The 72,089-nt window shown below is 41.6% G+C and overlaps 1 protein-coding gene across 1 annotated transcript; it reads right to left on the bottom strand.

Annotated features, from left to right (window-relative positions):
* Positions 1–6,709: 6,709 nt before the first annotated feature.
* sfswap (splicing factor SWAP) lies at positions 6,710–51,685 on the bottom strand. The gene is made up of 19 exons (XM_079178629.1): positions 51,331–51,685; positions 49,500–49,663; positions 47,506–47,637; positions 44,885–44,961; positions 42,147–42,372; positions 41,837–41,937; positions 40,971–41,121; positions 36,931–37,192; positions 36,426–36,578; positions 36,153–36,246; positions 30,652–30,733; positions 29,635–29,738; positions 29,414–29,543; positions 25,297–25,493; positions 19,560–20,047; positions 18,185–18,316; positions 17,596–17,736; positions 13,223–13,295; positions 6,710–7,414 (listed from the first exon to the last, which is right to left on the bottom strand). Exons 1-19 carry the CDS (start codon positions 51,528–51,530, stop codon positions 7,349–7,351), a joined length of 2,973 nt encoding a protein of 990 aa, XP_079034755.1. The 5' UTR covers positions 51,531–51,685; the 3' UTR covers positions 6,710–7,348.
* Between the last annotated feature and the right edge of the window lie 20,404 nt (positions 51,686–72,089).

Here is a 72,089-nt window from a genome sequence, read left to right on the forward strand (position 1 = left end):
AATGTCTGACACACACACACACACACACACACACACACACACACACACACACACGCACGCGCGCGCGGGCGCACACAATCTATCTCTGCCTGTGTGAGTTAATGAAATTGCAAATGCCAGGCAGCAATTTGTCTAGAATCAATCAGTGCAGATGTGCTGAGCTTGATTTGATTACACATAAAATTGTGATTTAATGTTCAGTTGGGGGCATTGTGGTTATTGTAGTCACCATGGACAGGGGTACAAAGAGACAAGACAGAAGTGGCTATTCACATGACTTATTTGTTTTGTTCTTTTGATGGACTATTAGCACTAATGTTTCTGGTAATAAGAATATAGTATTTTACAATGTTGTGAGTCTAAACGCTTTTGGAAGTCTGTTAGCGTTTAGTCGGACTGATCGGATGTAGACCTTCGGGTATAGTGCAAGGGCACTGTTGCTGCATCTTGGGCGAAGCGCCGCCGAACACTAACGTGATTGGTTTAAAGAAATACAAACAAGCCGGAACGTTTTTTTTCTCTCTCCCAATACCATAACGATAATGTGTGGAGCCAGAACCTTTCTTTTGCGCTGACACAGTGATAGGTCTGGCTACGTGAGAGCAGCTAGTCTTCTAAAGATCTGAGACAAATAAAAAGGATTTATCCGTGTTTCAGGATTGTCTTCAGGTTGTGTACATCTCCCCAAAAAGCTTAGAGTAGATTCTGTATTTCTGAATGAACTTTGATGTTTCCTCCAGTTCTTGTGTGTGTGTCAGGATCAACTGGATTGCAGCAATCGTGTTCTCAGTGTTAAGTAAGTGATGATACCAGATCAGGTGTTCTGATGGTGGACAAGAAGGCGGAAAATCTGTTATTTTCTAAGGTTGAACGTATCAAAGTGTATTACACGACGGTCACTTACCGCAGGGGGAAAAAATGATGTGTATTCATTAAACATCATCAATAAAATAAAAACTGCAGCAATAGTTTTTTTGGCCCTAAGGGGTCAACACAACAAGCTGCAAAAACAATGTTGATTCGCTTATCTACGCATCCAGCAGGCAACATTAGCATTCATCTGGAGTTGTGTTTATGGCCACCTGATGAATGTCAGTCCAGCATTCACTCTCTTTCTAGCTGTGTTCCACTAACGTAATAATTGGCTGTTTAGCAGCTAAGTGCTCCACTGGGTTCACCAGCTAGTTTGTATTCCTCCGTTTGGTTTTGCTGTTTCCCCGCTGAAAACACGGCGCGTACTGCAGATGAACGGAAACAATTGAGGAAGACGAGAGTGACTCAAATCAGTGAAGCTGTGAGCCAACAAACCAAAGCTGAAAGATGCTGGAACAGGCGATAATGTTCTGGGGGAGGGGGGGGGGGGGGGGTCCATCAGTACAAGAAACCACTTTCACATGGTCAAATGATCCAGTGTCCTTTCCTCCAGTTAGCATTAGCTTAACTGCTAGCACACAGCTTGCTGTAGCAAAGAGGCCTCGGTGTTATGCTATGGATACCTGCAGGTAAACTGTTTTGAGTCCTCAACTTTTAAAGCACGCCTACTACCTGTAACGATACATATACAACTTTATCATAAAGTAGACTCCCCAAGTCGTACTCTTGACCATTGACACATCTCATTTCCCCTGTTTCTGCCCCTTGCATACTAATCAGAGGAGCAGAAATGACACTAAAGTTCCCAAAGAGAAGAAAACAGGTTAAACAAGGATAACCTTGTTTATCCCTTGCTACGATATACTACCCTCAGTTTGTACTGCCTTTTGCCAGTATCTCACAATTAACCCCACGCGAACGTTACAACCTTGTAGGCCATTACCCCTGATTTATCGTGGCAGTTACAGCAGAATAATTGGCAAACATTTGCCAACTTGGAAGCTAAACAAATGAGTGAGGGTAAGATGTGCTGAGGCAAACATGTTGATCTACTGTGTGGGCGACCTTTCCCTCATCTCCTTTTGACATTTGCAATACGGACCAAAAGAGCTGGATGTTACACAGACTTCATACGTGCTTAGAAGGACCATATATACGTTAGTAATGTAAGGGGATACGTCTCATCCCGCATAAATCTTTCTCACTCGACTCTGTCTGACTCATACTTATCTATTCCCAGTGGTAGCGCACAATTACTCGTTGAAAAATGCTACACAAGGCATCACTCGCCTGCCTTATCAAAGCCACTGCAGCTGTACAGATAAAGGGTGAAAATCATAAAATAAAAACACATGCACCGATTGGCCAGATTAACTACTCGCTGAATTTCTGACCCATGCCATGCACAGTATCAAGGCATGACACATGCTGATAGGAATAAGGAATGCCGAAAGTGCGGTTTAGTTATTCACGGAGGGTTCCCTGTCAATCAGATTTGTGCAGTCATACTGCAAAATAGGGATTGATTGTAATAAAAGCAGTTTTGGGTATCCATTACAAATGTTTAATAAAGATCAATGTGGTACAACATCTAATTTAAATAAAAATCCAAGGTGCTTCCAAGGTGCGTTATGATGGCAGGGAGTCCCAGGCAAGTTGACAATATGATGTCACATAGCATTTGTGAAAAATCTACATTTGTTGTTGCAATTAGAGTAAAAATTGCCAGCAAGAACACAATGCATACTGTCCATTTGTCTGTCTACCTCCCCAAGCTGTACAGTTCACCTCAGACAGTGCGTTTGGCATATACATGAATGTTATCAGGTGATTAAATGGCTTTTTTTTTGTGTTGCCATCGGGAGCATAGATTTGAGGAACTCTACCTCTTAATTGGCTTAGCAGGCCATTATCATCGTTATCAAGAGCGACAAAGTCTGCGCAGAGAGCAGCAAAGTGGGTCAAACAAACACGGGACTTTCTCCCAGAAGACCATTGTTGGTGTTCTATAGTGAAACCAGAAGTCAACACGTTGACTTCCTGTATTGGTGCAATTCATTTCTTTAGGGTGATGGCATCATAAAATATGACGAGAGACATTCAAAACTTTATTCAAAAACCTCAATAAGCTTTGAATTTAACCGGTAAATGTGAATAAATAAGCTCATGTGACATACGCTTACTTAACCTATGTATGTTACTTAAGCTACATTACAAATATTAACATTTGAACACATACCACAATCCTTTCTTAAACCTAACCATGTACTTTTGTTTCAATTCACAATGTTAAGCATGTAATTACAGCTCTGACCATTTCACAACGTGTGGGTCGGTGCAGTTTTCCCATTCTACCCAGTCTGAAGTGTCACAATGGCGGCGATAACAACTGATAACAGTCATTTAAATGGGCTGACAACATTTGAAACGGTGCATTACAAATGAATGCAATAATAGCTAACAGATTATTTATGTGCTAGTGCTCCCTCTTTGTTATTCATAGAGCTGTTACTCGTTTCTGCAAAATATTGGAGATTACAACTGATTGCTTTTTTTTTTTTATCTTTATATATTGCACCAGGAACGATAAGAAAACTTTGTATTATTCATGGTCTTTGCCCAAATGTGCTAAATTGATCAGTCTGTGATAATGCCAAGCACAATCTTAGAAATAAAGCACCAAGTTAACTGAAAGTGATGCCATGGGGTCCCCTTTGAAAAAAAGAAAATACAGTGAATATTTTAACCTATCGTCGTATGCAGAGAACACTTCATTAGGTACGATAAAGAGTATGAGACAAGCCACATTGAATCACGCGCAGCAGGAGGCTGTTGCTGCACATTCTCTGATGAAACTTTCAAGGCTGTTGCAAGCACCACCGGCGGCACCATAATCAGCGACGTCGAGGCAGGTGTTTTGTTTATGACAGCTGGTGGAAAACACCTGCTTGGGAAACACTTTAAAGAACCTGGGACTAAGCGCTCTTTGAAAAAAGGGCGGACCGAATGTTCTTTGCAAGAACTTTAAAACAATCTCCTCATCCTGGCATCACTATGAGAGGACACGTTTTCCTCAGGATGCGAATGATAAGCCATTGTGGCACAACCTGCTCGTCTATTAGGCCCGTTACCCATGAGTGAGGTCGTATTAAGAAAATCAATGAACTAAATATAACGAGTCCCTTAATAGTTTCCTTTGTGTTTTATAGTCAGCATGTTTTTTTTTCTCGCAATTACGCTGCTATCTTTGCTTTACCGATGTTGGATAAGCTTACAGGCTCATTTCATCGGACAGGCAGGTGTGTGTGAGGCAAGCAGGGGAACAACCAAAATAGCAGACAGTGGAGGCAGATAGCGAACGTTCAATGATTTAATGTGGAAGATACAAACAGGCTTACAAGCGCACACACAGGGCGGTTTGACAAGCCGGCAGGTGTAAGTGGCGTGGCGTGAAAGCAGAAACACGGCCAACTAAGAAACAACAACAGTCTGACAACTAATCAGGGAGAAGGGGGGGGGGGGGGGGGGGGGCAGGTTTATGTGCTGCAGGGCTGATGAGGATATGAGGTGCAGGTGCGGAAGCTCGGGTGAGGGGAATGAGGCGATTGCAGAGTAGATGAGAGTGGCAGGAGTCTGAAGAAGACACTGAAGGGGTCAGGGACATTGAAATTATTATTGCCCTGAAGTACAATACCTCGTACTTCTTTTTTTTTTTATCATTTATTCTAGGACCTTTCATCTCTGCATGAAGGGCCTTAAACTTGACTTGTGACTTGCCCTCAAGGACCCGTAACCTGACGTGAGACTCGTCCTTCGCTGACTTGGACCTGTTTCAAATGGCTGAAGATGTCACTTGGACAGCTCTGCAGTTACCCAACACCCCAGTGTGAAATCAATAAAGAACCTTTCAGCTTGCCTCGAAGAACCTTTGTACAAAGGAAAAATTGCTGGCTTCCAACAGTACTGCTGTGCCTCGTTTTGACCTTTTCCTATGAGATGCTCAGCTCTATCCCTTCAAAGTGTGGAAACACGGGGAGAAAAGTCTCAGGCGTTGAGTGTACCAGCAGAACCTGTAGCTTTGAAGTGGTCGGGTTTGCTGTTTACCTGAAGCGTCTCTCTATCTGTCTGATAGTGGTGCCTGACCGTGTCAGTCGGTCAGGCACAACGTCACATGACGCCAAGCCTTCAGGGGCTGTTGCCTGGTGGGAGGCGGCACATCTCTGCTTCCACTCTGCAGTATTTACAACATGCTACAGTGTGTGTGTGTGTGTGTGTGTGAGTGTGTGTGTGTGTGTGTCTTACACAGAAAAAGTGTTTACTGAACGTAAGTCAGGTTTTTTTTCTTAGCCTTAGTGATCAACAGGTGTATTGGGATCACAGTGGTGATGAAAATAAATAGAAATTAATTGCATAATTGGATGAATGGTGTTAGTAGAGTACTGATTTCCTTCCAATCTATTTCTCCCCATGAACATTTAAGCTGTTGGCGGTTGTGTCCAATTTTAATCAATCTTTAATTACATTTAGCTGATAATTGACTGATTCTTTGCTCTTTTAAATCCCATTTGCAGAATGTTTTTTACATATCTTTACTACACATTTTCCCATATGACCGATTTCTTATTTTTGTGAATCAGGTAAAACGGTTGCTGTAGACTTTATTTATTTACTACTATTTTGACATAGGGCATAATTGCATTGGCAGGCTAAACCAAAGATGTTGAGTCTTAGAGTGACTTCGATGAATCATCTATATGCTAAATGGTAAGATGATCAGACAAAAACAGACAAAGTATTATGCATCTAATACACAAATACATCTCCTTGACATATATTCTCGAACTAAATGATTTCCTTGGCGTTCATGTAGTTGTGGTCAACCTCTTAACTTGCAAGCGGAGACAAAGTAGTCCAATTTAGGACAATAAAACAGAAACCTATCCAATCCAATCCAATTTTCCGCTCCGTCTAGCAACTCTTTGGACAACACCGCACCAAAAGCAGATGGAACAGAAAGAACTTTTGCCAGGATCGGTGTTCAATCAGTGCTTCGATGTGAATTTTCAGACAAATCCCGTTTTAAAAAGGGAGCAAATTTAGAGCTATTGTTAGTGGAAACAATTTCAGGACCGGGCCACCAGTGTTATAGTGTGAGCTAACCACTAGGTTCAAAACTGGGTTCGTGTCAGACGTTTCGGTTTGTCAGGAGGGACAAAAATACTCCGCATTGTCACAGCCTGAGGCTTGAAGCAGCTCTTTACTTCGCTGGTGCAGGTCTTGATGTTCCTGAAGGTGTTGGGAGTGCAGGAGCATATCGACTTTCCTTAGGAGGAGTAGTTGGTGCGCCTTCTTTGCTATTTTCAGTCTAAATTCACATGCGAGGTAGACCTCCAGCAGCTCAAGGCTCCTGTGTATGTTCACTGAGGCTCCTCTGAAGTGAAAGCCTGCTGTGAATGATAAGACTTGGTTCTACTGACACTTAAGTAGAGGTTGTTGTCCAGGCGCCGTAATGTGAATAAAGGTGACGACTAGAAGGTGATTTATGTTCAGTCTGTAAATTAGCTGCAGCAGCAGACACCTAAAGGATATCAGCAGTCGACACTTATGTCCGTCAGGTTTATGCTGCTGCGACGCTAAAGTCAGTACAGTCAATGCAGGTGAAGGTTTGGGGGACAGTAAACTTCATCTCTTCCATCTTATCAGCGTATCTCAAATGAAGGACGGCGAAGAGGAGGACCGAAGGACGCCGATACTTTTGCTTTAAATAGTTTCAGCTAGAAAAAAAAAAAAAAAAAAAAAGGAAAAGAGGAATGATCACAAGTAAATCATAATTGAAAGTTTATTAACAGTTTCGATTACAAAGTTGTTCTGCATTAAATTCCATTACAGTACAAACCGGGAACTGAAGTAAAAGGCCACGCACTAGAGCTGAGGGACAAGAGGAGACAATGAAAAGGGCTTCTCGAGCAGACGTGTGAGGTGCTGGAGATCAAAGACAGCTGGGGGGGGGGCGGAAATAAAAGAGAAAACAACAGCAGACCGCAGCAGATGAGGGAGGACAGAATTGAGCTCATCAGAACAACACAACCCTTCATAGAAGGGGAGAATACAGACCTCCGGCAGCTTCACACCACGCTGCAAAGAATGTCGCCACGTGTTTTAAAACAGGACGCAAAACAACACATTTGGTACTGAAACATGCCAACTTGCTGACATGATCTCCGAAGGCGTCGAGCCGCTTTCTTCAGCTTACCGAGCGCCCTTTAGATCACTCTCACAATACCGAAAGAAGACACAACGTAGTCGAAACTGAATCTGCCGACGCTCAAATCAAGATGAAATGATAAAATCGAGGATGAACACGGGGAGAGGGAAACAGATCCAGGGCCAGAGGAATCTCCAGGCGATCGGAGAATGCCGCCGGCTGATTGGCCGGTGTCGTCGTCGCGGGCCAGCAGGAAGCCCTGTCCCCTCTTTAGGGATCGGGAGGTTGGAAGGTCTTGGAGGTGGCAAGCATGGCTCGCACTTTGGCCATCAGATCCTGAGAAGAGAAAGAGAGGGATGAGTTTAATGTACGTCTCCGCACATTATCGTTGCATCGATTGATCCCTCTCCAACTCCAACGAAGAACTGCGGAGACACTTTTTTAAAAAGGTACTGTGGGGAAAGCAGCAAAGTATCTCATTTTGAATTAATCGACAAAGAAACATTCATGCTAGTATTACTATTCATTTGAATCGCTCCCTGTTGTGCGAAGGAGCTGCTGGTAATGCCGTTGCCACTGGGAATCAATTCCCCACGCTGCAGCTTTCAAATACTTTGTTTGCTCATTCTGTTGTTTTGCCGCCACGTGTCGAAGGTTAATATACTGTGGTAAATTAAAAGTGGGTTCGGAGAGCGCTTCCTTCCCTCGAGCCATCAGGAATTCCTTAATACAGCTTAAAAGATATTTGAAGTACCGAATAATACCCTGTAAGCACTGAGAATTAGATGCATCATCTCCTCCCCAAATCCTTATAGCTACAGTCACCTAATCCTCCATTTCAACAGGCTGACCTACTCAGTATATCTTCAAGTAGTAAAAAAGACAAACGGGTATTGTTAAATGAACATTATATTTTATTGTGTGGAGGGGGGGGGGGGGGGGGGGGCACTACTGCAGCAGCACTGAATGCATCGCATGACGGGAGTCAAACAACGTCTCCATTAATTGGTAATTAAATGTAACGTTAGGTCAAGCTGAACGACAGCAGGCATTACGTTACGTCATGTAAAGAAACTAATAAAAACACATCCCGATCAGCTGTGGGCTCAACGATGCGACTGAAGGTGTAAACAACTGGGTGAGAAGTTGCCGTCCTTTGATGTAAACAGAAAAACACACGTGAACGCATTTATTTCGGCGAATTCATTAAAGTACGTGTACGTGTTTAATGCACAACACGAAGTCGTGATACATCTCTTCAAAAGGGCTGCTTTACCTCTTCAACTTAATATGAGGTGATGTGGAACTGGCAGTTAACGATGGTTAAGAACGTCCATTTACGCACAAATTGGCTCTCTCTCGACTTAGAGACGAGGTGTATTGTGAATTGGGTCGCGATGGTTTAATCATATTTAAAAAGTGTCCCCAGATATAAAAAAGTGTGGAAAACGGTGTGCGCCGGAAACAGTGGCGCAAACCGCATCTTGTGTATTTTGAAAACCCGAGATCGTAGCAAGTAAAGGCACTGCCAAATTTCCAAATTCCATTTTTTTTTTTAGGTGGAAATATGTATTGCTGACCAGAGGACAAATGCTTCCATTGCTGAATAGGGAAGTGTTAACTTGCATCCCAGGAGCGATTAATACACGCATGGACAAATATCCACCCTTGAGCTCTCCTGACAGATGAGATAAATTAACAGCTGTAATCACAGAGGGAATGAGCTGTCATATCAAATCACTCTAAAGGCTCTTTCTCTCTCAACCCTGGCGTATCCGAATACACGCACACACACACACACACACACACACACACACACACTTGTGCAGGGAGTGTGACAAACAAACAATGCTCCAAATTATTAACGGCCAAGTGGGAAGTTGCTCTACAGTTGATTCTTGTCTCGGCAGCAGAGATTGTACGACATTAATAGATCATGACGAGTTACAGCGGTCACTCAGGGGACAGCCAACTCTGGTTACATTACACTGAATAAGGAGGATGTTGACCTAAATATTCCTTATATCATCCAACATTATATAAAACGTACATACAAGTTTATATTTGAAAACTATTTAATAATCCAAATCTATGTCTGACTGCTCAGCCTGACTGAGGAACCGTGTACTTCCTACTGTGCTGCTGTTGAAACATATTTCAATCTAATGAGGTGTTTTAAAAACGCTAACAGAAAAAAACACATATCTCTCACACGGAAGACGACAATTCACAGATTTGCAAATGAGAAGTGCAAGTCTAAACTATAACTTTATACCATGCTGAATATCTTGAGGGAGTCATGCAACATCTGGAGTTTCCTCTTCATCTCTCACACGTTCACACACCTGCCTGGCAGAACTTCTTCACCACTTTTCATTTTATCATGCTGGAAGACGACCTAGAGTGGACCCGACCATCTCAAAAGTTTTCAAAAATAAAACGAAGAAGAAGAAGAAGAAAAAAAAAAAAAGACAATATGTTACGGATCCAAAATGAATTCCAAAAACAAAATACAAAGAAAAACCACCTAAGCCAGGTCTTAAAGTGGACAAAGCATCTATCAGACGGAGTAAACCAAAACAAATGTAAAACAGGGGGAGAGGAGACGGAGGAAGAAGAGAGAGAGCGAGAGACTGGTTGAGGCGAACAGCAACCGGGCCCCCTCGGGGAAGAGGAGACCATTAGGCAGATGAGGATGCGCTGAATTATTCAACATGTGTTTGTAAAACATCACAGATGGGGTATAAGTAGTTAGTGGTTGTGAATCTGTGCGTGTTGCAACAGCGGCGAACAGCATGTTATTTCTCGTGAGCTCGCCTCCGTCGGAATCGTGGAGATGAAGGACGGAGGGGGAAGTTGTTTTTGATTATTTGAGGAGGAGGACATTTCCATGTGTCCTTTCATGCACCGAGAGCCGTGAAATGAGCTGGTTTGTGTATCTGTGGCGCATCTGGTGAGTAAACACCGGACCGTGTGTGACATTCTCCCTCCCACACACACACACACACACACACCTACACACAGTGGCCCGTGGCCAGAGGAGAGAAACTGTTCCAAACGTTGCGTAAGTTGAACCAGTGTTCACAGAATAGCCAGTGTCGCCTCTCCATTCACACTCCATTGACCTCCATTAACTCGAGTCCCAATGCTTCTTTGGGTTCTGGCCTCGACTGCAAACTCTCCCCACATTCAGTGCAACACTGAGTTCCTTGTAGGTTTTAACTGTTCCTACACCACAGGTTTTATCATTCCAGCGCTACACTATCTAGCTACTGCATATTCCCAAGGCTACAGTTCACATTTACCGTCCACACACACGCACACACACACACTACTCTCCGTCCTGTAATGCATGAGGTTGCACACAGATTGCATGAAGATCATATACATAAAGGAAATATTGCATGCAAGTGCAAGTAGAAATTTGAAATGACTGACATTTCAGGATGATCAATCAAAGATGGCGATCTAACCTGAAAGTGTAAAGACGTATATAATTAGATGAGAGATTCACTAACAATTTAGGCGGTGAGACGGTTGCCTGAGAGGTCTTTCATCTCGGGATTGATTTAAGGCTTTCGACTAATCAAGGTGATGCATTTTGAAATGTGTCTGGAGGGGATGCTTCTCCCCGTTCAAACGGCGCGTCACAGTATTGCACTTAAGTGCTGGTGGAGAGAGGCGAGCCAGACAAAAATAGATAAAAAAAAAAAAAAAAACTTAAGTTGAAGAGGAAACAGTTGCGACTCTTTGTCCTAATGAGAACTGATTCACGTCAAAATTGGCTTGACAAGACTTTGGAGCCTTTTTTTAGTCATTTAACAAAGAACGGGGAAACAAACGTCCTGCGAGGAAAGAACAACAACTCAAACACTCATTTGATTAAATGAATCCAGTAATCTGTCCACTCTTCTGTCCTTCCTGATATCTATTCAGCTTCATGCCTATTTCTCCCTCTGGAACTGGCGAGTGTGCATTTGATTTGTGAAAGCGGCGCGATAAACAGTCATGAATTGCACATTGTTATTGTAAACCGCTTGGAACAGGGACAAGGTGTAATTTACCGTTGAGGAGTGCGAGGTTACATATTTTTATTTTTTTTTTATATTTCTGCACCACTTATTGAGACATAGCGTTCCTCTCATCGCCCCAAATGAGGAACACAAAGCTCGGCGGATAAACAAAACACAGACGCATCCCATTTAATGTGCCGCACACCAACAGATGCGAGCGAGCACAATGCACGAAGCACCGTCTATTCCGACAATCGGTGCACAGACTGTGATAAAGTGGCTGCACGCAGAGCCTGGAGTGTGATTGCTGTAATTTTTACGGATGGAAGTGTCGACGCCGTCTTTAACGCTCAACGGGGGATCGCGGCTTCTGTGAGCCATAGACGACGAACGGCGTTCAGTCATCAAGTCAATAACGTATCACACGGGGTTACCGCGCGTTCTCAAACTCGAGGACTTTTCTATGATGTTTTCCAGGCAAATTCAGGGACCTAATACGGCACAGCTCTAGGGCACGGATCAAGGTTAATTATTCTACCAGTCTTTGGTGGAACGCACATTTGCCAGGCAGAGCCAAAAGGTTTGTTTAATGGGAGTTTTCGTGCTCGTTTGCAGCCGTTTTACTCGCGTCATTAGACTTCAATGATTCAGCCGCTTAGATGGCTCGTGAAACAATGTTGCAACTGTGGGACACACACACACACACACACACACGCAGCAGACAGCAGATTTACTTTAATTCACTCTTTTTTACTTGCTGACGTTGAGTAAAAAAAAAAAGAAAAAGACTATTGTACAAAACTTTCAAGGCCTTGACTTTTACCCTCTTGTGAACAACAACACTGACATCGTTAGCTTTTTAAGCCGATACGGTGAACCTATTAGCAGACAGTCGCTTATTCACACACGCATACACGTAACAAAGCAACATTAGCATTCATTTGGAGTTGTGTTTCTGGACGTATAATGAATGAAAAGTCCAATATTCACCATCTCTTAGTATATATATCTGGCTGTGAAGCTGCGAAAATGCTGAAACTCACTCTAAAGCTCTGTGAAGAATTCTCTGTAGGAGCATGAGTGCACATTGTCATTATTTATTATATCAAAATATAGATTATAGACGCTTAAAGGAAAACAAAAAAAGGAAAACAAAAAAAAAAGGCCAAGGAGGCAAAAAACACATGAAAGAAATAAAAAAAACCTTTGCTGACAAAAATCAAAAGGAGGTTTGACGTCTGTGAAGAGGAGAGGTTGACTAATCCATCGATTTTGGGAGGAACAACTCAATGAACTTAACCTCCAGCAGCTCAGCAGAAGTGGTAACCCTGTCATTTCTTTGGGGGGGGGGGGGGTTTGAATTTACAAGTGCTGGAAGACGGCACATTAGCTCTGCCTGCTTCCTCCACAGAGAGGTTCAATCCAACATCCAAAGAGACAGGGGCAAGTACGCCGAGGTCTCTGTATCTGCCTGCCACTCAACCGGCACCCACTCTTCCTAAATTCTTGGCTACGCTCCCAGAAGGAGTGCGGGGGTGTGTGGGGGGCAATTTCAGACAGGGAGAATTGCTACAGCTGTAGCATGCAAACCTTTGTCAGAATGTTGAAATGGCAGCTTATGGGTAACGATGCCAATGTTACTGCTGTAGAGGTAGACAAAATACCGGAAACACCGTTCAGCCCTGGAAACTGCTGCTTGAGAAAACTCCAGCTGATTGGACTGTAAGCTTCACAGAGACTTTGATTACAGGGTATAACTTGATACACACACACACACACATACACCCTTCAGTGACAGGTAACAGAAAAGCTAATCTACAAGATGCAGGTGAGACATTTGCACCGCTAGACCAATTTCAAAAGATTAAAACAGATAGTTCTTCAAGGTTCCAACTAATTGCGCGTAATAGAATACAACACGTGGATGTGTTGCGTAAACATACGGGCGGTATAGCAGAATATGTAGATGGTTTAAAAAAAAATGTATTCACGGTCCGAGACGGAAATAAGGCAGCACTTTCCTTCTTTCCTCTTTGCACGATGGAAATACATAAAAGCACTCTACTTGTATTCGGTAGGCTGTAGAAGTTCAGGAGAGGAAATGTTTGAGTTGAAAGCAAAAGAACAATACCTGAGTTATTTTGGACTGAACGGAGGATACAATGGATGAGGCCACTGCCTTGTCTTTCTCCAGAGAACCACCCCTGTAGAGAGAGAGAGAGAGAGAGAGAGAGAAAACCAATCATGTCAACAGGAGAGGCTATACAATATTCATAATATCTTCTGAAATGTTCAAAGTTGGAGAGACTTCAAGAGCTGTAGAAGGGAGAGAGGAGAGGGGAAAAGAGGAGTGGCATGTTATCTGTAAGAAAAACTTGAAATATCCACCAGGAGACAAAACTACCACATCAACAATGTGAAACGCAGACACGTTTATAATCCCCCCAAAGAATCACAGGGTCTGTCTAAAGCTTTTAATCTTTCTTTATCTCTGTACAAGGCTCTGATGTCTGTCTGTCTCTTCAGGTGACATGCTGGGTTTAATATTTAAGGGTAATGCTGAGTCACAGAGTTCCTACAGTAACCGCTTCATTTACCATTGAGGGGCTGTTGAGCGGGTAAGGCAGTGTCACATATTTAGGGAGGATTTTAGACACCAACTTAAATTGTAATGAACACTCGGAGTCCTACCTCTTTTTTCGGGATATCAAACAGCTTCCTGAGGATTGTTTAGTCACTCTAGTGACCCCCCAGAGACAGCCCAGCACCCAGGAGGAAAGCAAACACTAATAGTTGAGGACCCTTCACGTCCTTCGCTTAATGAAGACGATGTAGTGCACCCACAGCAGTGATTAACGTCTGTCACGACTATTTAAGATATGTAAATACTTTAATCCCAGCCTTTCGGAACACTTATGAATGATTTATTGTTTCTTATCTTTTGGTTTGTCAGTGTATGTACGTCTGTGCTGCCAAAGACAAACATCCATGCGATGAAGATGTGTATTCTGCTGTCGGTGCCTAAACATTTTTTATGATTCATCAACGAGATGTTCAAAATAGGAGAAGTCGTGCGCAAAAACACAACGGGGGGGGGGGGGGGACAAGAAACGGCAGAACACGCTGCTGCTGGGAATGCTCTGCTTATGTAGCCACTCTGATAATTGCGCTCTCTGAAAAGACAGAAAATATCTACAGGCAACAGACAAAAATTCAAAAGAATACAAATAAATAAAAAAGGCAGCGTAAAGTGCATCACCTGGTGATTTGGGCTGAGGCTGAGCATAATAAAGATCTTTCATAGCATCCGAAAACTGCCATTGCAGCTTCTTTAACATCATTCATATTTCCCTCTTACAGAGAAGTGTTGGAACCGACGGTAAAGAACAGAGTTGACCTCGTATGTGACGCGTCAGGACTGTTGTACTGGATTTTGGCCTGCAAGTGTTTCTGTTTTTGTGGTCACTGAAGTGTGTGTGTCGGCGATTTTACAAAAGCTAATGCGTGATCTGGAACAATGAGGCTGTAGTAAGAGCTTTTAATAAGGTGATAAAGATTTGGATTGAGAAAGATTGACTTCATGATGAGCGGACAGATGACCTCAATAAAGAGGTCGAAAATTTCATTTTACAGCACTTTCAGAATAGGCCGGTGCATAACACATCCCATCTGTCCAGCCTTTTATGGCTCGTCTAAAATACCAAAAAAATCCCCAAATAGTGGCTCCTATTGGCACCTCTGTCCCAATGTGATGATCGTTTGTTCAGACATGATGTTTCCACGCCTACTTTTTCTGTGTGACACAACCGATACTTTGAATAATGCAAAAGACAACGAGCTCTTTCCCTTCTTTTGATGTTCAGTTTCACACTTTACAGACACTTGACTAACTAATACTCCCAAGGACCTCACGCTGACCTCGACTGAGATTGTGTCCATGAACTGCTTTTAAATATTCAAGCAAATATTTCTTGCGGTCACGACACACACACACACACACACACACACACCGATGGGGAGTTCCTTTGCCCCCTCAGACCGTCACCTTGTAATCGCTTCATGGGAAGAAAAACATCATTTTTCAACCCTCCAAATCTATTTAGTCCTCTCTAAAATTGCTTCAAGATATATATTCAGGATTTTCTGATAAGCTGGAGAGGCAGCACTTAAGAAATGTATAATTTTATTTTTTTTTTTACAATACTTGAATGCCACAACTGATTATTTGATTTAACAACGGCAGACTGAAAACCACTATCTTTTGAGACGGCGTGCAGCAAATACATGCTGCTCAGAGTGGACAGTAATCTCTCAAGAAACCTGTTTGAAAAAATATCCCGAGAGTACAATTCCTCCGGCTAAGCTCAAACTGTAGTGAGGGTGATGATGTACGAAGGGACCGCTTCAAGGCCAGGAGATACCCCATTACGCACGCACACACACACACACACAGCTTATCAGACAGCGCAGATACACATTCCCTAAAAATTATTTTTTTTGCTATCTACAATCTGTGCAGATAAAACAAACAATACATAAACATTGGCACGTCCTACAGAGCGATCCGTCTACGAGGGATATATTTTTCCAAACCTCCACTGACGTTCTTCAGATGAGCATATTGCTACATTCTCCGACACTGATGCTCTGTGCTAGATTGATGACTAACACTACTTCATCCCGCTAATCATCACCTCTGTTCACCGACCATTCCACACACAAACTCTCTGCACACAGCTCCGTTCTACACCTAATCTTCAGTGAACTTGGTGCTGCTTCAGTTTGATCGGTGACTGCTGTATTTGTTGGCGTGTGTTGGAATAGGCTCGCCTTACTTCAGTTCCCGTAGTACAGTGGCCATACGGTTTGTTTTGGGGAAACAAGAGAGGGGAGCGATTTACCCTTATAGCCCTAAATGTTTCCCTCTAATATTCAGAAGTTAATGTCTGCAGCTTTAATTGTCTCTCTTTTAAATAGCAAACCGACAACCGTAAGACCTCAGACGGGACTGCGTCCGCTGCCATGAATACCTTTGTGCCGGAGGACTTGGAGCTGAACGATGTTGGCTCTGAGCCATCATATCACCGGCTCCTTAGATTGAATGCTCGGGTCTCTCCCGTCTATACTGGATATACAATTCCTTGGAAAAGCTTTGCTCTACCCACTGGATTTTCATATTCACAAAGCTGGCATACATCAGATCGTCAGTATGTCGTCCAGCGTGGGCTGTGATCACCACGCCGTTTTTAGGGAGGGAAAGCATCCCTCGGCCTTCGTAGACGGCAACGGCGTTAAGAGGAAGATGAAACTTGTCTCCAAACTTGTACTTTAAACAGACTGGTGTACATTAATAACGCTATGCTGTAGAGTTGCTGTGTCGTTGGTTTCACCAAGAATAAATCCAAAGACGATCTTTGCTCCCCTGCCTACACAAGATGTAATAGAAGGGATTTATGGCTCCAAACCATAGACCAGACCAGCATTGCGTTCATCTCTAACACCGCGCTCCCTTTTGGGTGATAGAATTGCACATTAGAAAAAGAAACTGACTAAACGTGATTCAGGCAAATATGTATAGAGGCCTGGATAGGCTGTAGCTACCCAGCTAATCAAGCTAATGCTGTAAAGCTCCATGAGTTGGTTGGAACTGCCGTCCCTGCCTCTCTGGCTGACTTAATTTTTCCAGGTCACTTGTTTTAAAAAAACGTAACTGTGATGGCTACATAACCTAATGCCATGCTCAAAGACTGAGGCTGAATACAACAGTTTAGTTTAGGACAAGCAAGGCAGAGGTTACATTTAGGCTTTAATGTTCATATTTTCAAACATTACGTTTCACTTGAATGGGTTTTAAGACGAGGACTGATGTGTCTGATGAACATAATACTATATTGGGTAATAAGTTGGGCTGCAGTTACTAGAGTATAAAATTCCCCAATCTCTTTTTCTCTCTTGCGACCCCACAAAATTGTCCTTGGAAGTCAAATTGGGTGAGCTTGCTATTCTAGGTAGTTTTCTGCATGGTTTTCTACAGCTTACTTTAGAGGAAATAAACACCATTTGATCCATTACTTGCACTTTTGCTGTTTTAGTTTTTTGAAAGGCTAAATGAAAATACACCACCCTCCAAATTCTTGTATCGCTCTTACAGCCCCATGCACACCACTTCAACATGTGGAGAAAAAACCATTTATTTCACAACAATAATGTGTAACGAGAAAGAGTTAGTGTTCGTCATCATGCTCAGTTTGGTCTTCGACAGGGTGTATCAGCACAGTTTGCTATAATTGCCAACTGCTGTGCTCTGTTTGTTTCATGAGAGACGAAAGATCCAAAGACTTGATCTATTGGTCGAAATAAGACGCATTTAAGAGCAAAAGTAATCGAAATTGCATCAATCCCCCTTGGCTGCAAGTCCTCCCAACAAGCTTGCGTTTCATTAGTGAAGAGACGCTCAGTTATAACCTGGGAAAGCAGTTGATTGACAGGCGTGTAGAGGGTTACCTGGAGTGGGCCAGGCTGGAGGCGGGGCTAGCTGACGGGGACAAAGCTCTGCCGGGCGAGGAATACGGGGAGAGAGAGGAACCCACAATTTGCATCTGTCCCGAGGATGACAAGAAGCTCCTTCGTTTTTCAGCAGGGGACCTTGGGAGACAAAATGTGAGAAGGAACCGAAACATTGTAGATTCAAGCGGTAACGCCGTACAACACACAATACATCAAGGGCGTGGAGGACTGTCTGAAGGCCGTGCTTGTGTATTCAGCAAAGCCCTACTTTAAATTCATGCAAGTACAAGCTGTCCAGTGCAGTTTCCATCAATGGTCATTTGGGAATTAAGTATCTGCCTTGTAGGTATGTTCGCTAAATCTACTCTTATACAGACACGACCTAAAACATTACTCAATGTATAGTACACACACACACACACACACCGAATTATCAACACCTTATTGTGCGAATGTCATTGCATCTCTCTGCCTTGACAGGTGAAATAAATCAATACCTTCTGTGATAAAATAAACACAGGCGTACGTGAGGACCTGTGATTTCTTTCTCTCAGCGCTGACTCGTGACATCTGCCGTGAGGTTTACCTGGATCTCGAATGCCCCCGGGGCAGGCCGGAGCTGCTGCTGGGATGATGGCGCTCCCGCTCTCTCTCGTCACGTCTCCTCTCGGTCGAGGGGCCCCTCCTGTCCCGTCTCCCCGGGGAGTGCGAGCGGGATCTGGCCAGACAAGGAGGACAAAGAAGAGCGTAAATAAGAGGAGGTGAAGCCATTCACTTACACACGACGGAGCCTCAGCGGGCGAGCTGATGCATTTGAAATGAAGCACGCGGACAGGAGAGGGTGGAAAAGACCGAAACCAGGAATAGCCGGAGAGAGAACGGTTTGCAGTGATTCTATTAGAGTATTGGCCGAGGTGGATGTGGCACAATACACATCAAGGCAGTAGAGCCTCAATACAGTGCGACTGGGCCACAGCACAAAAGCACATATCATGATTCCGTGAATTACTTTAAAACACATCATGGACCTTAAATATGTAAATACTGTTTTTCTAAACTAGTCTGAAAAGAAAACAGCATTAAATATGTATGGTCTATATATATGTGAGATTAATTCACTTCTCAGATTTCTTTGCATAAAGGATTAACTTTCTGCACTGGCTGGGATGTAGAGCAAAAACCCCATTTACAGGCATGAAATAGCCGGGGTTAGAGGAGGAAGTTATACCTCTATTTTCTAAAAACAAAGCCCAAAAGGACAAGGGCAGCGGAGGTAATGTCAGCTTGTGCTGGGTGGATAAACAAAGCAGGCTGGTCAACATTGGCCTATTTGACAGATAAATGGCACAAACAAAGCAGCCCAATCTCTACATTTAATCACTTGACATCAACCTTTAGTAAATTCTTAATTCAAATGTCCTTTCTCGTACATTCTGTTACCCCTTAATTTGTTTCATAAATTCAGTCCACATTGACTATTTGCTTCCTGGAAAACGAGAAAGAAAAGACATTAATGTTCTATTAATGTTTTTGTTTATGCACTAAAGGTGCAGCTGAAGTGAACTATAAAACAGAGGGTGAATCATCACTTGGTTCTCAGTCTGTCACATTAAATGTCTTATACAGCAGCTGCACCAACCACAGACCCGCTTCTCCCAACTAGGTAAGTTTATATCCAGAGGAAGCTCTGTTTCCTGACTCATCCCTGTAATTTGCATTGCATAAACTGAAAGGAAGGAGGCATTTTTAAATTCTTTCTGCAGCAAAGCAGCATAAAAAACCCCCAATAAAACAATAAAAGTGCTTCCTACCAAAGGGCTGTCATAGAGGGAAAAAAATATGTACGTGTAATCCAAGCACACCACTTTGAATAAAGATCAAATCTATTTGTGTGATACGTAGAAATTCTCAGCCCTGCCACTGACAGTTTTGAACGAGTGCATCGACCAACGGGGTCTTACCGGGACCTGCGGGATCTCTTGTAGGCACTGGGAAGGGAGTGTTTGCTCTTCGACTTTGACCTCGACTTCGATCTCGACCTCCTCTTGTGCTTCTTCTTCTTCTTGTCTTTGTCCCTCCCCTTGTGCCGGTCTCTGTCTCTGTCCCTGTCTCTTTCTTTCTCTTTCTCCCTCTCTCGATCTTTCTCTCTCTCTCGCTCCCTCTCTCGGTCTCTCTCTCGCTCCCGCTCTCTCTCTCGCTCTCTGTCTCGATTCTTCTCCCGATCCCTCTCTCTGTCTCGATTCTTCTCCCGATCTCTCTCTCGATCTCTGTCTCGATCTCTCGCTGCTCCTCGGGAGGTAGTGTGGGAGGATGAGGAGGACGGAGGCTCCCTGCTGCGATGCGCTCCTTTGTTCTCCGCGGCCGCTCTTTGATCCTGAGAATACGCGGGTTGTGCAGACGACACTTGAGGAGGCACAGGGTCACACAGGGCGGAGAGGGCTTCTTGCAACTAGAAACAAAAGGCAGAAAGAACAGGAGAGAGAGAGCAAGCAAGGACATCAGTGAAGGCTTTGTTCCAACCGACACAATAGGACGCTGGACCTTTTCCTTTTCATTGGCAATGTATTGATTATATTAAACAGTCAGACTGCCTCTTCATCATTAGGGAAATTGTATGAATTCCCAAATGCCGGACGTCTCTATCGAGCTGTATTCATGGAGCTACAACAAAAGAAAGCGGTGGAATAATGTCACTAAAAGGGGCATGGATGGGATCATAACCAGCTGGCTCAGGCAAAGTCATAGTTCCTTACTCTGCTGGGAAATTATTACTTATGTAAAAAAAGAAAATCCTTACTCAGCTGATTGAAATGTGCGAGTTACACAACACAGTGCAGCCCTCTGGCTACACGCTGAGTTACAACTGTTCGCTGCAAAGTGCCTCTAATTACTCCGATGTGGGTCTGTCTGCTCGTATAATATTGACCTGCAGCTGGATTCCCACTGAGAAGATGGCTTCAGTCCATCAGCGGGTTAAACCCGACGCTAAATCTTCCGAGGCCAGATTTTATCTTCCAGGGTTGGGGTCTCGGATTGCTCCTGGGGTTACCCATGTCGCATATGTATGCTTTCACGGTACCGAAAGGGCATTTAGATAAAGATAAACATCAGATGGCATATTTTATAAGCTAACATTCACATGAATGGAGTGACTACCCAAGTGGTAAGTGATAAACATGGAAGACAGAGAGGAAATGAATGTGCGCAGTGTGACTTCCATCTCTCCAATTCAATCTTATCCATCTGCTGAAATTGGCAAGAAATGGGAGGAGCATAACATGAGAGACAGGGAGGGACAGAAGGAAGTAGGGAAGTGATGATGATGAAAGAAGATGAAAGTAGGAAGCAAATGCGGTAAAGAAGTACAGAGAGGAAAGAAAGAGAGAGCGCGCTCGCAACGGAAGACAATCAATAAGTATCTAAAAAAACACAGGCAGGGAAGAGGAAGAATATTTATTACACCTTTCTTTTTGCACGCTATCTGGTGTCTGGGCTAAGGGAGAGATAATGAAATGATAGGAAGCGAGGTTTGGTTTAAAATTAGGACTGACATATTGGGACGCTTATCCAAACACCAGAATGAGAAAACGCCTGCCCTCTCACACCTGCTCGGGCGAGATACGGAAGTTCGGACAGTAAGGGGAGCGACAATAAAGAAAAGTTGCAGTCCACGTAGGGGATAGGAGACGAGATGGAAAGCTGAGGAGAGGAGAGGAGAGGAGGAACACAGGGGGGGGGGGGACATTCTATCAATATAAAATAATAATAATAATAATAATAATAATAACAACTATTGATGTAATGATGATAATAATAACTACAGCTACAATTTAATACCTGTCTCACAATTTACTAGGTCGGACTCTGAGCACTGGTTTGAATTGAATGCCAAAATATTAATAAAAAAAACAAAAAAAAGAGAGAGAGAGAGAGAGTTTAAAATGCACATATATTTGGGCTTGATTAACAATCACAGTAATAAATATATCACTTCATTGTAATCTCCCAAGCTCAAAGAAAATAGAATCCATTTAATTAACGATGAAACGCTGTGAAAGATGCTCATGTTAAATTAAATTTAGCACACAGAAAGAGCTCACAGTCACAATAACCGGCACTGCCTCTCTGCGTTTTCATTTTTACAAAACGGCACATAATCAAACACGACGCAACGTCTTCATTCAACTCTTTTCCATTCTACGCTTGTGCATCGTCTGACATGACGAAATAAGGAATAGGCAGAGGCAGCAGAAAATCTCTATCTAATTAATAAGGAAATTGATGTGAAAACGTGTCGGGAAACCCAGTGTGAGGAGCAGGCTAGCCTCCCTCGTGTTCACACCGCTCATCAAAAGGCTTCGACTGCAAAATATGTTTTTTTTTCTTTTTTTCAAATCAATCGCTGATGGAAGCCTGCGAGAGAAGGCTGGGAACGCTCTTACTCCTTCATGTCATTATTCTACAATTCATCAGCATTCTGAGCGGCGCCACTGCATCGGGGCTCCTTCCACAACTGTACTGTCATGAGTGAATGAACACAAGAGAAACATTTATGTTAGTCATCTTTGGCCCGTCATAAGAGGTTAAGTTTGGACACGCGTGGTGGTGATGATGGCGCCCAAGTGGAGTATCTTCTTGTGGAGGTATTGTCATTACTTAACGTTGCTCGGGGGAGTTCAGTGATGGGATGTCTGTCAGGTTGGTCAACAGCTATTATTCCATACTGCGACAACAGTACTGAAACATATTACCAATGGCAGCGTTTCAAAGTAGTAAATAAACAGTTACTCAGTCATGTAGTTCCTTTCTTGGATGAGGTCACTAGTTACTGTAACTAAAAACTATGTATTCAGTAACTAAAACTGACCAAGACAGCAAATTTTCTAAATCACATCGCTAAAAGAGCGACTTTCCGTCTATAACCAACTATAATTGAATGCATACACAAACATTGTTGTCAATTTTCTTTCAGTTTACTGCTTATTTTGGACTTGCAGGTTTTTACAAATTGCCGATGTCTCCTTCACTCACGCTGAGGAACTACATGTTGTCATCCCAACATACTGCACTATACTACACCATCCTGTTCTCCAAAATACAGCATCAACCTACAAAATGCTGCTGCAAGATTAGTCACCACAACTAGAAGTTATGGCAAATTGCCATAAAGCCATTCTGATCTCCCTTCCCTTGCTCCGTCTTCAGGTAACATTAGTTCTTCTTCGGATGATCATCACACATGCTCGCAGACTTGTGCCATCTGATAGAATCAAGGAGTAACAATAGAAGACAAATAAACCCCCACTGTGCTTAATGTAATGGCTTAAATGTTGACGAGACTGAGCACCAACCAACACAAGCTCACAATCTCTAGCTGGCCGTACATCCGGGTATTCATTAGTAGGCCACAGTCCTGGATTGTGGAAGTCCCTTCAGGGTGTATACACACACACACACAAACGCTCTGATGGACACTGCAGCAGTCACAGAACATCTGGAAAAGAGTGACAGAGCTGGCGCAATATTGACAGGAGCCTGCCCGCCGCCACCTGGCCCAACCCGGCAATAGGCCAGTTCACCACGCATCAGTTGGGCTCACACGAGGAGCTGAGATGGAACATCCATCAAACGGACAGGCAATCTGCACATCAAATGACCACTACCCGGTCTTATTCACACTCTAATGTATTCTTCTTTTTGACAAAGGGGCTTTTAAAATCTGCATCATTGCGTGCATTTTCAGATAATATGACAATATATTAAAGAATTCTGGATGGACTCTTGTTTAATCACTTTAAAACATAATTAAACATTGGCAAAAATATAAAACCCCACTTGTCACTGACAAATACAATTTGAATTCCTCTACCGCCTGCATTGATACTCGTTAGATTACCGGCTCTGCCAAGTGCACACTCCACAGGTGTGTTTTATATACAAGTACCATACAGCATTAAGAACACATACACAAACTGATCTCTACGGGATTAAATCATAAAGAAAAATAAACTCATACCTCCAACAAAGATGACAAAACGAGCTCGTTAGATCTTGGGAAAGTTTCAATCCTCCGCATCCGAGTTTGTTTAAAACAGTATATTATGAGCCAAGGAGGAAAACACACTCGGCTTCTTTATGAGTGCCAACAGCTGCGTAGTAATTAACTTATTCCGCATACAAATCCCAGTAATGATTGATTGGAATTGCTGTCACAGTCCGGGCTTAAAGCTGCCCATGCATGGACAGCAGTCTAAGCTGAGCCTAAGCACAGATTCGGCTCAATAACAATATGTGATACACTTCATCTCCTGTGACCTTTAAATGTGCGCCGTTTCCCAATATACGTGACTGATGCACGTGAAGATATTCCCTCAACAAACAAACAGACATTCATCTCTTAATCTATTATTGCGCGGCTACATGAACTGAAAAACTGCCGTCAATACAGCCACACGCGGCTCCTAACAGCTGCCTGCAACTTCATTTGCACATAATCAATAATGAACCGTAATAGAAAGGAAAACACAATGTGCCATCTGGTATCAACAGACATAAAGACGGAGGTTGTTTTACTACGGGTTACTAAGCCAGCTGTACTAGATGTCCTTTTCTATTTACTGAACCTCCACTATGACCAAAGACTTGACTGCAGTTCAACAAAAAAAGAAAAAGGCAGAAAAGAAATAAATCAGAGCCAGCTAACATTTGCGGCTGACCTCATGGTGGATACGTCTACGTTAACGATGTGATGAGGCGGGCTCCATTGTACTGACAAATCTGGGCTTCTTTATCCACTGCCACTATCAAACACCATATATTAGAAAAACAAATCTAACTTTGAATGGAAATGAAACCGCTCGGAGTGGCAGGTTATGTAAAAAATGTGCAGGGAGATATGTCACGGTCTGCGTTAGTCTGTATGCGCTTCGGCTCTGTGCTAAAATTGTATAGTAATCACATGCTTCTGCATATTGAGGGCAAAAAAAGTGGGCGTGCCAACCGTGACTAATACAACTGAATCATCAATGCCGGTTGAAGTGGCATTTTGAATATAAATGCAAACGTGCAATTAATGGACACAGTATTCTCCCGCTGACATTATTGGCTACGTCTATTTTTATTCTGACGGCAACTTCTTGTATTCCACTCAAACTGGTATTCTCTTAGCATGACATACAGTAAAACTCTTAAATGGTACTAATGGAGATAAATACAATGTTACGATATTTTTTTGCAGGGGCCAGGTGTGAAACCACTCTCTAAAATACAGAGTTGTATATGCGTATGTCGAGATGTAAGTCACGCGTCGCATCAAGGGCTAAGAAATGCGTACAGTGTTAAGTCACACTGTTGTGATTCATCACTTTAACATGAGTCATCCATGTTATCAACGCCTGAATATTGTATCTCGCTAACAGATGTCTGTATTTTAAATGATTGCAGGCGTTCGGTCTTCGGATTAATGGGGACCTACAGTCATTAAATGCATACATTCTCTACAGCAGATCTTTGTTTATACTGTTGTAGCTCTGGAGGTTTATGCAATATAATACAATGTGTGACTTGAAATGACACTTGGGACTTGCTGGTGATTCGGGATCAACCACTCGGGATTGTGTCATGATTATATGGTTACGCTTCTAGTTCAAAACGATTGACTTTTCAACACCTGGCAAAGTGTATGAACCGTTCACCAACCTCAAGCTGCGCAGCCGAGTCTAGCCCGGCTCTCTTAGCCTCAGGCTCCCCAGCGAAGGGGCCGCGGAGGGTCTGTAGGAAGAGCGCCGCCTTCCTCTTCCTCTCCGCCTGCAGCTGCTTCTCCTTGGACTCCTTAGACGCCTGGGCCAGCTTCTCCCGGGCTGCAGCGGCTAGGCGGTCCTCCAGCTTCTGCTTGGCTAAGGGCGGGGAGATGAGAGGGTAAAAAACAACAAAAAACAGGTGAGAGATGGTCCTTGTCTGTTTTTAACTGCAGCCAGATACTACTATAGTCCTATGAGGGAGGAGAACATTATTGAAAAGACAGAGAGGAGGCGGTGAAGATTGATTATGCTCCGTTTTTCACTCTGCTGGCCTTCTGACCACACGTAGACGGTCTTTGGAAAGCAAAGAACTTAAAGAAGAGAGGGAGAAAAGATGGAGAGAGAGAGAGCAAAAACATGCATGTAAACAAAAGAATATCGAGACAAGAGAAAAGAAAAAGAAAGGATGTTGAACGTAATCTATCTAAGATGATGCCATTGTCAATCCACAGCGGTTGGAAACTCAGACGAATGCAAGAGTTCCTCCTCTAAGTGATAGGGCCTCACTATGTGGTGGGTATTTTCGTGCAATAGAGGGTTCATACAGAAAAAGCAAAGCAGGAGGGAGGATGTGGGTGGGGAAGAGGAGACAGACGTCTTGAGTGAAATTGGGGGTGGAAAATATGCATGGTTTTTGAGAGATGAGGAAAGGAGATGAAGCGACAGAGCGACAGTGGGGGGATGGAGAAGTAAAGAGAGCACAAGAATGAGATGAGTCACAGCGAGAGAAAGGAATGAGTGAGACGGGGGGAACAAGACAAGACGGCGAAGTATAAAGCAAACGCTGGCGGGAAAACAAGTTGTTGTAGTTACGCAATCGCTGGGGCTACTGTTATCTCTTCAGGGTTAAACAGAGTAGCTGCTGAGGCAATTCATATTCGAGTTTAGTGTAAACAACAGCCAAGAGGAGCAGAAGCCCACCGTACCCCAGACAGTGACACAACACACCGCGCTGGCCAGGCTGCTGTATTTATTGACTAATCTGACTCCATTTATTGTGGAGGAGAAGCTTGCCTTATTTGTTGTCCAGTACAGAGCCGGAAAGGATTTGGTGATTAAATGATCAACAACAAAAAAATGATAACTGAGTGATCATTTATGTTAATTATCAAGCAAAATGCTGAACATTCTCTGGTTCCGGCTTCTCAGATGTTGAAATTTGCAGATTTTTTGCATGACTAAAAACTAACAATTAAGCAGTGGCTCAAAAAAAAAAATCATTAGTTCAACCTGCAATTATGGTTATTTTTAGCCCAGTGAGGGCAGCGAAAACAAGCTGTGAGTTGTTGGTGTGTCAGTCGTTCTCCTTTTAGCTCGATTGTTGGTCTCAACCTACTCCTGAGGTTACATATGTGGCTCTTTAGCTCCTAAATGCTCCACGATGTTCAACACCTAGTTGCAAATGTTGTCCGTCTGCTGTTGAGCAGGTAATGTACAGTGAGTATTTAGAGCTTTTTCAAATAAAACTGCAGCCAAAAACCACACTTAAAAGTAAACCCAAACAGCGATCGGTGTATCGCTATGAGCCACCTCTTTCACATTTTCACATTTAAGCCTCTGTGATCTCCTCAATGAACGGACTACTGAACGTATCTATAATTACAGTATATCGCACAACAGCCCTGAATATAATCTCACATTGATTTCAGATATACTGGTATTTTACGTCTTCTGTCGCCACTATGGAATACACACAGGGAAATGTTTGCAGCAACTTCAACGATTCATGCACTTATCACTGGAAACCGCATTTGTTGTGTGGCTGCTTTCCAGACCATCACTACAGATTAGCGTCCGCCACTGATTCTCCTGCTATCTGATCAAGTTAGGCCCGCTGACTGACAGCCACTTTGCCACACTGCAAAGCCAATTCAGTCAGCTATTTATTAGGCTTTTCCAGCCTCTTTCTCTGGCTGTCGGTCAGCTCAGAGAGAGAACATTACTCTCTGAGATTGTTCCACTGAACCTAAACGGGACCCGTCAGCAGGCTTGGGGAGTAACGGAATACACGGTACGGCGTTACGCGGTTCGGATACAAAAACAGGTAACTGTACAGTTACAGAATTACCAATACATTTAGTAAAGATGAGAGGTTATTCTGGTATTCCATGCGTCTCTGCATGGCAGCCTCGTAACATATCGCAGCAGAAAAAAGTATGTAGGTATAAAAATAGCAAATAAGTATTTAAAGAAATAGCGTTACCTCAAGCACAAGCTATTACAGGTTACTCTATGGCCAGAAAAAAACATGTGAAATAACCAAAAATCTCCCACCTTGGCAGACAATTAAGTACTTTTGTAGAACCCAATACTAATAGCATAAGAAGAAGACAACTATGGAAATTGTTTTTCCGGTCCTTTAAGTTGCATACAGTACAATTACTTAATATTTTTTACAATGAATGCATTAACATGCTTACCACACGGCGCAAACTACTAAATTCACAAAGAGGATTGTGGTGACGCATAGTTCAACCTCAATTTTTTGGACAATTCAGACAAAATGAAGAGATCAGAATCAAGAGATGCACAGAAATGTCTGCCATAAGAAATTTTTAATATTTAGTATTTCAGCTTTCATGTAGGAGGCTTTGAGAGGCTGACACCTCGGCTGCTGCTCAAGCAATTACTGAGTCATTAGTAACGACCAACTCTCACAGACGTGATGTTTATTTAGTAGGACGATGGAAAAAAAAATAAATGTTATTTTTCAAATCTTTAGTATAGACGGCTTGTGCGACCGGTTAACAAGTAAGGTCAAATGGATTATTGATAATCACAATTGCATTAGCATCTGCTGGTTGTCAGTTTTCGTTTGACAGAGATGTGAAAATGGCCTTTTGGAAAAATCATTTTATACTTCAGCTGCAGACGAAGGCGGAGCGTCCAATTTTTTAAAGCTGAAAAGGTGCAATTGCAATTTTTTGGGGGGGGGGGGGTGGGGGGGGGGGGTGTAAAAGTACAACAAGATGCAATGAATCAACTTCAAACACAACAGCTTTCAGCTTCAGGTAGAAAAAGCCTATTAGTTTTGAAATTAATAGTCGGTGATACATTACAATACATGAATATTTCAGAGATGTGACTCTAACCTTGGAAATAAAATTGCAAAGATGCATTCCAGTCCCTTATGCAGAAGCTCTCTGTAAAAAAAAAACTAAAAGGCAAGATCACCAACCAAGCGTGAACTTATTAGGTAAGCCGCGTTAGATGCCATAGGTCCTATAAAAACCCTGATCAGAGCGAGTGTAAACCTTTCACAGGACAAAGAATGCTTTTTGCGACTGCGTGCATTCTGACGTAGACGAATATCTCAAGTGTTTCTGAGTGCAAAGGCACTGATGCGTTACTTTAGTTTTGGAAAGACTGAGGCGGGCGAGTGTGTAATACTGTACAGCCGCGAGTGAACAATGGAGAGAGAGTGACGGAAATAGAGAGAATACATCTCCATTAGGCCTTCGGAGAGATATATGCCGTTGTATGCTGTGCCACACTGCTCATGTCTTACTGCAGGGTACACCCTGTTGAGAGAATTTATAATTCAGACTCAACGGATTTATTCATCTTCGCTCCCCCCCCCCCCCCCTTTTCTTTTTTTTTTTGTTTTACTCGAATTCCAACCCTTCCCAGAGAGTAACAGCATGCCAGTGGGTGTGACAGAGATGTCTTGTAAGCACCTGCACTTAGCCTATGCTGACGCGGAGAATTTTAATTCTAGCGCACACACATTTAATAGCCACGGAGCTGAGGGAAACATAGGGAGAGTGAGGCCGACGGACATCTGAATGCACAGACTGACACACAGAAATCTAGTCTGATTGAATTTGAAACATGTTCAATAAAGTAAGTAATTATTACACTCAAAATCCAATTTGTTGTCCTTTCTTGGAAAATGAAATGTTATTTGTTCACTATATTAGTGTTTAAATAGGAACAGTGGCTAAAGCGTTGCAAGATCAATATTTTATTTATAATAACCCTTTTCAATTTTCCCAACAATCTTTGAATATTGATACCTTGTTTTGCCTCCAACTCCTCCAAGCTGAGAGAGGGTCTCTTCTCTTCTGATGCACCGACTTGAGCCGGATCCTTAACCGCCGTCTCAGCTCCGCCCATCAGAGCCTCCAGCCCCTGCTCCTCCAGCAACTTCAGGCAAAAATGTATGATCATTTATCGTTAGTGCCAGTTTTATCAACCCTAGATCAGCGTGCATCGCATAGACCGAGCTGAACCAGACCTTGTCCTCGTCAGAGTCGTCGTCCAATCGAACTCTGTTCTTCTCCAGCGGCAGCATATCATTTTCCTTCGCTTTGATGGCAAAACAGATGGGGGCAAAAGAGGCTGTGATGGCACAAAGAGACAGAAGGAGTCGTGTGATTTAGAGAGAACAAAAAGTATTCAGAAGTTCATAACTGGTAGACAAGTACACCCTGGACATCTTCTGTTAAGACAGTTTCAGAGTAAAATGAACAAATGCATCTACTAAAAGCAATTAGGCTGCTTTTTGTCAGTGACAAGTGCATAAAACGTTTGCAAGAGAAGGATGAAAGGAGAGGCTAGAGGAAGGACTGATAAAGGGATGGGCGGAGGGAACAAAAAGATGGATAAATAGGAAGGAGAAGACGCAGAAAAGGGCAGACGAAGGATATGTTAGAGTGAAAGAGCGTTTATAAAAACAGACGTACACAGACAGACGGGCAAAACGAATGTGAAAGAGGCATAATACAATGAAGAACGAAAAACAGACAAACAAGGACAGTGAGCGTTGAAGCAGAGTACACAGTGTGCCTCATTCCCTTGAGAAATAACCTTAATATAGGACTTTGATCCTTATTGTAGAAGGCTGGATAGTTTACTTGTGTACTACTCTGTGCAGTTATTCGTTTTCTTTGGCCTGCTCCGTGACCTCCCCCCCCCCCACCCCAATAGCCTAGAGAATGCAAGCCTTCATTTGCATATGTGTGTGCATGTTTTTGAGTCTCGCCAGTGTTGTGGTAAGCAGACGCTTTCATCTTCGCATAGACATTTCCGGCCCGATATCACCAAATAAAATTGGGAGCATAAATGCCAACAGACTCACGGGCAGCTGTGCGTAAACACCAACATATGAAACATACACACACTAGAGTAAATATGTGCATGTGTACTCACATAAACACATATTTACCCAAAGGATTTGCAACTAATTTACTGAACGAATGAGCTAAGGAAGAGGAAGTGAAAGCAGTACTATGTTCTTTGTATTTTTTCAAACCTTTTATCATCTGGGAATCCAGGACCGACGTGCCAGATTGAAGCGTATCATCGGCACCATCGTCGTCGTCGTCTGACTCATGCTGGATGAACAAAAAGAGAGAGAATAAATAATTACTGTAACCGTATCTGTATCAATTCCCTAGTTCTGCGCACTGTTAACAGGTAAGAGTGAGCGAGCAATTTCGACACACCGCCTAGAGTCGTCTGTATTCTTCCACAGTATCTCCACATTTCTGGGTTAACCAGCGGGATTCTGACAAGAGACACACCGAAAATGAGATTCCATGGAAACCTGCTGTTCTTCATTTGAACATGATGCACCGCCATGATGTGTTGGAAGTACAGCAGTCGTATGTGCAAGTTGGTGTTCGGGATGTTTTCAAAAGAAACGCATCCAGAGGAGCTGCTTGGTATTTGGTTTCTCCGGGAAAAAATAAAATCGGTGTGAATGCTTGTTTGTTGTATAACATCACCGGTGGATCTGAAAGGTTAGGATGAGTCACTCCTCTGCATCCATTCCCAATTAAACTAAAACTGTTGTATCTAAATAATGTAACCACTCATTTGCTAAGTTCTATCCACGATTACGGTCTGCATGTCTGAAGTCGTCTCCCTACTGTGCGACAGAAAAATGTTGCTGTGGAGGAGAAAACCAACAGCAACTGCTGAGAACAAAAAAAAAAAAAAACGTCTGTCTGCGGCCTAATGGATATCTTTAAGTACATCGCTGTAGTGGCAGCAAGTGGAGGACCTGGGCAGAAGAGAAAAGGTCAGTAGAACATTAACACTAGCAGAGGACTCTTTAGAGTCGAGCCAATCTTCCAAGATGAAACATTAGATTTCATACCGTCAGTGCACCGTAATAGGGAGAAGCAGACAATGAAAATGATTAACTTGTGTACAGCGGCAGTCTCTAAATGGCAGGCTCACATTTTAGCCTCTCTTCATGGGCAGCACATGACTGCAGATCTCTCCCTTCACTTACACATCAACATGGGAAACACTGACATCGGTCTTTAAATTAAATTCAACACATTTAGGTAAGAAATTGGCCAAGCATACAGGGTCAGGATTTTTAGTTTGAAAAATGATAGTAAAACTTCTAATTAGCTGTAGTCGCTGCAACAGGACACGTCTTTACTGTAGACCGTGATGGTCCGTCTTACTGCAGAAAGACAACATTTGGGACATAAAAATCTATACTATTTGAACCAGCCTGCTTCTTAATGACGCTAACGATTGGCTCTCTAAGATCCCACTGTATGGTGTATCAACATATTGTCAGTAGATACATTGTGTGCACAGGCCATATAACCACAGGCCCTCTGTAGTGACACCTGGGGACCAAGTGCCCTTTGCCGTTATCCCAAATATAAACTGCTGATGGAATGAAAGGTTAAAGTGGCGATGAAGCCATCGCCTCATGAGGTCCGTCTTGCCATGTTTGAAGGACGCTTCCTATGCAGCTGTTATTTAACAGGGCTCTCAAAAGTCAAAGCACTTTACCGAGACCCCAGAGAATATAACTTCTAAAAAAAACAAACATGTAAAACCAAAGCTCGGAGGAGAAGCAGCAGGAAGAAACCATTCTAGAAAAAAAACCTCACCAGTTGGAGTGTGCGGGATATTTATTGTGCCCACATACACACCTTCAGCTTAGCCTTCAGAGTCCTTGGATTACTTTATTCACATGCTTGGCTGTGTAGACACAGGACAGTTCAGAAGGTGATAATCCTCCACTCTGAGTGTGAACATGCACCACTGTGTCACAGCGGAGCTGCCAAACCTGTGCTGGTAGGAGATCACGAGTTTAATGGGAATTTTTAAATGAAAAATGGAAGACGTGATCTACATTATCCACCCAAGAAGCTTCACACTTTGATGGATGGATACGTTTACGTAGCCTGTGTTTGAACTGAATTTCTGCTTGTTTTCTTGTGCAGATTTGTTCAAAAGTGACATTATTTCCGAAACAATTAATTGGCAGCTTAATTCATGAAAGAAAACAATAATAATCATTTGTCATTGTGACATTTTGTTTGTAAAAAATAAGTAAATTCAGTGCAAAAGTAAAGCTGTCACATTATGGTAAAATGCCCAGTCAAAGTAGAACATTGTACATTATGTGTTAAATTGACTCATTCGGGAATAATCTGACATGATGGGATGAAAACTGCTCTGCTGTGCCCAAATTTAATTGTCTTGTTGCGGCTTCATTTGAATGCCTTTAGCAAACTGATATTCTCAGAAACGTGAGTTCACATTAAGTTAATTATTTCTTTTTTAAACTGGCTGAAATACAGTTCTTCTTTGAGGCTTCTGTTCGCATGTTAAGTCAAAGCCACATTCTGCTGAATGCCAGCAACACAAACGACGAGGGGCGGGACATCTATTAGAACAACAAAGGCTTTTCTATCGAACTTCTGAGCAGATCTCTCCAAACAGGAAGCAGACACATCATCCGACGATTTGGATGATTTACAAAATGCTTCTTCTTTGATAAAAGTTGTATTTATCGTATATCAAAAGTGCCGCATTCTGAAGATTGCAAAGATCATACCGACAACAGCAGCAGCACATCCTGCTGCGGTTTTGCTTCGACCGACTTTAGCTCTTTCTCACTTTTTCATTAACTATGAAAATACCAATAATGGCGCTGACGGAGAGCAGCGTTATCTGCATTCCATTACCCGCCGCGTGAATCACAAACACAAGGCAGGTTTCTTGATAGAAAGGCTGAGCAGCTGCCTGTTGGAGCAGCCTGGGCTGCGTCATAATGGGCCACACTCCTCTGCACTCTGAAAAGCTAATGGATTTGATTCATCAGAAGACAAAATTGCTCAGAGAAAACTTTTGCATATCTACCTCTCTCACTCTGACACAAAGCAAACTCAACACACACATTGAATGTATGAGAGTATACACAGGAATGCTTATATCTACATATGTGGGGAATAACATCTATTCATCGACCTACCTAGTTATATGATACAATCACTTATAATTCCCTTGTGTGAGAGGGATGATGGCTTGGAACACTGACTGAATACAGATGACTGGACACCAAAGCACAGCTACGAGACGTGAAAAACACTCGCGCTGAGACATTCTGACACATTCCTGCTAGAAAAAGGTTTGCCCTCAATAAGTGAACTTAAAATTAATTAAAATCGTGCATTTACTCCTAACAGCAAGCTGAAAAGATGAGGTCTAAACTGCCATTTGGCTATTTCAAACAAACCATTACGGAGAGGTTTTCCGATATTACCCGCATCATCAATAATTGTACAGCCCAGCTATAAACCACTTCATTTATTAAAACAAATTAGATTCTTCAGGTGAATAACTGCAAAACAAACTGAATGCCGAAAGCCTTGAAACCGCTCAGATACCTGCTGAATAGCACAATAATATGCATTCATCTTCAGTGGTGTCATGAGATGAGACAGGAAATCAGGCCGTGCTTTGGAGGAGCTGAGATCATATTTGCTTTCATTGTGTGAAGCAGGTAACATTTATTACCGATATAAAGAAAATACATGATGCATCTCTTGTCCTTGCGTCGAGTCATAACTTAAGTTAATTAGAGGCACCTTTGGTGGAACTAATTTGAAAGCAACCAAAGCAACCTGGTCAGGCCATTATTTAGTTAAGCTGAAGGAATACGTTTTAGTATGAAAAGCCCTCTTTGTGCTACTGTCCTTCCACCACTGGCCGTTAAAAAAAACATAAAAGAGGGAAATCTCTTACCTAAAAGAATACAAGATTGGAAAATTCCTGCTTGATTTGACTAAGGCGGAGTATCCACACACGTTGTTTTTCTCAGCACCCGTGTCTCTTTTCAAATGTTGCCAATGACGAGAGACTGTACGTTGCAACCTTCAGAGTGTACAGAGCGTTTCAAGTTGAAAATGCCAGAAAAAAACATGCTATATGGAATATACTGTATATATATATATATATATATATATATATAGATAGTTCAAAGAGCTGGCAGGCTTATGTGCAATACCCTCCCATCACCATAACCTCTCTGTGGGGCTCTATTATAGAAATTACACATATTTAAATGAACAAATGTTTTCTTCTCAAGGGTATATATTAAATAAATTACAACAAAAACGGTGTTGAACTGAACCGAAAGGAGAGAAGACAAACTACAGCTTGAAAAACAGCATTCTGCAAGACTCTGGGGCACCTATAAGGGGAATGCACAATTCATCTCTTGCCTGACCACAGGGAATTTGTTGGAACTAGTTACTAGTTAACCAATACGCCACGCAGCATACACGGGTATGTGCCACTGGCGACCTAGGCCAGCCAGCAGAGCCAGCGAGAGTGCTGATGATGTCATGTAGGTTCGGATACGCCACGATTGGATTTCAGTTCTGATTCGGGTGTCCAGACAGCGATAGACGGTACAGATAGAATGCTCGCAGCTCTGGCAAGGCTGGACAAATGACACAACAACAAGTGAAATGTCTGCAAACGAGCAGTAAACCGATCAATTTGTTTAAAGAATTAGGTTTTGATAGTAGTGCAGCAATCTGCTTTGTTTGCAGTTATTGACATTTGATTGTATAAAACTCGCAAAACAAGGGTGACTAATTGGAATTACTTCACTGGCAGAATTTTGAGCTTTGAAAGTCTTGATGGTGGAAAGAGAGACTGTATTACTATTTAAGAAAGATGGGTTTTTGCAGTGTATTGCTCTGGTGCCCATTGGGGGTTTAATCTAATCCCTGTTCTCTGTGACATTCTCATCCTCCTTTTCAACATTTTTAGATCAGGATACCTTTAACTTTAGCATGGCAGGTCCTCGCTTATCAGGAATAAAAAAAAAATTGCTAATTTCAAGGTTGACTGTAAGTGCGGTGAATGCTTAGACAACTTTTTCTTATGTCATCTAAACGTTGGCTGCAAATGCTGTTAAACATAATTGCATAGAGGTGTGTGGAGAACGGTGAGGTTGATGACAGGAGACAAATGAGAGAACGGTGTTTCTCGTAGGTGTGAAGGTCATCTTTGGGTTTGTATCGGCTCATACCGAGCATCTGCCGAGCAACAGAATAATGCAATTTTAGTCATAATGGCAGTTCTTTTTCTTTTTTTCCTCTCTTGATTGATAGAAGACTAATTACACTTCAACAATATCCATGTCAGCAATGTTACTCATCTGTCACCTGGCCAATCTTAATTAACCTATTTTGAGGGTTTTTATCATTCATGATTCTGAAGCAGCTGTGATCAAATGTTCGGTGGTAAGAACACAAGGACCATTAAAATGAACTAACCGGGCACCATGAGCACCCATACAAGTTCATGGTGATGTGGTAGTTGTACTGGTCTACTGTATCAAACACATTCAAGTGTCAAAAATACACGTTTTGACCAAAGGTGTGAAGATGGGGATCGGATGTTAAGTGGTGCTGGAGGGGATCTATCTGATTCTTATGCACAGAAACACACACACACATATATATATAAAGCTTGTAATACCTCTGGAAAGCTTTTTCCTTCCTTCTGCAAGAAGTAATTCTTCTTAAACTCATAATAGGTGTTGTACTGATTCCAAGACTGGAGAAAGTCAAACCTACAGGAGACAGAGGGAAGAACACAAACTGTATAAGATAAGAGGTGAACACTCATAAAAGATAAGCCAGAGGATGAAGGAGAGGCTCTGCAATATCTGAGAGGAAAGTTACTGATAAGAGTTCCTAAAAACCAAGATGTGACGGGAGCGACAGATTTATTTCTGGTTAGGACACTTACCGCGGATCATTCTTGGCACGGACACCGGCCTCGAACTTAAGACCGTTCCTAGCGACGTACTCGGCCAGCTTGTCTATGACCGGCTGGGTGTCAGGTGGTGGGGGGATGATGGCTGCTGTTGCCGGAGTGGATACTTGAGCTTCGGGTTTCGTACTGTTTTTCGGGGGGAAAGATTAAAGATGTTAAGATGAGGGAGACGTTTTTATCCGTCTAATTGCTCTATCAAATTACTGTGTCTCATTTAAGTGATATCTCAGACCCCTATGCCAAAAGCAAATAATGCACATTAGGCTTTTTAGTAAAAATCATTAACTCAGCTCACTGGAAACTAGTATCTGTCTTGATAAGGTTCTTCAATAGAATGACTATATCACTACACAGTATGTTTATGAAAAATGGTTCATGGGGCTTGATTTTTGACCAAGCAAAATACCAAGAACATCTAAAAATGTCACAAAGACTATCTAGAGATTGGTATTACACCGGGATGTCCATTAGTTCCTACCTGCTTTCTGGTACAGCAGCAGGAGCAGCAGAGCCGGCGACCGGAGATGGGTCTGTAGCCGGTGGAGCCATGGCATTCGTTTCAGATGGGGTGGGTGTAGTTCCCAGATTAGGCAAAGCCTCAGAAGATGTCGGGGGAGCCATGACAGCTGCGGGCATACTGTTATAGTAGGAGCTGGCATCTATCCCTGGGGGAGGCGGAGCCAAGCAGAACGTTCCATCAGGAAGCATGTAGTACCCGTAGTACATCGCGGCTGCATTTGCTGTAACGAAATGAGGAAGACAGTGTTACATGAATTTCCTTCCAGAAATGCTTCAAGTGTACCTGATGCACAACGAGTCAAAGTGATTGTGTGTGTGTGTGTGTGTGTGTGTGTGTGTGTGTGTGTGGGAGGCTGTATGAAGGAACATCTATGCTTTTTTTCCAAAGCCACAAGACATTATTGAAAGCTCACAGGACTCACTGGTCTGTTTCCCCAAACTGGGTGCGTGCCAACCGCTATCTACTGTAGGTTATACACCAAGTATGGATATGTACCTCACATACAACAAAGAAAATGGAACCATCCCTTAAAAGGCAATCGTTTGTATGGTGCTGTAATGCTTTATAGTGTAAGATATTATTCTTGCTTAAGTTGGGAGGTTAGAAGTACGGAGAAACAATTGTTTAATGTGAAATGATGGTGCTCTCACAACAGCTAAGGGATGATTTACTAATTCATTCCAGAGTATGGTCATGGCAAACTTTTTGTATTTATTTGTGTTCATTTTAACCTTGACGAAGAACATCTACAGGTCAGGGAAAAGTCATCTGCCACTGGAAATAGAAACTGTCGAAACCAGGCTTGTTTAATGAGCATTTGGCATATTTGTCACCGTGTTGACATTACATTTTATGGCGAAGATGAAGCCTTTAATGACGCAGCAATGTTTCCCTTTCGAGGTATTAAGTTGACCTCACACCCATGGTTTGTCTCTCTTTATTGTAAACATAAAAGTGAGCTATCTGTGGTGTTTTTGTATACGCTGGCACACAACCTGCAAACTTGAACATGAAACCAAGTGACAAAAATGATTCAAACTGAGCTAATTACTGCGAGTGCCTTTGCAGGAGCTTGCTTTGAGATTTTCCTGACCTCAGCTTTGACACCGTATATTTCTGAGAGTGGAGGCAAAATGTAAGCAGCTTCAAATTGGCCACTGCACTGCAACACATCCGTGTGGTTGTTGTGGTCAAACCTCAAGAATTAAGTGGTGTGGAAGTGTTCATCATAGATGGGCTTTTTTTTTGTTTGTTGCTGAAGCTTGCTTTAGTTTTTTGTCCTGTTCACTGTCAAGCTATGTTTTTGTTTGTATGTTGCGTTTAATACGTCTGTCGCAGTAATTCATTTAAATCAGTAGCGGGAAGAGAATATAAATCAAGATGTGACCAATGTGCGAAAGGGTCATCTCGCCGATCAGTGGGTTTCTATTACAAAGTTTCTTTATTGAAAAGGAGAATGGGGAAGAGGAGGGGTGAAATACAGGGACAAGGACAAAATAAATGGTCAGTGTCAAAACGGAGACAGTGTGATAATAACACATTAGTCACCGAGGTAGTTGACTTTAATGACACGTCCAATTTTCTCTAGTAAGGAAAATGGAAGACCACAGCAGCAGCTTTCATTTAAAAACGTGACATACGCTACAGTTAAGATAAAGACTTCAGATGTAGAAGGTCAAAAAGGAAATTTAGTTGATTGGTTGGTCAGATAGATAGATGGCCACAGAGACGGATGATCAGATCGCTAGATAAATTTCATAGATTGACTTGAACGTTGAAGTTAGTAAGTCCTTTCGGGGCTGCTCTTATTCTCGGGTCAGAGGGAGTGATTAAGGGAGACAATCCAGTACAGAGGAGATAATGGAGCAACTCGTTATCCACGCCCTGTATTAACATCATGAGTGGCAAGAGGACAAGAGAAAGCTTTCTCATTGGACCAAGGATGGGCAAATTAGCAGAACTCCATTTTGAGCAACAATGCATATCAATGTCATTAAGCAGCTCGGTCATCCACAACCAATTTACTAATATCAACAGCCCCATTCCTGCAGGAAAGATCAGGTTAAAGGACATCCTCCACAACTGTTTCAGAGACGAATAAATTGCAGTAATGGACAAGTTAACACTCAGGGGTCAGCAGGGGCCAATGACCATGGGTTTATTTATGCAACCATTTCAGGGGAGGACGAAGACAAAAATGAAATAAGTACTTAAGAATAAGATGACTAATGTGGAGTGTGTGTGGGGTCGGGGGGTTACTCATCATGGATGGATAGGCCACCTTGCATACAGTATGTCCACGAGCCAGGCATTCTTTAGAATTTAATGGAAGTGCTATTGTTTTATGTCATTTATTTTCAAAATGTCATCTTTTGTTTTTTTCTTTGGGGGAGATAGCAGGTCAGAAATGTATGAAACATAGAAGTGGTCGACATCATCTGAACGCTGGGAATCTGGAGATGAACTTGCAGCTCAGCACTGTGTGTCAAATTGTTCTGGTCATGAATCTGTAATAAACATTACATTTTGTTTAGGCGTGCATTTAAATGAACAGTATGATGGAAGTATATGGTGGCCTTTCCCATGCTCCATCATGTATCATAAGTTGTTGCAGCAATTTTTGAGTTCATACCATTTGTTACACTAAATTGCTGCAAGATTTAACCCTTTTTGACCCGTCGAGAATTTCAGAAAATAGTCATAATTCCTTCCAAAATCGCACATTAAGACCCCAAGGCTTTTAGGAAAAATGGTCTCACTACAATGAAAGTGCTTCTATGTGGACCAACATCATCCCACCTGAATACAACCGGGCTCATAGGATCCACAAGTCACAGCTTTCCAGACATACCCAAAAAAATAACACATCTATACAGCATGCATGAATGCGATTGTCATAAAGAGGGCGTGTCTGTAAAGGGGAAACTCGTGAGTACCCATAGAACACACTTTCATTCAGATATCTTGAGGTGAGACGTGAAGGGAGCACTGTGAATTTGGCCAGTTTTCCCTCACCAAAGCTTTGCCTAACTAGCGCGTTACTTAGCCTCCTTCCCGTGTGAGCCTGCTACAGCCTCTGAGATACAGTGAAGTTGGATCTTTAACCTCTTTTACAGGTAGTAAAAGAGGTTGGAATCATTAATTGTTGTTCTGAGGTGTATTCCTGTATATCCGACTAACTTACTATGCATGTTCGGCGTTTGTCAAAGCCTGTGGGAGTGAAATTCTTGAGTAGGACTATGATGAGTGTGCTTACAATATTTAAAAGACCTCACTATACCTTTGACGTAATATGCATGATTTCTAACACAAAGAAGATGAGTTAAAATCTGTAATTCGTTGCGTTTTGGTTGAGATGCTGCATGTGTTGCTCATGTGTCAAAAACCTTGTTAGACGCTGGCTGACAGTCTAATCGAAATGTGGCGCACACCAAGAACACGCATCGATTTAAGTCTGATCTGACGCAGAGCACGGGTGGACTAGAAAGTGTGGACCCGAGAGCAGGTCCTCTGGTTTTCACCTCTCAGCTCAATATTACTTTGCTGAAAGGTGTTGAGAACGCCTTTGTATCAATAATAGACTATGGTCGGCATTAATTAAGAGGTGAGCTTTATTGAACAACCCGCAGTGGCAGAAACTTTTTCAAGATGTGCGAGGGCGAGTGGAGGACCAAAGGCATCCTCAGTGGAGCTGTTGGCTCTGTATGTAAGCTGGTGAGGACCCGGGCTTGTTTTTGATGTGCTGGAGAAGACACTGCAGCCCTTTTAGGTACTGGAATGATAGCGCACACACAAGCATTTTTCTGTTAACAATGAAACAAGACAGCTATGATGGTTTATAGTGGGACCTGCCATGCCCACCCTATTCACTTTGATAGAACTGGCACCGTAATATAGTCACGATGACGTAATTCCTTCTTTTTATTATATTCCCTGTTGCAGTGTATGTGAATGACATCAGCTGTTGCCTAGCAATGCCATTCCGGTTCCATACTCACGGTCAGCGGTGTACTGCGCTGGTGTGCTGGGTACAGCCGGGTCCGTCACTTCTTCTGCTTTGGTCGCCACTGCTGCTGTGCCATTCCTCTCCTGCCGGGCTTTCCGTACAAGTGCTGCCAGAGGATGGTCTGGGTCCATTACTTTAAGAGGCTGCAGAAGAAGAAGAAGAAGAAAGCTGGTTCGGTATAGATCGGTATCACACTATGATGCTATTTTTTTTTTTTCTGTAAATGAATACTAAAGCCATTGGAGCATTATAGGAGATACAGAACCATTTTAGAGTACTATTATAATGAATTCACCAAAAATTCAAAGCTGTGAAGTCAGAAACCATGAAATGCAGAGTACTATTTCAACATTACATACAGAATTTAAATAGTTAACCCCATAAAATATGAACTACAAAGCACTAGTAGAAAATTGGAGTGGCTGATAAGAAATGGAAAGCCCTATTGATGGGAAGCAACTGTCAGACAGACTACAATTAAAAAGAGCTCATTATGTTTTTAAAAAAACAACATGCTTCCATGCTTTTTACTGCTCTGTCAAAAGCTAATGACTCTCCTGACAATGTACATGACAGCACTGATAAAAAAAAACTAACAGCATTAAGAAAATAGTTATTAAGAGAGTGCAGTAACAGACAACGGGCAGCGCTAACAGCACGTAGCTGTAATTCACATGGCAGGCAGCGGTCGCCTACCTGTCGGAATTTGCAGCATACTTTTGCATTATGAAAAAACTATTTTCAGTTTGAGGCTGTTTTTCTTTGACTTATTCAAATGTTTTGGAGATACATGGTTTTCACAGGACAGCGTCACAACATTAAGTAGCCGACTGTGTCCAACAGGTGAAGCTAGATTACCTTCACCAGCTCCTCCAGACGAGAGCACCTTTTAGGAGCAAACAGGCTGGGATGGAGGTAATTGCCATCCCCATCATCATCGGAATCATCAGAGTTGGATTCTAGAGCAAGAAAGCAACAACAACAAAAAAGAACAAAGTAATGAATATATGTATGAACATGTGTTTAACATCATGATTAATGCAGAGCGTTGATGTATCTGATTGCATTATCGCGTTCTGTTCGATTACTCGTGTACAACAGATGTGATGTTTCTGCATTAATTACAGTGCATGATCATTGTTGACAGCGGCTGCTTTCTATAACTCACCCTGCGACTGCTCCTGCTTCTTGGCAGAGACGAGGTTGTATCGACCTTCCTTCATGGCCCGCAGGATGTGTCTGTAGTAAGGGTTCAGGTAGTGGTCGAAACGAAGAAAGTCGAACTGGGAGTTACCGGACTGCTTAGCTTTCAGCACGATCTCAAACTGAGCCCCCTGCTGAGATACAAAGTTGGCTGTTCTCTCGATGATGTTATGGGTCTTGATGGTTGCCGGCTACAAAGAAAAAAGTTAAAAAAATGAGCATATGCTTTGAACCGAACATATAACATATCATATACCATTGAAAGTCTTTTTGTGCAAAAAACTGTAAAGATTTTGTGTAGAAGCCAGAAATAGTGACAATTAAGGATCTGTATCACACATAGGGTTGCAAAACAACCTGGAATATACAAGGTGGAAACTTTCCATGGGAATTAATGGGAAATAATGGGAATAAAATGGAATTATAGTGGTTATTTGCTGAGGCTGTATTTAACATGTCATATGCAGGTAGAAACAATCCTTTTGCCAAATCAAAAGTAGACAAAATCCTTTAATTTACCAAATACATACAGTGTGAAATTTGCCATGTGGTGAGTTAGCTAGCTAGGAAATTGAATAATAAAGGTAATTTGAATATTTGAGCAGAGAATATGGGCCGTGTGCAACCTTAGGGTTTAAAGTGAAAACCAATTTATAACAGAACTGTTTTACACTAACGAATGGGTGAACTGTGTACTTTGCTTCAGGCTACTCTCTGCTGGTTAAATTAAATAGCAAAAACATATATATAACAAATATTCACCCCAGTAATATAATCAGAACTTGCATGAACACATGCAGCCCTTTGGCTCAAACGCTGCATTAGTGTTAGCAAAAGTGTGTGACGTACAAGCAATTGTTATTTAATGCGATGCTGGCAAACGTACATGTAACAGTAGAGTGTGCTGCTGAATGTAGAGCATGGCGAATTAAATGGGTATCGGCTTTGTCCTGCTTTAAACCATCATTATTATCGGCCTTACCTCGACAGTTTACCAACCCTTTGAGTCAAGTGAGTGACCCCGACGGCTGCACATTACATCAGAATGCAGTACACACTACATGAATGGCTTTCTTCATACTAGGGACACATTTTTGGCCCGGAGGCATTTTCATGCCCGGCATTCTTATGTTGATTTCGATGACATTAATAATTAAAGTACACATGGGGTGAATATCTGTGAAACAAGAAATGATCCATTACTCATTCATTAGTGTATCCCTCGTGTGCCTTTAATGATTAACCAGTCATAACCTAGAGTGTGCAGAAGAAGTGCAGGAGTCTCAGATGAAAGTCTCAATAAATATTACCTTTCAGGACACGATGTTCGTGTCCAACAGTAACAGACCGTGGTTGTGTTCTACGCTGCCAAGGCCCTCCTGCCTTTCACACTCCCTTTTACGGAAGTGGCCATTAGGTAACAAGGGGAAGTGCGTAACACTTGTTTTATGTCGACGCGGTATACACAAGGAAAGCGTCTCACTCTAATCGGATACATTTGCTGCACATCACATCATGCATTATCTCCTGTGACCACTGTCGGTAAATGCCATTACAATAATTGCATTTGAAAAGAAAATCCTATCAACATTAAACGGTGTCCGCATACTTGTTAGTTAGTGGTCTGAAATGAATCACAACGTTCCCGTTCAGATTCTTTGACACAAGTCAGTCCCTCGCAATAACTATCAGATAACAAAATGACACTGCAGTGAAATGAGAGAAGGATATTCCCTCACAATCTAGGGAGTAGACGCATAAATGATATGCATATATGCTCTGTGTTTATGCATGGGGGGGGTTTGACTGTTTCATACCCAGCATGCCATATACTGAATATGCACACCAGTCCATGCAACCGTTAAAGCTCGTCTTTCTTCTCATGCATAAAGAGAGCAGCTGAGGAGAGTCATTGAGGGTTTTGGTTGCGGTCTGGCCGGGTCCAGAGGGAACACAGAAAAACACCAGATAGAGCAAAACAACGGCAATGCATTTCAAATTGTTATAATTGGATCTTATGTCAATATGAAGCATCGCATATATGTGTTTATGCATATTTCTTCATACGGCAAATATGTGCTGTTTTGTAGCAAAAATGTGGTAAAATGATGGTGACATAAACCTTTCATTTTATGGGGAAAAAGGAAGAGGTGCTATTTCACATAGCTAATGCTTGAATGGCTATTGATTAGACTGTCATCTAATGATGAGGTATGTCGGGGTCTGGGTGGCTTTCCACCTCAAAACTATTTCTGGTGCAAACCCTGTACAGTCTACCTTCCTACAATATCAGAGAGAAGTCACAGAAATATATACTTCCTGTTAGACATCCTGAGCCCGACTAAAAAGAATTATCAGGCCAATCTTTTCAGCTTGGACTCTAATTATTGTTGTCTTTAATATGACAGCGTAGCGTATTAAAACACTATACGATATAGGCTACCTGTGATCATGTTCACTGCTTAACCTCCATATTAATCAAATAGTTTACACATACATTTAGATAGGTTAGACATGTCATTTTATCAATTTGTTGCTGTCCAGTCGGGCTCTAACGACACAGTACGAGGATCAAATTCTGCCGCACACAGGATACACGCTATGTAGACGTACGCACATATTATGTTTATATGTTGTGTATATATAAGCTGTGTATGAGCGCACAATAGGGCATCAACATCAGTGGGGATATTTAATACTCACCAGTTCCACATCAGGAGGGATAGTGAGTCCCGGCAGAGCAACAAACGGTTCCTCGCTCTCCTCCGGCTCTACTTCTTCTGTGATGTGAAGAGACGAGTAGGGCGAAAAGAATGAGATGAACTTGTGTTAGTCATTTGTAACGAAAGGTAAATAGACCCTGCTGGATATATATATATATATATATATATATATATATATATATAAAAACATTTTAAAGATGGGTGAACCACATGCCCTCCAGCATTCTATCCATTATACAAATACAGTAGATCACAGAAAAGTACGAAACTCTTCATCCTCTGTTCCTAACCTCCACCTGCACTCGATGAAAATGTACAGGTCAGGTGGAAACCAGATTAACATTATTAATGTTGCAATGAAGGAGATAAGCTAAGGGGGAAAAACATAATCCAGCCTTCCCACCATTCCTGTGGATTTGACTTGGCTTGTCGTGTCAGGTGGGTCATGGGCCTGAAAGCCAAGCAGTTTGCACGTGTTCACTCAATGTCACGTCTCAACTCCAGTTTAGTGACAATATAATGGCCCTTCACAACAGGGTCCCCATTTGGGAAGAAGACATGCTCTTAATCATCACTTTAGTTATGTAAGATTATTATTATTATATTATTATGGTTGACTAGTGGTGCAACGGATCATAAAACTCACGGTCCGGATCGGATTGCGGATCTGAGTCAATGATCGGATCAAATATAAATATATATATATATATATATATATAGAGTCTGCTTTGCTGTTTAATTGTAGCAGCTGGTCTACGCGGCTCCGGACAATTTTTTATTTATTTTTTGCCACTGTCCAGAAAATGATTTAAACCACTCTGAAATCAGTGTAAAGCATGACAACTTCTAAATGTTATCCTTTTAATTTGTTATTGTACTTTATAAGAATTCTTCATAAAAACACACAATTCAAATGATAAGGAAATCAAAGTTGTTGTTTTTTTTATTGATTAAAACAAATCTTGTCATTAGCAGTTTTAATGATGTATTATAAGCTGCTTGGAGCGTTGTGTTAAGAAGATAAACGGGTCATAATTCATCTCTAATATCTATGCATGTTGTTGTGAATCTTCAAACAACTGTATTTTTCAGGTTTCTCACCAACACTACATTTTACGAGAGTAAATTTGGACACATCATAACGTTTTAATTTACCTTCGCCCAATAGAACATTATCAGAGATCGGCGACTAGAAAAGCATTAATGCAGATGTCCTGATTGCATATTTTATTGAATATCGGCGGATAACGATCATCAGTAAAACTTAATTTCACACTGCGATGGTTAACGTTAAACTGTGTAATTAATCCGTACCGATCACGGATCGACAGCGGTCCGTTACACCACTATGGTTGGCAGGCTTGTATTTGGCTGCTAATTCTGGCATATTATGTAAACCTCAATGGTTATCACATGTACTCTTACTTTTTAGAGTCCAGCAACAATCCCGTTTACCCTGTGTAACTGTTTCTCTATTTAAAGCCACAGTATGGCCACACGTTGACTCAGCAGCTCCATACACGGAGACATACAGAGCTGAATAGGACGGCCATTAGGAAATACGTTGAATTAAGATATTTCAGTGAAATAAATTCCACTAACAGACATACTGCACATTGAAATAATGGGGAATATTGTGATTGTGTGTGTTCATACGTGTCAGCCCAAGCACTCCCTTTAAGGCTACAAATTAGCATTGTGGTGGGGGACATTTTCATGATTTTGTATTTGTGATAATGTCGAGGACTATAAAGAAGGAAAGTGAAAACGTGACAACAAACTGTAGCGGGGATTCAACTGAAACCAGCTCAAAATGTTAATGGACAGTGTGACATGACCCTTATTCCCAAAGGACAAAATTGTACTTTCATCTGGAGTTTTGGCAGATGTAGTCATACTCTGGAATGGCTCGACAATCTCCCCAGAGAGAGGCATTTAGTCTCCATAACTGTCAGGCCACTGGCTGAGACAAAGTGCTTTCAGCTATCTCTATATCAAATATTAAAAGTTGCAAGCGTGTGTGTGTGTGTGTCAAGTCCGATAGGAATGGATGACAGCCGACGCTGGAGTTCACAGGTGATTAGCTGTCTAAATGTCAAACCTCCCACCACTCATGGCTAAAATTTAAAAAACGTTTTTTATGCAACAACTGCGGGGCCTCAACAGAGGGTTGTTACAAAGAGTTATAGTTACATTTTATGGTATCCTTCTGTAATATTGAATTAAATATTACTGTGTTTGATACTGCGTCCGCTGCAGGCACAAAATGTACTTCGGCAGCCCCCTCGAGGTAGCATATTCGCAGATGGTCGCATTGGATTAGAATTGTTTAAAAATAAGAAAAAGAAAATATGAAGACATGGATTAGAAATGGATTAGGCAGACCTTCTGTGTTCTTCACAGCAGAAGACAAACATTCAAAAGTCAAGCAGCTTAGTTTACAAAGCACCATTCTGTGAGTTAGCTCTGCAGTTAAAAGCTTTGTTTTGCTCTTCTGGCTTTGTGTATGCACGCGCGAGTACGTACATATGACCGACTCCATACTCGTCTGAGATCGCCTAACTTAACTATCGGACTCGTTTGCGAGCGGTGTGTTCTCACCACATTCCCTGTTGGCGTCGTCCTCCACGGTGGGCTGAGAGGGATCATAGTAGTCAGCGCTGTATTTGAAGGCCACTGCAGTGTAGGTGCCTTCATCAGCCAGAGCCTCACTCAGACGTTTGTACTCCTCCTCTGAGGGAAACGAGACAACACACAACGAAGAAACATTTACAACAAGAGGTTGACGATCATTTTTTAAAATCAGATTGCAGAAATTGACCACGTTTTTCTATTTTGATGTAGGACAGGATAACTCAAAAACATCCACTCCGTAACATCCACCTATTAGGAATAATGTATTATACTATGTACCTATAGTTTGTTTTGTTTGGTAAACTCTGAGCTCTTTCCCCTTTGGTTCGGTATCTTTTCATTCAGAAGAGGAAATTGCTAAAAGCCACCTTGCTAAGAAGGTCCTGCAGAAGGTTGCATCTGCCCAAAAATCAATGAGGCAACCCACTGCGTTGCTAGCCCAACTCAGACCCCGAACTGTTGCTTTCACTCATCCGCATCCCAGTGTGTAGATCGCACCTCAAAACTTGCAGGATACACATTGCAGTTGGCTGAGGTCGAGGTTGAATCACATTACACACTGATGCCTTTCGAGAACCCTTTGTACTAAAACAGGGTCTCTGTAGATAAAACAGGCTGATACCATCCAAAGTAAGCTATTTGGCTATTGTGACCAAAACACAGGCATTCTATGATTATTGGCATTAATATGTTAATAATGTTTGGACAGTTATTATACAGTAAGAATAATAACGTTAAAATATTCTATTCTAAATGATCAAGTCCTTGTAGAAGCACGCTGAGCAACAGGAAAGAAAATGACTCACTGGTTGCTAGACAAATATACATGTTATTTGGCTCTAGAAACTAACCTTTTCCAATTGAAATTCATGTCGAACTTTGTCTTATAAAAGAAGCAAGGGCAAAATTGCCACTAAAAATATCAATATTTCTAATGCTTTCCTCCTGCTGTCCCTTCAGTGGACAGATGGGTAATAGCCTAAGTGAATGGGGTCAGGCCTCCGAATTCAAGGGCAAACCAGCCTGGAGGGATGAACCTTCTGAAGCGAGTGTGTGTGTGTGTGTGTGTGTGCGTGCGTGTGTGTGACACAAATAATTAGCCGACTCATTCTGTCCTGTCAGTTTGGGCATAAGACGCCATATTTCACATGAAACTGTGGCTTATCAATTCAATTGCGGTCATTAAGTCTGTCTTTCAGTAGGGTGCTTTGTCATCAAAACAGCCTGTTTCATTATAATGTAAAACGACTGAGATGCAAGTATCTAATGGTTGAAAGTGATTTCCATAGAAATGGCAGCTGCCGAGCTCAGAGTCAAAGCCAGTCCTTTTTAAAGGCGATGAAAAGCTGAAAATTGCCTTGGAGGGGGCTAGAAACCATGATTTAGGAAGCCAAGATTGAAGTACACACCAAATACAAAAGGATAGATTCTATCCGTACAGACAGGTTTGTGAAATTGGTGTTAGTCTATTTGAAAGTGTTAATAGAGGACACTTAGATTAAAGATTTCCGGGACACTGATTCAAACACCGATTGCCTGAGAAGAGAGTGACCATTTTAACTTTAACAGTGGAGACAGACATCAGTGATAAAAGGCAGAAACAAACACCAGAGTGTCGAAGATTTGGGAGCTTTTTGAGTTGACAGAGGCCATGCAGCGACGCACTGTTGGCAGTATTTGTGATTAGTTATGGCTTGACCTGCAACCTTGGCTACCACAGACTTATTAGGCCCAAGTAAGAGCTTCCTGCGAGGATCAGTGACATCAAAAGGTTCGCCCTGCCGCCAATGGGAATTCATATCTGCAAGCATCTCGCCATTTATGAGCATAACATCATGCCAGTAAGAGAAAAAGCAACACGTGCCAATATTTACTATCATATACCACTGAAACATGTTACAGATTCACATTAATGTGCGCCACAAGTGTGTGTTGAGTTTCAGCCATAGCACCCCGCCCACCTTGTCTGGCCTCCTCTTCCAGCAGGTCGGTGTGCAGAGCCAGGTACCTCTCCTCGTCGCACAGCGCCTCAATCCTGGCCTCCTCCTCCGACAGCTGGTAGGACGTATTCCAAGAACCGCTGTCGTACTCTGAAAGGTCATGTAAGTGACCGCGCCCATCGTATCTGTCGGATGATAACGAGGATTAGAGAGAAGGAAGTCGACAAAGCTTTTTGTACACAATATGGACCTACTTACCGAGGGAGGGGGAACGAAAACCCCAGATTTACATTTTAAAAAAAACGCTCTACCTCTGTAAGTCTGTCTTGAAGGAGTATACTTGTAAAATACTTAAAGTGAAAATGTATCAAAATACAGACAGTATAATAATGCACTAATTAAGTCCTTGGGCTTAATTGTCGATAGTGCTCTTAAGATACCTAGCAAGCTCTCTGCTGCTTATTTCCTTCGTGGACAAGTCTTACAAACCCACAACCCTACATCCAAAAGAAAAACAAACGAAAAAGAAAACAAACAAAGCAACTCGCCTCTTACCTTACAGGGTTTCAATTCCCCCCCTGTAACACTCATCACTACGTCTACATCTGCAAAGAGAGTTACATTCATCACACAAACCCGAGCACATAAATACCTATCCGCAAGAACCCAAATGGACGACATTTTCCAGGGTTCGTCCCTCTACGGCACTTCCCAGTTGCGGTTTCTTCACGAAGACAAAGAAACGGGGGTGCTGTGGTTGGCATTCGGGGTTTGGCCGGACCCCTTAAGCCTACCTTGCTGGGGGGGGAAACTGGGTTATGTGATAAAGACACACATACAAAAGGCTGTACAAATGAAACACAAGTTGGGCCACCGCAGATCAAGGTGATTCAAAAAAATAAAAATGCGCTATTTTAAAGATGGAGTAAGTTGTTATGTGCTCTGCATGGACGTGGCAATAAAACATTACCGCATCGCATGCAGCCACACTTTTGTAGCAAAGTTACCTATGAACCCTTTTTTAGTCAGTCGAACCTCATTGTTTCACATTGGCATTGAGATATTTTGAATCACCTTAACTGCTGTAACTTTAGTCTTGGTTAGGATTTGCTCTGGCCTTGTGGACTGTGGCACTGCAGAGCACTAAACCCACGTCCTCTCGCTTTGTGTACGCTAAGCTTTTTCTGCAAAAACTCAAGTTGAATAGAGGACAGAGAGAAGGACACATCTTCTGTTGTTGTACTCCATTATGACTGCTATTTATAGTCTACTAATAAGTAGGCCTATGCCTATGTTTCCAGAGGAAATTCTCCCCAACATGCCAAGATGCAAAGCCCACCTCAAGCTAACACTTAAATATATTTTGTCTCTAAATTAGACGCCATTGCCAGTGTATGAGGAACGCAGCACAAACTACTGCAGCAAGATAAAAATAGCTCTGCAACGAACCCTTCGTGAAGGTTACAATGTTTCCTTTCTATTTCAACATGCAGTGGTGTCAATTGTGTACATGACATGTGTATCAATGTCGTATTAGACCGCAGTAGTTTTAGCTGGTGTGACTGATACATTGGCAACTATAAATAGCTCAGCATCATGGCTAATGTTAGCAACGACTATCAGGAGTTTGCATCTTCTCACGTTATTCTAGAAACATCAGATACCATTTTGTCGTCAGTTTCAAAACATCCAAAGAACAAGTTAGCAGACAGGAAATAAAACATTCGTCGCCAGTTGCAGGTGTTCCCAGGCTTCTGCAAGACAAAACTCCCAAGTGGTCCCTTGAATTGTGAGGCTAACAGTAAGGATAGATGGTTAGCATAATGTTTCGGTCTACGTTTGTTCAACCGACCTATCAATCATGATGTTCTTCTCTCCCATCCATGGGATGAGATGTTTTCCATGTTCATGGTAAAGCGCCCTTTCGTCGTCTGGGAACAGTTTGCAGGCATATCCGAAGACCAAGAGGTCGGCGTATTTATCACTGTCACTCACATCCTTCTTCACCGGTTTGTTGTTGTGGTCCTTCTTCGCCGCTCCGCGACGATACATCTCCCAATTAGTCGTGAAAACAAGATGACTAGCGAAATAAAATAGTTGTAACAGTATTGTGACGGATTTATGAGAGCCAAATAGCCTTCATGTGGTCCAAATGTTACGATAATCCGTGGCGTTGTACCCCAAAACTAGATTCTACGTGCCGTCTGTCGCCATGTTGGAAAGGAAGCAAATGCACTTGTGTATCCAGTCCGCACTTACGACAATTAGTCTGCGTTGTTAAAATAAACTTTAATAAGAATTAATTACATTTAAAAATACATATTAATTTTTTTAGGCCGTATGTGTTATTTAAAAGTAAAAAGAAAGTTCATATGAGTTGTTTTTTCGCCAGCAAAGTCGTTTGATATTGCTCGAATGTGCTGGTGGTGAATTGATCTAACTGAAACCTTTCAACCCAACATTACATCTGCACGAGGAGCGTTGAGGGTCAAAGGCATGAGTGTACTTGGGTTTAAAGATATTCCTATTACCCGAATAAACATGTACAATGAACTGATTGACAGAGTGCATACAGAAACATAGTAATAGTCAGGCAGGCTGTGTCTGATCAACACTGCAGTGATGGACATATTATCTATCCCTGTTTTATGTTCATTCTATTGTAAATCACTTTGTGCTGCATTTATTGTATGAAAGTGTTATACAAATACAAATAGTTTATTATTATGATTATTTAAATTGTAATTTAGCATGTTTTAACAGTTCAGTAAAACTCATGTATCTTCATTACTGCTGATCATATTGTGATTTTTTAGTTGTTTTATTTTTTTTCAATAGATTCTTCCAAACTCCCAAGACAGGCAATATTTGTGTGTAAACAAAAGTCAGTATATAAGAGCTAGCATTACCTTAGTGCAACGACAACTGTGCAACTGTTTCATTATGTAACAGTATTTTTGGGAGAGGAGATAGATAGATAGATAGATAGATAGATAGATAGATAGATAGATAGATAGATAGATGGTGGTAATGGCAATGTAAAGTCATTAACAGTGCAGGTATTGCAAATGTAAGGTGATTAAAAAGTAATTAAAAAGGAAAAACTGCACAAGACTAATGATTACTAAGGGTAATATAACATTCAAACTCAAGATGAATATATGAACAAATATTCAGATTGTGCATAAGGCTATAACAAAGCCAACTGACAGCCCAGAGGTGATTCAAAAGTAAAAATAGTGGAAGTATAGTGAATACTGTGAGAAAAAAAAAGAAAAAAAAAAGATATATATAAAATAATGCAAACAATGCAAATTGTGCAAAAGCTGAGATAGACAGTAAGTGACAGTCATAGCCAGTATGCATTACACCACACCATTGCTGCAGTTAGATTGTCATGTGATTGGGTTGGGGTGACTTTCTGCAGTCTGTCTGTTGAGCAGGACTGAGACAGCAGTCTGCCACTGAACACACTCCTCTGCCTGGTGAAAGTGCTGTGCAACAGGTGCCGGACATCTTCTATACTGGACAACAGTTTATTAAGTATCCTTCTCTCTCTCTCTCACTGACATGAGGGAATCCAGCTCTGTGACCATGCCTCTTCAGCCACATAGCCCCCCTCTTCTTAACGCTGCCATCCCCAGCACACCACAGCATAGAAGAGAACACTGGCAACCCCTGGATGGTGTTGAAGGAGCTGGGGAAAAAAAACTAAAAAACATGATCCTCATAGCACTGCTCACTTTGTTCAGGTGAGAGTAAGCCCTGTGCAGCAGACACCTGATGTCATGTTTCAGACACCCCTTCTCTTGGTAAGCAAGCTGCAGTGAGTCGAGTGCATGGTGGACCTGGGGTCCAAGGAGATGGAGCAGCTGCTGATCTGAGGTCTTAATTATATATGTGGCTTAAGCGATCTCGGACACACTGCACGCTCTCCTCTGACATTATCTGCGATGAATAAATTGTAATTTGGTTGTGTCCCTGATTTTCATTTCCAGTTATATTTTTAGACGGGAAAACTAAGATCAGTAATGGAAAACATGTAGAGCCTTCCCAGTTTTGTTCATGTCCTTTTCAAGCCTGCGACTGCACCAATCATCTCCTACACAAATCTGGCAGGGCAGATGGTAGAATTGAAGCAATCACAGTCTATTGTTTTCTTTGATGAATGCAATGTAGCCAAACATATTTGGGAATTAATAGCACACTAGAGAAGACTTGTGCGAACGTGTCCCTCAATATGATTTTAATGGACTTTCTGTTGTAGAATCTTTCACTTTTTATTCCCGAACGTTTTTTATTAGCAACAGCTCCTCTCGTGGGAATACGTACACTATCTGACCTACACGGCCGCGGGGAGAGGTGTGTGGGAGGAGAGGTCTGAATAAGTGCTCACATGTATAACAATCACACGTAATAGAGGTGATTACAGGACTGGAGTGCTATTACATTTTACATACATTTCCAAAACACTCAAGGATAGTTGTAAGAGTGAGAGTGAAGTGAATTACTATGATCATTAAAATATAAATAAAACAATATGATTTCAAAAAACTGCCCCTGCAAATAAAGCGCACACACAGACACACACACACACACACACACACACACAAAAAAAGAAATCTTTAATTGACAATTAATTTGTCTCACTCTCCATTCAGGTCTGTTGTCTAAGTGAGATGCACTAACAACTCAAGGTGAACACAGATCAGTTGTCTAAACAGAGTGGGCAATTCAGCTTAGCTTGCAGCCGGAGCGTACAGCAGCATACTAAGCATGTCATATGTTAAAGGGAAGAATTGGCTCCACCATAAAAACTCTTATTTACTGTTGTAACGCTTCATATCAGCCTCAAGGAAGACACGCTCGTTCTACTGAATTGTGCATTTTCCTCTTCTAGGTTACCACCCAGCTAACACATTTACACATCAGTGTGTGTTAAAATAATGAAAATTGTGGGGGGGGGGGTGCGGTTTATCGATTTGTTTCTTGTTTAGAGAAGCACTTCAGAACATTGAAGACATCACCCCAAAAAATGAATACAGCAGTGTCAGTAACTGTGGACGTGAACTTCTTTCATTGCAATGTTCTTAGCTCAATAAGACCTTAGACGTGATCTGTTTATTAATCCAACAAAAGCTTAAAACATTATTTATAAATTATTTAAAAAAAAAAAGAGCATGAAAGGCACCAAAATCAATAAGCCATTCTAGAATGATGAAGATCTTGAGTAATGCGTATTTAAGATGTTAGTGCGTTCTGTGATGACTATATGTGCGTGTGAGAAAAACTCAGATGAGCATACTATAACGAGTTGTATGCACGCACACAAACCATTGTTCTTTTCAACGTCAAATCGTTCATCATATGAGACCTGACGAGCTCATTAATCCTAATGAAGTATACACCTGAACTGGTACAAACACAGTCACATGAAGGAGACATAGCAGATTGTCTTTGTAGTCTTTGCCACAACGCTTTTATCTCTCCCCTCCATTATTTACAACCCCTCACTGTGTTTTGACAAAATTGGTCCATATAGGTTAAGAGTAATGCATTTGTGAAAGCAGAGAGTGAAACAAGTACAGAAAGCGAGAGTGCATAAAAGTGTTCAGACAAAAGGTTTGTAGTGCTGCAGTGGAGTCAGTTATGTGTCTTGTACAAAAACGTATTCCATCTTGGTGTAGTTATTCTCTTGGGATTGGAAACCAAAACTTTTTTACACATTAAAGAAATTACAATGTCATTGCTGCCATTTCACAGTGCCTGCAGTGGGTCAATGTTGGCACTTCTTATGTGCTTCCATGCACTATTAATAGCAGTCATTAATATGCAGTCATTTGCAAATGTAGACCTACATGTTTTATTCGGTGTACTCGTATATATACATGTGCTAGATATGGCATCTAGCACATGTTAAGTGTGCTCACATTTAACAGCTGAGGAAACCTTGTCACACAAATTTGCTCTAACTACCACTGGTGACGCATACATCTTTTACGTGTTGCTCACCAGGGCTGGTATGTAGGCCATGCTGGGCTTCCTTTATAGGCATTCTAATAAGCCATTCTTAATCACTACGTGGTAATTAAATACCTTGAAGAGTTGTATCCACAGATGGCCAAAGAGCCAACCAGGAGGGTCGAGAGCGCCATGTGGAAGCTGGTAGGCAGATGTTTAGCTCAGCAACACAAAGCCCGCCTACACGTGTATGTGGATAATTTATGCCTCGCTCCTTCTGTCCCCCTCTTTCGTTGGGCTTGCATCACAATGTGTGGACTTGTGAAGATGTAAACAGTTTAAGTGTCAAGACTTTACAACAAAACGTTAACTAATTTGGCTGCGGGAGGGACGCACAGCTTTGTGATATTTTGATTGCATTATATTGTGATTGGTGCACACGTTAGCACATCCACTCATTGTATGCTCTCTTATCCACATAATTCAAAACAAAACTATTTTTGATCGGTAGACCGTGAACATAAAGTTTTCAGTGATATATTACATTGTTTGCCCGCCAAACTGCTTTGAAGGCATTGAAATGTGAGGCTATTTATCTATTTATGTGTTTTTCATTTATTGGTTTATTTAGCAGGAACAGCACTCATAATACACATTGCAGTAAATGTGCCAAATGCTAAAATACTATCTTTCATCTGTAGTGTCCAGACTTTCTCACTAAAAAATATGATAAGAGATTCAATTTATTGAAATTGTTTATCAACATGCAGATCAGTAATAAAGTAGATTATTATGGTTGGTAGAAATATTTATTAGGTAGTATAAATATAATAAAGGACATCATTATACGACATTGTCAAGAATTATCATCAAATGACATTTGTATACAACTATATTAAACGTACATATACATGTAGCTTGTGATAGATTGGTAGGCAATGACAGTTAATGGTGAATGGTTAAATTTAGTGCAGTTATGTAGCGCTTTCATCCAAAGCCTCTCCTTCAACATCCTCACACTCACACACCAATGGCAGCAAGCTATCTTCTTCTACAGTTTCCTTTCACAGGTTAATGCATCATTCACATGACATATGAAGTGGACACCTGTATACATTCGTACAGTGCATTAACGCAACATAAACTCATAAGTATTGGTAAATGTAACAAAATAAATGTGTGGAGGATCTCATCTATGGTACCAAAGGGAGTTTGTGCAGCGAGATTTCAGGATTCAGCAAAGTGCCTCTTTTTTTATAGATAGTCTACAGAGCCTCGGTAAAAAGGCTTTGCAGTGAGTCCACGCTGAGAACTGGGAATTAAAAAAAAACACCTTTTAACCATTAACAGGTCTTAATGTTCCCCAACTGTTCCAGTCAAAAGTTACTGTATCGTCCAATTTTTATTATTCTTCCATCTGTATACAATATAACTCACAATAAAGAAAAACATGGGTCAGACACAGAATCATTATTATTTATAGAATTTATTATGAACATATTGCTGTCATACAATATAACATGAATTGTCATTTAAACAGGTCTTTATATATGATCTGAGTTGTGGATTTTGAGGAAAAGGTTACTTGCTATTATGTAAATACTTACTGCGGAAGATTATATCTAAACAATGGTATTAATGTCTCCTGAGTAACATTTTACAACCTGATGCCTCACTAATCAGCTCTCAGAATTAGGGCATTAGACTGCAGCAACAACACGAAGAAACTTTGAATGCTCTGAGTCTATTCTTTGATCTTGCTGAGTCGTCCTCTGAGAGGATTAAAATGTCACATTAGATAGTTTCGGGTCTGTTGAGAATAATATACATCTTCCAGTTACCCACATATGTATGACAGCATGAATGAAAAATGCAAATCGCTCCACATTTAGACACTTTGTTTGTTCCCTGTTATGCTTGGCACACCGTGTCAACATTCACTAGGGTGACGGGAAAGAAAAATTCTACAGCCTTGGATAAAAAGGTTGTACATGGAAATTAAATGTATTGTAGCAGCAAAGTGCATCCGGCGGCATATTGAACACATTCTTATGACTAAGCATGGGTTGTTTTACTGATACAGTGATCTCAGTCCAACATGCTGAAAAGCACAGTCAGAACAGACGTGACTCTCCCTGTCACCTTCAAAGAACGGACATGCCTCATGCGCTTTTCACGTCAAGGGTTGCGCAATCAATCCCGGTGATCCCTTCTATGAGTGGCAGGTCGGACAGGACTTGAGGAAACGAGGACAAATGTCTTCGTGCTGCAGCTGTCACTTTTATTTAGGAGCAAGATAAGTCAAGTTGAACTGTAGTGCAGAGGCAAGTGGATTTATTGGGATTAGTCAGAGGCTTAATGGGACCTCTGGGCTCTTATCATTATCTCACAGAGCCAACCCTTCCAGGTGGGGTTAGACAAATTCTGAAATTATTTTTTGATTATGTATGGCCCTCTCAAATGAGGCCCTGCGTTTCCATCAGGATTGTTTGTGTGAATAGGCAGTTTATCTGCTTCGTTCACAATATCTGGGTGATTCACGTCGTGATTAAGCCGACCTAAGACAGAGTTTAGCTTTTATTAGCCATCGAGATCTGTCATAAAGGTGTTTAAGATTTGTCTTAAAGTGATTCAGGGTGTACATAAACACACACAGAAATCCCAGCAAGTGTACGTGGGCGCGGACACAAACTCATACATAATGAGAAGATGAAAAACGAGAAAGATGAAAAGCTCGCCGAGACGATGAATTGCACCTTAGTTCTGTGTGTTTTTGTGTTTATACAGTAAACACAATCCTCAGTGTACAACGTACCATGTACTGTATACTTCATGCATATTTAGCATTTCAGCAGAATAGCACGCAGCCCGTCTGCAGCCGTGAAAATAATATGAGTTCCCAGTGATGAGTAATGGGTAGATATTTAATATATTCCGCAAGTCATCTCTGGTGCGATTAGGTTAATGTGGCTTCAAGGGAAAATGTGACATATTGAATGACAATAGCGTTCATTCATAAAGTAATTGTCAAATTACACACAGGCCATGTGTTGATTTTAATTTATGTGGCTCTTGATAAACCTTGCATCATGTAAATTGATACATTTTTTGTTGGTGTAGGTAGTTTTTTATTTTCCAATTTCTTTTTCACAGTCTCTTATCAGACTTTTCCTGGATAATTGTTCCAACTCTCAGTGTCTTTGTCTCTCTTCTCCAAGTTTCTTTCTTTCATCTCTAACTTCCCAACAGCTTGAAGCAGAGCTTTTAATTCAGATTGTTTTTAGGTAATAAATTGATAATTGTACAGAAGCTTCCGCCTCCTAATTGGGTTCTCGGTCCTGCTCTTCCTCAGTGAATAGCGAGGTAGGCATAATTCTTGAGACCTAAGGCTCCAGGAATCCATTGTCATCCAGTTGTTTTAATATTACCATCATATATTTGCACTTCAATTAATTTATGGAAAGCAGATTGAGCGTGGGCTCTTAAATAATGCTAATGATTTTTGTCCCGCAATGTCATATTTCTTCAGTAGAGTGAAATTACACACTAAAATCAGAAGAGCTATCATTTCTTTCAGGATTGCTGCACTTTGAATACCTGGCTCTGGCTCAGAATGATCAGGCCTCATCCCATCTCTACAGTCAAAGTCAATCAGATGCATCAACTTAATCCAGATTGGCTTTTTCCTAAATCATACTAGACAGCAAATCTTAAACGTGAACTTTAAAGTTTTTTTCTGGGACTGATCAAAATGTATTATTGTATCAACTATTTAGAGGTAACATTCAAATAATCAATGAGCGCTTTCTCTCAGTAAATTGACCTTTTCTTGTGGCCTTTTCCCATAAATAATCGAAACGCTGTGTGACAGCAGCTCTTGGCTGGATTAAATTAGTGCGAAGTAAAGCCCATTTTATCCTGACCACTGTCTCACAATATATAGATGCTTCCATGAAACCCAGACTTGGCATTTCCCTCGCTGAGCTACAGTTCTAAGAAATGTAATCACAGGAAGTATCAGTGACCGCAGAGGAGTCCAAACACCTCAGCTGGCCCGGATTCTTTTCTCCCTGTTAAAGGTTTATTTTGGGGGTGTTTTTTCCTGTACCGATGGGAGGGTGCCGGGACTAAGGATGTCGCATGTGTACAGATTGTAAAGCCCTCTGAGGCAAATTTGTGATTTGTGAAGCCCACTGACTTTGGTGATCCCCAAACCTTTTGGGTGGCACCACCAGTGGGCCAAAGCTTCCATCTATCCCGCATAAATATCTCAACAGCTGCTTGATGGATTGTCTGAATACTATGACTAATAACAAACTAGAGGTAATAACAAACACGATGGTGAAAATGGTATATAACACCTTTTGAACCTTTGTCATTGAGAACATTTTGCCATGCTGGTGTTAGCATTTAAGAAGCTATGGTTCTGGTGTTATTTCATGTTGCTCCATGCATGATGCTCTGTTGGTGATGTGGCTGTTTGAGTTACTCCGGTCATTTTGTTGCAGGGTTTATTATGCTGTATTTATGTCTTCAGGTCTTAAAGTAACGGTCATAACTTCCAAGTCAGCCGCTTAACAACCCTGCATTAATAACTGAAACCAGCGGACAAATTATACACAAACAGAGAGTTATGGGTTTGAGAACTGTTTAGCCTTCATTATGGTTTGGAGTGCCATTTTAATGTCATTTATTTACCAGAAAGTCCGATTAAGAAAAGAAATTTGTCAATCATGGGACATAATTGTTTTTCATCCTACAGTAACACATTTTCAAAGACATAAATAGAGCTGCATTCTGCAAGAGCAATAGCAAGAAAGGGAAATAAACTTTTTATATCTGCTGTTTCTGCCAAAAAGCTTTCAATGCAAATAGAAAATGACCGAGAAATAAATAGAGGGAGAGAGACAGATGGAGGGAATTTAAAAGGTGATCACCAGACTGGGACAGCCAGTAGACAGATACTGGCAAAAACGGTGAGCCTTTCCCCGAGCAAATGATGAATAGGACTATTCAGTGGCACTGACCGGGCTGTGGTCAGCGCACTGCAAAGCGCTCATTCTTCATCTTGGCCTGGTTGGAGTCTAATGGAATGGCAGCCTGACAGTCTCTGACGGAGAGAGCACTGGAAAGGCAGAACGACGACATATTTCAAATACTGGACATCACAGTGAGGATGATTCAATCATTGAGTGTACATCTTAATCAAGATATTTAGGGGAGAGGCAAAGATTTAAATCACAGCCTTGCTGACTTGCTCTGCTGGTCCTTAATGTGGCGGAGACCAAGTGACAACTTTACAGCATGCAGTTACTCTATTACTTTTGACACACATCACTGTTGGAATGAGCCGAATGTGTTGAGTTTGGTGCTTTGTTGTTATTTGCTGTACACCTTCGCAGGTACAAAGCATTAAAAGCCCCTGGGGTACTATTGATATTTTCTTAATTAGCCTGATACTCCGAGTGACGGGTCCTATAAGAGCGGACTATTATCTGCCAATCTGCTGTATTTGTGTCTGTGCTCTTCTCACATGGTTTAAATTGGGCGAGGCCTTGAAAAAAAGACTTATGTCAATTTAAGAGTTGAACAGCTGTGTCAATTCCATCCACATTTTCTTGCCATTTTCTGTCAAAACTTTTCCTAAATATAACTCGAGACCTATTTGAATTCTTGAACAAATCGGCGGTGATTCACAGGTCTTTGTAAGTTAGCAATTTCATGTCTGGAAAAGCTACAGTTCAATGTTTCTTCCAAAGAAACTATTTTGCAGTAAACACAGCGAATACAGACAAAGTCCCATCTGCCATGGGTAACAAAAAACCCCAAAGTTTTTCAGATCTCCTTTAAACAACTAAGGCTTCTGAATGAACAGAAGCAGTGTACAGCTACAGAAGGTAGCGGCAGTTGGACCCCAAACAAAAGAGCACCACACTTCCTCTGAGGACACACAAAGAAGGGAAGAAACAACGTCCTCCACAAATAACTCCTGATAGCTTGGCAACCTGTTGAAAGTGTCACGGAAAAAAAATGATTTATTGTCTCGCACCCACACTCTACACTGTTTGTATAAAGCGTTCAGCATATGGTGTCTCTGCACAGCTGCTGCTGTTGGGAATATTTATCCTGCAGAATTAATTTACAACTTTGGTTTGACTCCCTGTGACAGGCTTTTTGCACCTGAGTTAACGATTCCAAAAGGCAGCCGTTGAACGGCTGCATTGTATCTTTGCAAATCCTGTATGTAGATGTAATGAGGTCCCTGTTCAGAGTCGATCCATTGAAAGCCAATTGCTCTGTTTCCAGTGAGTTCTTATCCCCCTCCACTTCTTTTTGTTTTCATCCTATAGAGCAAATTAGAGCTTGGGGTCTCTGGATAATCTGTTAAACAATGTGTCTTTTTCCAAGTCTACTGTAATGTGCTGTTCCCCAAGATGGATCTGAAATTGGACCGTAGATTGATCCGTCTTCATTAATTCACTTGTTTGTCCATCAATCACACGCCTTAAAAAGATCACTGATTGGTTGGGTTTGGCTGGCCCTTACACTGATTGACCAAGGGACATAAAAGATGAATACTGAAATAATCTCTTCATTTACAAAGCCATATTTTCCTCAAACGTGTATTGTTTACTCACTAACAGTCTTCTCTTTCTCTGGCCTTCGTTGCTGTGTTTCTCGACTTGACTTCCACCTGTAGATCAGCATCTCCCATGTGAGTACACATGCGTACTTACAAACAAAACAGGGATCCACTAATAGAAGCTGCTCAACAGTGCAACAACTCCAAGTGACAAAGCATTGTTTGAGGAATTAAGGGTTTATGACATAATTCGGTTGACTCGTAAAATGTTTTAATTTGCCAATGAAAGAATAGTACTGCAAGCCGATGCAAACAAGGCAGGTTTTAAATTAAAAAAGGTTTTACGAGGTATGAAATGCAAACGCGTGTTCGTTAAGCCTCAAGTATACACACAATTTGTTTTGGTTAGAAATGTTGAATGACAACAAAACTGCAATCAAAACTTCCCCCCTTTGAATGTGCCTAAATAGGAAGTCAGCAACAGACTGCAGCATCTCGAAAATCACTTAGCTGCTGCAAAACTGTGCGCAATTTTTTTTTAATTACATGTAGAGGAACCACGCTTGACTGTTTGCCGGTTTGTTTGTGTCGCTGCTTTGTGAAAGTAGTTGGCATTTTACTTTTTCACTTCTGTGCAATCAGCTCTGAGAGGCAGCGATGTTACATGTACAAAAATGATTGAATCTCCATCGCCACTCATTTCTCCTGCTTTTTTTTTCTTCAGCCTTTTCCCTCCCCAGCAGTTTGTGAGAAATGATCACTTGTGTGGATTGGTGCAGGATTGCTGCAAGCCGTTGTATAGGCATGCCAGTAATGAAGATAGGATTTCACCACAGTTCACCTGGGCTGGAACGGATGGAAGGAGGAGAAGGGAGGAGGGGAGAGGAGAAAACTTTGTGGGATTCTACTCCCCCCCCCCCAGGCTCCGTCTGGACCCACAGGCAACAGAGGCAGCATCTGCTCAGGGCTAGATGGAGGGAGCAGCCAGATTTCCTTGCATCATCCATTTCTTACAGTATAGATTATGAGATACACATGCTGTGGGCTTGAAAACGTACTTTACCAATTAGCACTGAATTGGCATTTTGGACACTCTAGTGGCTGACTCAAATATCTTATTTCTCTTTGTCCGCACGAAGTTGCCATTCATTTATACCTCCGTTTTAGTTTCACTGTGATCAACTGTTAGGAGGGGAAGTATGCACATGTAATGAGTGAGCAAACAGTGGAAAGACTGTAATCACTACTGCCCGCAGGGAGTCAATCAGTCAGCAAGTGCTGAGCCTAAAATAAGCAGCAATAGCGGAATAAATCACGATATAGTACGGTCTGCATTTTCCGTTTTTCATTTGTCAGAATGACACAGAGAAAACAAGACTAGCAGTGGTGATTAAGCACACAGTGTTTGACACCTAATAAGTCTGAAATCTGATAGATGGTCCAGAGAGAAAATGTTTCCAACCTTGTTTTGTGGCCTGCTGATAATGTTGACAGTTATTCTGTTTCTCGAGCTCCCCGTTGTAGGAAAGACCTTCTAATTTTTGTTTTCCTGTTGCTTTTCACTGTTATTTGTCTAACATCATGAAGACATATACTGCATAGACAGATATGAAAATATTGGTCTCTTGTGCGGTATTTCTTGTCCTGTTCTGTTTTCTCGTTGCCCCACACAGAAGCTGATTTATGAGTCAATTTGTTCCTTCTGGTGTCAATAATGCATTTTTGGAAGGCACACCTCTCATTACTGGAGATGGAGAGCAGAATTCTAATTTGTTTTGATGGTGTAATTAAGTCTCATAAATAGCTCAATCTTGCCACGCGTTATGGACATTTAATATAGGCTGCATCTGGCTATTTACTATTACTGTAGAGGGAAAAGTCAAACTATACAACAAAGTTTTATGATGCACTGTGTTCATTACTGTCTATATATTAAGCTCTGTTGCTGTCATGAAACATTCTATGCCAACACATGCAAACAAACACATCACTGTCCTGTGTTAAGATAGAAAAGAAACACTCCAAATATTAGAGAGAATGTTGAAACACACAACCACAGATACTATATCTGATTAGGATAATATTAAGCATATATAGGTTACTTTTTGGAAAAAAAGGTCGTAGCCATGCTGGAAGTTAGTACACACAGACATTGATACGTTTGTAAGCTACCAAGACAAACTTATCACTCACATCCACATGTGCATTACAAAGTATTTTAAAGTATTACAAACAGAAGTGAGTGAGATTATCTGTAAAAGGGACTTACTACATGTATTTTACGCCACAGAGACAACTTTGACAAGTCCCATTCCAAGATTACAGTCTTTCTCTCTCTCTGACATTTTCCGAACATTTTCTCACAATCCTTCCATATTTTTCTTGCCTTATGCACTTTGTGGTCTGTCAGTTTGTCTCCGTGACACCCTCATTCCCTCTGTATTTCTCCTTGTTTCTTCTCTGCCTCTTCGTTTTTCTTACTCTTTTTGTGTGGGTTCTGTATCTCAGCAGCCGTCAGAGCGTTTACAGCAGAAACTGTGGGATGGCCATTTTAAAAGAATGTGAAAGAGAGGTGAGCCAGCCATTTCATCTCTGAAGTAGTGCTCTGACACAATTGCTCTGCTTAAAGGATACTTACACTGTATCTGTAACATTGTAACAGTGTGTGCTGCAACGTTGGCGAGAGGAGTTCTTCCATCACTATGTTTCCCATTTGCTCATGTCTTATTTATTGTACATGTTCAATTCCTCCTTTGCATGTGCCTTTTTAACATTAGTAACATAAGGTGGTAGACGTTATGGTCATGTACAGCAAACCTCAGAGGAATTGACAGTGAAGGAGACTTTCATAAGCTTACACAACCATGTTTTATGAAAAGACCCGTCCACGTCAGACGTACCTTGTTGTTGATAAGCTGAGACATTCACTTTTAACTGTCTAAGACACACAATATAGAGACATAGAGAGAGTGAGCAGTGAACCTGGCACACTGTAGTGATTGTACTGCTCTCTGAAACTCAGGAGCTATCGTAGCACTGCTTAAGGTGAAAGAGAGACTTTGTAAGTGAGGCATTGGTTACCGACTGCACACAAAGCTCCCATCTCCTCGCTCATTTGACTGATTAGCATGCTCTCACCCACCGCCTGCGGCGTCCATTCTCAGCGTGTCTGGTCTCCACAGTGTTGAGTTTCACAAGAGCCAAGAGATTTGGCTCCAACAGAGAGAGGTGGTTAAAGCCTCTCAGTGGGCGGTCAGGGAATGGGTCCCAGCTATGTTCAGGTGCATTTTCTCACAAATAGAACATTTGGACAGGATCTTGCCATTGGTACACACGGGCTAAAACTGCACCGCGTCGCTGTCCCTGGTGCTGAACATCTTGCGCGCTATAGTTTGCTGTCTATGGGATCCGCATTTGGAATCCATAGACAAATGTTCACACATACATTTGATCTTAACTCTTGCATACAACAATTAAGATCTTTCATGGATTTATCGCCAAAATGCTCAGCCGGTGAGGGATCAAATTACTCCCTCCTGGCTAAGCGCTCCAAAAAAGAAGCTTTTGGAGTGACTATGTGAAGTTTTAAATGACTAATTTGAGTTGTCTGATACTCTTTTTTGACAGCCTAATGTGTGTTTATTAACAGAGAACTGCATAAGGTGATGTACATGTAATTACATTTGAACAACAAGATCTGGTATGTCGTGACCAGAGTGAACAAACCACACCATCAAATGTGGGTGGAATGAAAGTACAGTCACATGTAGGGCTTTTATACAAAACACCGTATTTAACTTGGTGGTCGCTGTTAAACTTTGCAACACTGTGATCCATTGTGGACATAATTAAATAGCCGTGTCACACAACGTAGGTGTACAGCATGAGCAGCCTTCCTAAAATGCAAAGGTGCACGTGAGCTTGTGCAGCACGTAGGTGTGTGTAAGTGAACTGTTGTCGGCACATGTTTGCATGCTGAGCGTTATTGTGTTTCCATGGTAGCAGCCGCCTCGCTGACATTTCTGACATTTCAATCCTGCCACTCCTAATCTCGCAAGGGTGTTTTTGACATGCATAAATTTGTTTAGCTACACTTTTGAAAAGCGTGTTCTACCACCAGTTATATCACTTTCTACATTTTTTTTAATGTTTTGGAGCATTTAGATTTTTTTCTAACAGGGTTTTGAACACACATCCATAACAAACTCGGTATCATGTTAAAAAAAAATCTTCTCCTCTGCTAATTGGACAATAACTTGACATTTGAATGAATGCTAAAGCTTTCATATGTTGATGCTCAAATGATGTGTCAATCCATGATTTGTGAGTATGTGTAAAATGAGAAGACACCCTGCTGCACTGAAGGTAGCTTCTGACCTGAAGTATGGCCAGTACGCCATACTGCCTGTGGAGTTTAGGATACTTGTCCTTGATCTATTAGCTGCAGCAGCTGGGATCCATTCTGTCAATACATGTAGACTCCATAGGGAGAGGCCGTTACTATTGGTTATCATCCTTAGGTCCCCTTGGCTGCGCACGGTAACTCACTCGTTCCTATGAATGAGCAGAAAGCTGTCTCAAGGCAGTGTAAGAAAGATGATGGTTGTCAGCTGATAAAAAGGTCTGACTTCAAGCCACAGTACAAAACAGTGAGAACCTCTATATAACAAACACGCCTGACTCTGCTGGCGCCCTGATGGAGGGACACTATGCCAACCGTGATGCATTACCAGCCGTGTCAAAACCATCAAAACCAACTGCTTGTGTTTCTACTCTTCCAAAGCATCAAATTAATGAGCTTCTGTGACAGACACAGTTGCAACAAGCAGCAACACATCATCGCTTATCTACTACATTACATTCAAAACTTTGGGTGAATGTTGAACTTAATTGTGAGAGCACAATATGTGGTATGATTTTTGAAATGAAAGGTTCTGGATATCTCACTGTCTCATTAATACAAAATGGGGAGATTACTTTGCTTTTCATGTGTGCAAAAATCAAGCTGAAGAGCAAACAGCAGCTGAAAGCAGTTATTGATTGTGCACTCGTCTGTGCTAAAAAAGAACAAAGAACTGGAAGCCTGGGGAAATGTCTGCAGCCTGGTGTGTCTGTTTTGCAGAGTTGGAGGTAAAGTAGCAAGCTGTTTTGTAGTTTCCAGTTGTTCTGTCTTCCTTGTAAATCCATGTTGATTATTGCCGCAACATGTTTTTACACATCTGACAGCAGAAGAACAATGCAACATTTCTGCTGGCACAATCAAACTTTTATAAATGGATGCCTGATATGGTTAAAAAACTAGGTCAGACTGGCTCTCTTTGAAAAAAGAACTGATGCCATGTTGTCACTTACATCACAGTGGGTGGCTTGTTTCTGACTGGCTGACAGGTGTCAGTCTAAAGTAAATATCAGGATACCTTTGAACATAGTTCCACACAAACATTGCCAACACCTCTCTATATAAGATGGTTCTATTTCGCCACAGCATCACAGGCTTCAGACAGATCTTGCAGAGTTATGATGAATCACATTGGTTTGCATACTGTAGTTGTGTCTAATAAACTGGCAAATAAAGTACAACCGTACCTCCCATTTCTACGGAATTAAAGACAGAAGACGAGTGGTAGTCTTTGAGTGGGAGTGTCTAGAATTGTCACTGGGTGTATCTGGTGTTTGCAAGGAAACATTATGAAAAGCAATCCAGGCGTCATTTCAGTGTCCAAATGAGAGTCAATTCATTTGAGTTCAATGGAGGTAGATGATCATATCTATCATTTCCTAATCTGTCAACAAGCGTATCTCCCTTTTCATAGCATAGCTGGACAAGCAGCTCATCCAATGAGCCATGTCTGTTTTTCATAGATTTTCTCAAGAGCCACAGCCTTGCTCTGTTTCACATGAAAAGCCCTTTCATTACGATACAGATGCACCCACCCGTGCTTTTCTCATCGATGCTCAGACACATTTCTAAACATTCATGTTACTTGCAGCCTCATGTAAAAGAACACTGCTAACTCTACACTCTGCGCTACCTCTAAACCCCTAAACACCCGTTGCACAACTTCTAAACCCCTGCCACTCTATACGTGCTGGTAAAATGTAAACAGCTATGATTGGAAAATTTGAGAAAAGTGTAGGCATACATGAGAGGAGCAGCTTGAGAGCACCACCCGCTGTGCTCACCTCCCTAGGAAGCCAGAAAACAGAGTAAGCATCTTATTTAATATGGTATTAAAGCAGAACCCCCTCTGCGACGAGGGCTGATGGTATCCCCAAGTGAGATGGCTCACAGAGCCAGAGGTTTTCCCCAGAGAGCAGCAATTACTGCCAGTTATGGGAAAAAAAGACTTGCAGGTGGTAACATGCTGATGTGTCTTTGACTCAGATTTAATGACCAGAAGTAGTGGTATTACTCACGGATGAAAAGAACAACTATGGACTATTGCCGTCACATGTTTAACGTATATAATAATTCACTAATGAGGAAATGACAAGTTTGACTTGTAGGAGTCTAAATATTCAAAGGCAGGGTAGGTAATCCTCTTTGAAAACGTTTTTGTTGGAATTGTTGAAAGCAATCGATTGATCAAATTGTTCTCACAAAAAAGGAGACAACACATGTGGCATCTCACCAGAACTGTAACAAGCCTGCCCAATCATTTTGAAAATCTGGTGTACTGTAGATTACCAACCCTGCTTTTAAAATAATTATGCTATTCAAAAAATAGAACAAAAACGCTGTTTGCTTCTGCAGCCTCCTCCATCAGCGCAACCTCCTCATTATTTGGTATTGTTTATGCTATTGCTTTTGCTCACTTTTTTTTTTAAAGGTGTTATTATTTCTCACAGCAGAATTCATGTGTTACCACTTTCTATAAATGTCAATTCCTCGACTGAAGTGACTAAACAGCAGCAAAGACCCTGGTTTCCATCTCTGTGGCTTTGTGAAATCCAAATACTGATGCGGTAATTCTTCACCAAAAGCTTTTATACTGTCTGGAAAAGGTGGACATAGTCATTAATAATTACCAATACCAGTAAGTAATTAATAAATGAGAGCACTTTTTATTTTAACCCCAAGATCGTTGTGCCGAACCAGCTGTTCAGTATTGCTTGAACTGGATGGTCTTTGTTGCGTTGTCATCAGCTGTTTCATGTAGTACAGAGTGTTTATATCCAGCTTGGCACATATCGTACAGGTTGTTTGTTGGCATATAAAGTGCTTTTGAAAAGAGACCGGGACATATGGCTGAATATTTTTTTTTTCCTATAATCTTTTATGTTTCAGTCCAACAGTAAAAGCAGTTCATGTCCAATGCCATAGATACAAGCAGTCCAATTATGGTGTCATCCTTATTTTCCATTAAAAGGTTGAGTTCTGCAGTATATTCAGAAGTTACAGTGTTTAATGTTTACAAGTTGGATGTCACATGCTTTTATTCTCTGTCAGTTTAGAAAATACAAATCCAAGATAAAAGGAGCCAGAATTTGATATTTTTTTATTGCATGTGACTCTGACTGGAACACTGACTGCATTGTTAGAAATTCAAGCTTTCAAGCCTTCATCGGTCAATGGGCTGCAAAGGCAGTTGTGGGTTAGATCCAGTATTGATGTCCTTCCCTCCCACAGGGGATGTAAGTGTATTAACTTGAAAAAAACAGCAACAGCATCAACATTCAAACATGGTTTCCTTGCTTTCTGGAGGACTTCAAAAAAGGCTCAAAGGGCCACTTTGGGCACTGAAAGTCAATACTTGTGCAAGAAGGAACCAAAACAGTTTCAATTTTATGTTTTAAAATGAGACAGCAGTCTTATTAAAATACAGACCGCAAACTCTCCCAAGGTAAAGAAAGCTGGGGCGGAAGTGGTATCTTACCTGCTAAATGTGAACTATGGTTTACACAGCATACACTATGGCTTCTTCTGTTGTTTCAGTTGTGTTGTTTCATGAATGTAAATGTGTTTTTCTCATCCCTGCCTCTTAAATGTCCCCAACTACTGGAGCTCTTTGCTTGGCTTGTGAGCCTTTTAGCCACATGCAGTGATCTGCCTTGTCTTTAGCTGCTGTTAATATCCGCTGAACATCTGCAGAGCGACAGTCATGGAGACTGGCTAAAAGGCTAGAATTGCCTTGTACTTTTCCCTTGAAGAAAATACTGATAATTTTGAAAAGGGAAGTTGAAGAAAAAGGTCAATGAGCAGGAGTAGTGCAAAAAAAAAGGGACATTTATTAACAAAAATTAAATACTGTAATTTTCAATAACATTCAATTAAACTAAAGCAAAAGAACATCAAATTAAATAAAGTGGCAGCCTCACAGAGAAGAATTCACATTATTACTGTGTAGAAATGTCTTGTATAGCCTCAACCCCGTCTTCTAACTATTTATACAAAGTACAATAAAAGGAAATGTGAAGCCAACGACTTGTTAGATGACTATTTCAGTCAGAAAACTGCTTGTTTTATTGTAATTGTTGACTTTATCCATACCTACAGTGAATAGCTGGTACTTCACATTGCCAGTTCAATGTATGGAAATCTACAATTGGGGCAGAAATGGAAGGCTTTGGCAGCTCCATCAATCATAACTGACAATGCTGACGAGGGAAGCTGGTGAGGGATCATGTCCTTTTTCACAACACTAACAACTCCTACTGGTTGATTACAGGATTGTGTGATCTGTTGGGGATATTGCGGCTGTTACTACTCAGATGTGAAATGATTGCTCCAGCTTCGATTCCACGCTTCTTAAGCCCAACACTGTGGAATGTTCTCCTTAAGCCTTGGTTATACTTTCCACAAGGACGGTTGCATAAACATAAGCTGACGTGGAATTTGTGCCACACGGAACCCCCCCCCCGCGAAGGGCCGTATCTGATGGTGTGATGTCACTTTGGTTGTGTGGACACTCCCAACCCTCACAGATGTGGCAAGCAAATATCGGGCTTTAGGGTAGAAAGTATCTTGGCAGTGTCCAGTGTGTTCAGGGCTTAGATATATGTTAAACCTCATTAGCACCTTGTGAACAATACTAAAATGTACAACAATGCAATGAAATGATTGTGACTAATTGGATCGTTCAGCGGTGATTTCTACTGTACCTTCAGTGGGTTGGCCACAGCCGATCTACTATTCTTGAAAATCCATGGCTATGACTGTTGAGTGCTCATTCCTCCAAGCTAAAAGAAAAATAGCTTTTTCAGGAACACAATGGGAGAGGCTGAATGTTCATATTATCCATTAAAAATGAACAAGCAAAAAAGTTGCAAGGCACAGGGAACACTGTTCAAATTGGTGAGTAGTCAATGATTTGAGGACTACAGACTATAATAAAGTTCCATAGCAACAGAATGTGTGCACATTGTGGTTTGTGCTGCAGCTGCTTTGGTTTGTACATTATTCATACTTGTATGCTTCCCTGCCTAAGCAATTCACTATTTTGCTATTTGGTTTATGTATTAATGCATGTCACACCTTTTTTTAGATATTGTTTTCGGAGCATTCCGGGTGAATTCCAGTAGCACCATACTGAGGAAGGTGGTTGCATTCTAAACTTGGTAGTCTGTTGTATGCACGGGCCATAAAGTGCCCGTCTATACAAAGGAATGTACATGGTTTGCACAATGGGCCCATGGTAGAGCAGTTTACACTCGGGCCTGGCATGGTCTTGCTTCGTTACTGATTCTTGCTACAATGTGGCGAAATCACCACACTGCAACTGTGAGTAACAGCAGTTAGTGATCAACTAACAAGATGGCATGCAGAGAAGCAGAACCCTTGTACCCTGAACCCTCTCTCTGGGTTTTTACTGTCTCCAGACTCAGTGCGACACAACACAAGATAGCTAGCATAGCCTCATTCTGCCCATCACAGGATCCTGTTGGCTTACAAGGAGACCTGGATATGGGGAAGGCAGAGCAAACTGTTCAACAGAAAGCAAAGCTGAAGCAAGGCAATGGCCAAAAACATAGGCCTGGACAAACACAACCAGGGAGATCACCTGCAAAATAATTAGCTTAGGCTAATTTTTAAATTACCTTTGGCTGGCATGTAACTATCGGGCCTA

This window comes from Pholis gunnellus (assembly GCF_910591455.1).
Source record: "Pholis gunnellus genome assembly, chromosome: 18".
Classification (NCBI taxonomy): Eukaryota; Metazoa; Chordata; class Actinopteri; order Perciformes; family Pholidae; genus Pholis; species Pholis gunnellus.

Excerpts from the sequence above, each read along its gene's own strand:
- sfswap (XM_079178629.1), bottom strand. The coding sequence starts at position 51,530 with ATGTATCGTCGCGGAGCGGCGAAGAAGGACCACAACAACAAACCGGTG. Across the intron at positions 41,938-42,146 it reads GAAGCAGGAGCAGTCGCAGG|AATCCAACTCTGATGATTCC; the intron begins GTGAGTTATAGA and ends TTCTTGCTCTAG. Across the intron at positions 17,737-18,184 it reads CGGGGGCATTCGAGATCCAG|GTCCCCTGCTGAAAAACGAA; the intron begins GTAAACCTCACG and ends TTGTCTCCCAAG.